A 72089-nucleotide genomic window follows, 5' to 3' on the forward strand; every position below is an offset into this window, starting at 1 on the left:
ATAAGAAAGGGATTCTACACTGCAGAGGCTTTTTAATCTCAAGGGACTGAGCTGTCTCTTTCTTCCCCCTTGGCTGATTAATACTGCCTCCATCCCAACCTAGTTCTTAGAGGCATTGGGGCCTCCTAACAATGATTCCTCCATCTCCCCACCCTCCAAAAGCACAGGGTCTAGAGTTATGCTTCTTTCAGGTGATAAGTAGTATGGTAAGAATATTAACACCAAGCTTTTATTGAGTACTTCCATGGATCAGGTATTTTTAAAAAACTAATTTATTTATTTGTTTTTATTTTTGGCTCTGTAGGGTCTTCGTTGCTGTGCTCAGGCTCTTTCTAGTTGCGGCGAGCAGGGGCTACTCTTCCTTGCGGTGTGCATGGTGTGCATGCTTCTCATTTTCGTGGCTTCTCTTGTTGCAGAGCACGGGCTCTAGGCGCACGGGCTTCAGTAGCTGTGGCTCGCGGGCTCTAGAGCGCAGGCTCAGTAGTTGTGGCGCACGGGCTTAGTTGCTTCACGGCATGTGGGATCCTCCAGGACCAGGGCTGGAACCTGTGTCCCCTGCACTGGCAGGTGGATTCTTAACCACTGCGCCACCAGGGAAGCCCTGGATCAGGTATTTTTCTAAGCATTTTCTAAGTGTTATTTCATTTAATCCTCACAACTACCCTGTTAGATAGGGACTGTTATTATCCCATTTTACACATGAGGAAACTGGGGGCTTGGGTTGCTCAAAATCACAGAGCTAGTCAGTGGAAATAGCTACCATTTTCTGGGTACTTACTATGGACCAGGAATTGTGCCAATCACATTAAACCGGTGATCTCATTTCATAGTGCTCTTAACCCTCAGGAAGTGGCCTCCAGTGCTTAGAATTTAAAGCTTAAGCCTTTGGAAACCACGTGGGGGCAAGGTCTTTTTCACTCCTGTATCCAGAAAGTAGAGGATGGTGCCAGGGGCAGAGTGATGAACAATGTTTGTGGAGTGAATGAAGGAACAGCAAAGGTGTCTGTCCTATGGGAGCTACTTGCCCAGACCACCCCTCAACACACACACACCAACACATGTGAATCCTCCTGACACTCAGGTTGCCCTTGCAGCAGGCTTCCTGACCATGGCTACCTCTCTGCAGGCAGGTAGGGTATCACCAGGACCCAACCTGGCATCGTTGGAAATCAAGTACTCCAGGCCTTCCCCAAGGTCGCACCAGCTGTAAGGGGCAGAACCAGATTTTCTGATGTCAGTCCCTTCCTGTGCTGGCCTGGCTCCTTTTTCTGACTTGGCCAACAGCCTCTCATAGATGAGGATCTGAATGTTTAGGAGGATGTCTTTATTCAATTTTCAGTTTATTCATTTTCTATTTTAAAAACAGAGAGTTGTTGTTTAATGGGTACAGAGTCTGGGAAGAAGAGTAAGTTCTGGAGATGGATGGTGGTGGTGGTTGTACAACAATGTGGCTGTACTTAATATCACTGAGCTCTACACCTAAAAATGGTTAAAATGGTAAATTTTATGTTGTGTGTATTTTACCACAATTAAAAAAACACAAATATGGGTCTGCTTTTCTAACACAACAAGACGGCTGGGGTAGGTACTCACAGGGGTTGGTTCAGTTCCTTGATGATATCACTAGGGTCCCAGAGTCTTTTTATCTTTCCTGTCTTAGCATGATGGCTTCTATCCTGGGTGCAAGGCATCCTCTGAGACTTCTTAAATTTCATCTGCTGAAGAGAGGAAGAAGGAGGGGAAGGGTGATGTAAGCCATAGCTCTGTCTTTTAACAGAAAACCCCCCAGAAGAATTTTCTTACATCTCATGAGCCAGAACTGGGTCTCATGACCTTGCTGGGCAGCAAGAGCAACTGGAAAAGTGATTACTTAGCTTCCCAACCTTTGAGCTGAGGAGGGACATCAGGGAAGAAGGCAGTTGGGAGTGAGAACTGATTGTGTCCAGTGACCTGCCGAAGGTTACATGGTCACATAGCAGGGCTGGGTAGGCCCAGGGCCCAGGCTCCCGGTGCCCCGTCCTGAGCTCTTTTGCTAGGACATTTGATGCATTTGTAGTGGCTAGTTTCCCAGTAGAAAGGACTGTCCTGGAGAATATTTTTCAAAGAGAAAAACTCTCCATTGCTTACATGTAACTGAAATTAATCAACTGCTAAGAGGCTGTGTTAGGAAAGCACTGGGCATTGGTGGAGCCAGGGCACCTGAGCGGTGCCCCAGACTTGCCAGAAGTTTTGGGAAATGTCCCCAGGTCTCTGTGCTTATGAAATGCGATTATGTTTTTCTTGTTTACTGTTGTTCATTAAGTGCCCAGTAAGCATTTTGGTATCTCTAGATGAAAGGCCCTTAGAAGAATGCATAGTTGTTACTAACCACCCATGTGCTATCAAGTGTGGGTTTACTAACACAAGATGATATGTTTCAAATGTTGGATTAGAATGATAGAAATTTTACACTATCCCTCCAGGCCAGGAGTAGAGTGCAATAAGGGGTCCAGGTGACACTTAAAATAAGGAATGTAAACAAACATCCCTATTATAATTACCTTGCCATTGCAAGGAAGCCAGATGTGTGCACTTGGCTTTTGAAGATAGCAGAGAATGGACACCATTCTCTCTGATCCCACCACTTGTTCTTTTCGTGGCCAGGGCCTGCCAGTTCCGAGGAACTGGCAGGCCCTGGCCATCCTTTGAGCCCAAAGTGGGCACCTCCCCTTCTCCGTCGAGTCTTCCTGGGTGACTCCAGGTTATACTGATCCTTCTTCATTTTTACCCCAGGGCACCATATACACCATGTACACTGAATATTTTCACATTTCGTGGTATTGAAGTTAACTTTTCATCCCAGTCTTATAGGCTTTGCCAGGAGTGGGCACTGTTTCGGGGTGGCAAACCCAAAGTGTTTTGGAACTCCTCAACCCCAGGGCCTAGCCATTGGCCAGACAGATGGCAAACCCTCCATAAACACTGGAGTTGGACCTATGGGATGGGCTGCCCATGGCTCTATCAGGTGGGAAATTTGTTTCATGATGCTTTGGAAACCAGTAGAGTTGATTCCAGGTTAGAAGGTGACAGAAGCAAGAGTATCCAACCCCTGAAGGGGCATAATGCAGTTTAGTGCCCTTGCAGAGTCCCCTGTGGTCAGATCACAGGGACATTTCCTGAGCTTGGCAAGACACTGACTTTCCTATAAAGGGAAAGGGCCCATTGTGCAAAACCAGAAATGAAATTGCTTCATGGTGGGGCAGTCCTTCAATGGTAAGGGAAAAATAACACAGCCCTGGTAAGCATGGGAACAGGATACCCAGTCAACTGAGAAAGCCCAAAATATTATTGCAAAGAAGAGTTATATTTTTATTCACCATCAGAATATAAAAATAAATAAGTAAACAGAAAATAAATGGAATCATTTTACAAAAAGCACATTCATTACTTAAAAGTAGCATTTTAATGGCTCGGAACTTTCTAGTCATATCCGCTTGTCGTGTTCCCTCATGCTAACAAGTAAGAGATTCATGGCTGTTTTCTCCGCATCTGTCTGCTTCTTTGTGTGCCTATTAAGGAACAACTGGCAATTCTGACAATTTTGTCCTTAGCCATAACTACACTTGTCTTCTCTCTTGAATCATAAGATCTTTTTACTTTCCAGACACTTACGATATCTCCACGTCATTCTCCTTCGTCTTACAGATAGAAGGGGGCAGGGGCTGCCAGGAAGGGTGAAGCTGAATTTCAATTCCAATCATCATTTTTAGCTCTTTCTAATTTCAGGCATCCAAAGACTAAACTTGTTTAGAGGTGCAAACAGCTCTGAATTATCACCACTACTTCAAGGAAGTCTTCATGGACACGGGAACTAATATCTGCTCTCCAGGACCTCCTCAAAGAGTTTGTATCTCCATGTCTATTTAACTATCTCTTGTGTTCTAATCCATTACAAATATATTATGGCGCTGGCATCAGAACACTGTGTTCTTACTGGTTGCCATAAAACTGATGCACTTGCAGCCTCGATTGAAAAGCTGTCAGTATAAATAACACATAAATTCACATTTTGCATAATAGGGCCCATTCCTTATAAATCAGGTCATGAGTATATGAAACATATATCTTGGCACACAAATGTTAAATAACAGTAATAAATTAATAAATACATAAATTACTTAAATAGGTAAATAACATAAAAGTCAGCTGTGACCTGCTAGCTGTAAACTGTATAAATAAATTAGCTGATTGTTTCGGTGGGCATTTAGCATTTAAATATAAAAATACAGCAAAGATATCTTTATAATCGTAAAAAAAAAAAAAGCAAATTGGTAGAAAATATCTTTAGGGGGAGGGTCCTGTTCCATTGCACCTTTTAAAAATTTAGCATAATGTCTTCCACTTTTCTTCCAAAGTTTCATCCTGAGGTTAAAACCTGAAAAAGAATGGCGAGTGTCTATGAGGATTTGAAATTCAGTAGCAAACCCTTCTTATTTCACACAACACATTATCTGGGGCAGTTGGATTTTGGGGGTTCCTCGTCAGAAGGGTCCAGCCCTTTCTTATGTGGCCTAGGATTTTGCTGATACCATGCTTACCAGAGGCTATCTTGAGAGTTTTCTTTTCTTTTCTTTCTTTTTTTTTTTTTTGGCCGTGCATTGAGGCATGTGGGATCTTAGTTCCCCAACCAGGGATCGAACCCGTACCCCCTGCATTGGGAGCACGGAGTCTTAACCGTTGGACCACCAGGGAAGTCTCGAGAGTTTTCTTATTTATTTATTTATTTTTTTGTGGTACGCGGGCCTCTCACTGCTGCGGCCTCTCCCGTTGCGGAGCACAGGCTCCGGACGCGCAGGCTCAGCGGCCATGGCTCACGGGCCCAGCCCCTCCGCGGCATGTGGGATCTTCCCGGACTGGGGCACGAACCCGTGTCCCCTGCATCGGCAGGCGGACTCTCAACCACTGCGCCACCAGGGAAGCCCTCGAGAGTTTTCTTAAAAGAATATCTGATCATGTCATTTCCTTTCTTAAAGCCCTTCAGTGGCCCCCAGTGGTCTCCAGATAAGATTCTAATTCCTGGAAACAGCTTGCAGGACACCTATGCTCTGACTCTTGGCTACTTCTCTCTCCCACTGCCTTCCCTTCCGGAAGGGCAGGACCTGTGCCTGCTTTCTTTACTGCAGTGTCCCTGTGCCCAGCATACTGCTTGGAATACTATGGGCATCAATAAGTATCTGTTAATGAACAAATGTATGTTTCTGCCTCTGGTGACTGCGTGTTGGGCATCCCACCCCCTCTTTCCTGTCCCACACAGTCCCCACCATTGTCCTGCACCTGGGTACAACTGAGTGTGCAGGGCTGGGCTGGGCTTCGCAGGCTTGCTCACCTAATTGCAGGATACAGATGCCCATTCGCTCCAGTATGAGCTGTAGTAGCGGTCCCGGGCTTGCACGCGGATGTTGGCATTTTTGTGGCACGTGACCTTGGCTGAGGTTTTGTCCGTGAAGAGTTTATCTTTCTGCAAAGGAGAGGGAAATTTTTGGCAACGCAATCACAAGGTGGGCTGGGCATATTTTGGCAAAGTACAATCTCCCAAAACAGCCACACCTTGGTCTCAGGGCACCACACTCGCAGTTCATAGGGGTGTGTGTAGAACTTGTGCCACCTACTGACAGCAGCTCTGAACACAGATGCGGCTTTTCTACTTTATAAGTCCAAAGCCCTGAGGGAGAAATTGTTTGGTCCAGTTTTCATCTTTCTAGCACAGTTGCCTTGCATGAAGGCCCCATGTGCACACACCGCAGTACTAGGTCAGTGGTGGGACTGAGACAGATTTGCTGTCCCCTGGATATTCTGAAATTCCATATCCTGATCCTTTTATCAGAATAAAATCTGTGTTCAAGCCCAGGCATTGCTATTTATTAGCTATGTGGACACAGGAGAATATCTTAGACTCTCTGTTTCTCAATTCCTCATTTGTAAGAGAGGGATAATAATACTTACTCCCTCATAGAGTTGTAAAAGTTAAAGTAGCAAGGTATTTAACCATGCAGAAAGTGCTCTATAAATACTACCTATTAATAATATAGATCTTATATTGGGAAGTACATATCAAGATTTTAAATAATTTTTAGGTAAAATCTACTCCAGAATAGCCCTTCCCTTCCACAAAAAAATTCTCAGGGAGTACCTGAATCACTGAATTTCTACCACGTGCTAAACACTGTGCCGAATAAGGCCTTTGTTTAGTGATTTCTAAAACTGGCCCAAGGAGTCTCAGGCTCTATAAGAGGGCCTCTAGAACCTTGGGATTATGATGCTCAGGCAAGAAAGTTTGAAAGCCATTGTCTTAGCCAACATTCTGTTCAATAAGATAATTTCACAATATATGGAACAGCCGGGAATTATCTATTTTGGATGAGACACAGCATGAATGTTCTATCACCCATTATATTTGTCAATTTGAAACATTTTTAGGCTCCTAGAGCCCAGATTTCCTATATCAGGACCAATTCTGAGAGCAAGATAATGTTCAACCATACTGGTGGCAGTAGGGTGTTAGGTGCATGGCCTTTATGTCCTGGTTGTGCCACTTTCTAGCTGGGTGACCTTGGGCAAGTCACTTAACTTCTCTGAGCTTCAAAATCTTCACTAGTGAAGTGGTACGAGTAACACTGCCTGCCTTTCTAGGGTTACTGTGAGAATTAAGTGAGATACGCAGGGAAAACCCTTAGCACTGTTTCAGGCACATAGAAAGTGCCAAATAAACATTCGCTGCTATTATCATCATTAATCTCCTTGATGTGGGCCTACATAAACCTGACTACAGAATAGACAGCACCTGAATCACATCTTACCCTTTCTCTCTTGTTCTTGCCCTGGACCTGAACACAAAATGTCAGGGAGAAGTAGGAATGTGGGGTGCTCCAGGTGTCAGGGTACTCCCAGCTGACCTCCACATGCTGGGAATTCTTTAATGGCTTCAGCTGCAGGTTCTTGGGTGGGTCTGGTTTGACTGTGGAAGAGAGAGAAACACCCTTTATTTTGCTAATGGGGCTTTGGGGTAACATAGTTCTGGCTTCTGGTCCCCCTTTCGCCTTTGACCAGCTCTGAGTCCATATCATAGTTACTTAACTTCTCTGAGCACCTGGTTGGCAGACGTGAGACACCCCTGCGGCTGGCGCTCACGCTGGTGCCTGTACAAGGCAGCTGTCACCAACTGCTGCCTCCTCTATCGCTGAACCTGAGAGAGGCTCAGAATCCTTCTCATCCCTGCGCAGTCACAGGGGCCCTGGTGGTGGAACCACCTCTGCGTGGTGCTCAGAGGAAAGTTCTTAGAGACAAGACACTCACGTCTGGGCTTGCAGTGAAGGACCACCCTCTCTGTAATCAATCCCCCTCTGCACCAAACTCGGAATTGGGCTGAGCCTCTTGCTGGGGACCAGATGAGAGATTTTCCACTTAGTGCTCTTTCTTTAGCCCTTTCGTGGAATCTGACACCGACTTGTCCTGTGGCAGTTACAGCCAAATTGTCTCTATGCTCGGTCACTCATTCATTCAATAAAAAGCCCCCATTATGTGACAGCCACTGGACTGTGCATGGAAAGCACAACAGTGAGTGTCAGAAAGACTCTGTCCTCGAGTAATGTACATTTTTCTAGGAGGGGAGGGGGAGGGGAGAGAGTCCATGGAATGGGCTTGGGCTCTCTGGATCTAGCACCTCTCCACACAAAGGCCAAGACTCCTAGCAGATGCTCCACAAATATTCTTTCCTCTTCTCAACACAGTGGCATTTTCTTTCCTTTAGGACTCAGCTAAATGCCACCTCCTCATAGAGACCTTCCTTGGTACCCTACGTGAACAAGACCCCGCCCTCTCCTTTCCACCAAAGGCAATCTCCCCACAAATGCTAGAGCAGGTTCTGTGATTCTATCACTTTTTATTTCATGATGCATGTTCACTGGATAAATGGTAAAGGAAATGACAAATGGCAAAAATCTCCATCTTCCAACTGAAAAAAACAGACATCCATTTTGGAGGGGTTTATATTCCAATAAAGAAATCTCTTTTTCAAATGCTACAGAAAGATTGGTTGGGAATAATTGCAGTTAGTAGGGGAAGCTCTGGTTCTGCATATGAATGTTATGCTTGAGGGGCTGCTCTTGAATTCATCATGGAAGGTGCCTGAGCAGCAGAATAGAAGTGTAGCCAAGAGCCTGCTTTTTCTAGCGGGGCAGATCCAGGTCTGAATTGCTATGTGTGAGTTCTGGGGCAAGTTGTTTAACCTAGCTAGGACTCAATTTCCTCTTCCTTAAAATGCAGACAGTTGTATCTACATTATAATTATTTTTCGGGGCGGGATGCAGAATAAAAGAGAGAATGCGTATAAACCCCTAACCCCAGTGCATGGAGCATTGTTAACATGTGATGAACCGGCGTCTATCTTTATTAAGCACATATAATCAAGCAAACTCACTGATGTCCCTGATGAAGAAGCTGCTGGTGTAGTTTTCATACTTGAGCTTATGAACAGCTTCCACCACGACCTCAATGGGCAGGCTCTCCTCGGCGGCTGGGCAGGCGCTGCCCTCCTGACACCCCACTGTGTACTTCTTATACTCCCTGTGGTCCACTCTGACCCTCTCTGCTGAGAGCGTCGCTGCTCCACACGTCACCCCTCGGGGGTCAGAGGAGCTGAAATCAAAGACAGATATTATCCTGTGTCACATGATTGCAGGCACGTCCCTAGCTGTTGTAACCAGACAGCTGTCTGAGGACAAAATTTCTCCAACTGGTTTGATTTCTCTCAAGGGGGTAAGAAGCTGCCCTCCCCATGAGAACAAGCGTTGCTTTGAGAGGTAATAATTGGGTTGGCCAAAAAGTTCGTTCAGGTTTTTCCATAAGATCTTACAGAAAAACCCTAATGAACTTTTTGGCCAACCCAATACAAATGTTTGCCTCTGGCTTAAATGAATCTGAAAACTTTTAGATCCAAAACTCCTGGTTAAATCTCCTTATTAAAATTTTTAACTCATTTTCTGGATTTTAATGACAAAATCAATACATACCAATTTTAAAAAATTAAAAAGATAAAGATGGTGTATAAATGAAATGTGTATGTCTCTTTTAACCCTAATCCCCTTTTTAACCCTAATGTCACTCCTTAGATATAAATACTATTCCTGGCTTGTTGTATCCCTCCAGACATTATTCTGTGACTATTCAAAGCAATCATATATCCACATGTATCAATATATATGCATACACACATATTTATCTATATATACACACATAAATTTTATTTTTATGAAATAATATCAAATTATATATATATATATATATATAAAATTTGGTGTACATAATTCTGCAACCATCTTTCCCCCTTCTGAACATATTATGGGGAGTGCTGCATGACAGACCACATGGATTGGGTTATTCATTTTGAGGACTGCACATTAAGCTGGGGTATAATGTACCACACTTTACTTAACATTTGCCCTGCTGATCACCAAGAACACCACAATGAACTCTTGCATCTATGTCTCTGTGCACTTGTATAAGCATTTCTTTAGTAAGCATTTTCATGTTAAAGATGGAATAGTAAGACCCCAAAGGTTAATTTACTCAGTTAAATAGTGGCCAGGTCAGGATGATCACCTAGGGTTTACTCTGTTATCCTACACTGTTTGGGAACTTTGATGAGAGGGAAGGAAGTCACACAGCGGGTTAATGTAGGTTCTGTACTAAGGGAATTGGTTTCTCGGGGTAAGCCCAGCTGCATAGGACAAACAGTGAACTTCAGATTGGTGGTGTCAGCAGAAGAAAAAGGAATTGAAGTGGCCCTGGGAAAATTTCTAGAGGCCTCACAGAGTTTTGGAGTCAGCCTCAGGGCTTGCAAGATCTATGCCTAGAGCTCTTGTTTCTATTTTCGACTGGAGGTGCAATTTTGGCAAGTCCTTCACAGCTTCAATTTCCCCTTTTATCACCGCCATCCCCACCCTTGCCGTGGTGCTATGAGCCTTAATGAGGCATTGCCAGGCAATTTGGATGAGTGGGTTCAAACACAGCAGAGACTCTTCCCAGGCCCCAATAATATCCTGTTCTAATGCATACATTTGTTCAGGCAATTAGCTTAAATCTCCATGTTCTCTCCCTAATTTAGGCAAGGGTGTGTGTGTGTGGATGGGGGGTTAAAAATATAGGATTGGCTTTATTTTCTCCCTTATCATTAACTGATGGGCCATTGCTAGGTTGCCCTTATTTTCTTATTGAGAAAGTTCTAGCAAAATGCTGAGAAACCCGAGTGGTTTCACTTACCCTGTGCTGCTTTGGACACTGAATTTCAAATCAGTACTGATTGCTGTCAGCCACCAGCAGGTGAAATGTCCGGAATAATTCTTTGCCTCACATTTTATAAAGCTCTTATTTTTGGGCTCTGGATTTGAAAAGAACAAGAATTCAATATTTAGGGGTTTTCTTTCTTTTAAATTGCAAAGATTTTTATTGCGATGAATCACAGGCCACCAAATGGTACAAGAGTGAAGATCTTCCATTTATTTCCTTGGAAAATCTGCTGTTCCCCAGGCAGACAGTCAGCGAGGACTGGGAATGTCCCAATAGGATGCTGATTCTGTATGCCACACACCCAACATATCGGAGGGGGGTATTAATATTTTTCAAGGCTATCAGCGCAGTGCTGAGTTACACACTATGCACATTAACTAACTCCCATTAGCCATCCAATAATATCACTGTTATTTAAAAAGAACCTCAGGAAAAGCATCTAGACTTCCCATGAAACTCTCTCAACAGGAGATTTTGATGGTTGATAACCCAAAGTGTACAGCAAAGGAAAATGTAGGTTTTGGGTGGTTTCAGTAAGACACTTGGTATTACTTCATTAACTATACTAACCATGTCTTGCCTTTTAAATTTTTAATTTTTTTATCTCTTATGGAGCAAAAGAGAAAATTGATGCTACCCAAGGAATGGAATTACCTTTCTGGTCCTTTAAGATATCAGTGGACCAGATTCCGTCTTCCTTTTTGTGAAGCAGCAGGAGCGAATGGCTCAGAACCTCGCCTCCTTTGTGACAGGTGTACTGCCCAGCATCTCCAAACTCTTTGATTTGGATGGTCAAGGTTTTGCCAGAACCCAAGACCTCATCGCTCTGGTCTGAGGTCCAGGTGATGTCATCTTCTTCAGGGGTATCGCAGGTGAGAACCACCATTTCTCCAGGGGCGTCAGGATACCAATCCAATTCTACAACATAAACTGGAGAGCACAGGGATTGGAGAACCAGACTGTGATTTTTGGATTACTCGGTATCTGGATGGCTAAAGCAGCACAACCTTGCTCATAACAGCAAATGCTTGGTAAGATGATCTCAGGTTTTTGGGCAACACTTGAGTTCAAGGTTGTGGAAGAGAGAAGCAAAGAGTTTAATAGCTGCCATAAGCTCATTAACTGCCAGGCTGCCGTGAATAATTAACCTCTGATTAGCTGGCAGATGAGGAAAACCTTGATATACTGAAAAATGCAAACAGCACAATATTCTTTCCCGAAGGCCTGGTGGATGTAAGAAACTTCCAGCACAGTTCACATTCAGAGAGAATAAGTGTTGAGAAAGACTGACCAGGACTGAGATCCTGTCCCCAATAGCTGGCTGGGGAATTTGGAGAAAGATACGTAATTACCATGAGCCTCAGTTTCTTTGTCTGTAAAATGACAATAATAATAGTATCTGCCTTGTAGGTTTGGCTGTGAGGATTAAATGAAAAAAGCGTGTAAAACACTTAGCACAGAACCTATCACTCAGCATTGGTTGTTATTGTTATTCACACACCAAAGGTCAGACAACTGCATGAGAAAATGCCTTCCAATTTTCCACGGGGATTGAAGGATTTATTTCCAACTGCGTGAAACTCACCAATGGAGATTTTCATTCTCTCTGTGTTTTTAAAAGCTATTTTACCTTCTTAGAGGCAGTTCGGTAGATCTTAATCTTTCCATTTTATAGAGAAGGGTACTGAGACTAAGAGGTTAAGCAAGGTTACATCAAGTGAGAAGCAAAAGAGTTATATCTCAGAACTTCTGTCTCTGCAGCTTTGCATTGGATCTTTTTTTTTGGCTGCACCGTGCAGCATGCAGGATCTTAGTTCCCTGACCAGGGATCGAACCCTGGCCCTTGCTAGTGAGAGTGCAGAGTCCTAACCACTGGACCACCAGGGAATTCCCTGCATTGAACCTTTAATACCAGTATCTAAACTGGCACTTGAGGAATGGCCTAATATAGTATTTCAAAGAGTATTTCACATCAAATCTTCATTCATTCATTCATGCATCAATTATTAATTAAATAGAATTGCTTAATGCAGTACTTCTCAAAGCATGATCATCCAACTACTACCAGCAGCATGTGAGACTCTGTTAGCATTGCAAATTCTCAGTCGCTGAATCAAGAACTTTGAGACGGGCCCAGCGACCTGTTTTTAACCTCTCCAGAAGATTCTGAAACCACTCTAGTTTGAGAGCCACAGCAGTGAAAAGCCTGGATGTTGGAACCACACAGGTCTGAGTTAGGATTCAGCTCTGTCTCTTACACTGGCCTGTGGCCTTGGGCAAGGCATTCAATTACTCTAAGCTTCAGGGTCATTATCTTTAAAATAAGCAACATATTAGTACTTGATCCAGAAGGTGGAGATGTGGATCACATAAGCTAATTTATATAAGAGCTTGACACTGCCCTTAAATGAGCTGTAACTGCTGGCTCTTGTGATTGGCGTCCAAATGTAAAGCTGTTCCCACTTGACATCAAAGGGCTTTAAAACTACTGAATGGGTAACAGAGACAAGAGGTAAAAAGCATCTGGGCCCCAACTCTTGGAAAATGGTCAGCTGTGCTGACATAAAACCATGTGGCACCTTTGGCTTTCTCTGGTTTCTCTGTGTCCCACTGGTGACTGACCAGCAAGGCTATTTTCCTGTCACAACTAAGATTCAGAAGCCGAAGACCCTTGCCCAAGGGCAGGGGAAACAGCTGCAGGCGGCAGCCTGATGAGGCACATCTAGAACCTAATGCTTAGCTGCATCTCATCTTGTCTCCAAAGCTGCACGCCCTCTCAGTGTTTCTCACATTGACTTTCTGGAATTTCTGTGGTTTACTAAATCAGAAGTAACTAAGGGTGTACTATGAAAGGGCCAAAGCTCCTGAGCTCACTAAAAATCCCAGGGTTGGAAGGAATCTGGCATAATCATCTGGCTCAGGGCTTTGTCCTTATTCAAGGGAGGGTCTAAAACACTCAGAACCTTCTGGGGCAGAGCAGGGATGGCTGGACTGTCATCTTCCAGAAATTCTTAAGAATGGAGGAAGAGCCCCAGATTTCTTTCAGGGACCCAGTTTAGTGTTGTATTCTCCTCACTATTGAAAGATCATTTCTCATCATCAGCTGCAATGTCTTCATTTTAAATGTATGCCTATTTCCTCTTGCTCAGCTGTCCAAGGACAGAGGAAACAATTGCTCATGTCATTCTGGTAAAACCTTCTTCAAGTACTTAAGTTCATAAGTGTTGAAGTGAGACAGAATTGGGATCAAGTTCCTGTTCTACCCTTACCAGGTATGTGAAATTGGGTAAGTTAGTTAATCTCTGTGGCCTCTATTTTTAATATCTGTAAAATGGGGTACACACAGTCCCTATCTCTTATGGTTGTGGTGAGAATTAAATGAGATGCTGGCCTCAATAAATATCAACTATTATTATTATTTTATTATTAAAGACAGTAATTGCCAACATTATTATGTTGGCTTCAATGAGAAATATCTGAGCGTCTTTCAGGAACAACTAACAATCAGTTAATACATACTTACCGTGTGTGAGATACTAGAAGGATAGAGGGAGCACCTTATTCTAATAATACCTATCTATTATTCTACTAATAATTTTTATTGATCACTGGGAAAGTCAACAAGTTCTCCTGAATCACCAGAGACATTATTTTAAATAACCAAAACAATAATACTAATTAACATTTGCTATCACTTCATTATCTGTTGAGTTGTCTTCTGCATTCACTAGTACATTTAATAATCTATGTAGTAGATATCACTTCATAATCCTCAGTTTACAGTCGAGGGAACTCAGGCTCAGAGGTGACCCAGCTCAAGGTCACATAACCAATAAGTGGCAGAATCAGCCTTGAACCCAAGTCAGTGTGGGTCTAAATCCCATGCTTTCCCCAAAGTGCTTGGTCAGAGGTAAGTCATCTCAGTGCCAACTGAGGGGGTAATATTGCATGGTGGAGTGGAAGATGTTAGAACATAGTTCTTATACTTTTCTAATCTTTCACTTTGGAATCTTAATCACATGATACAGCTGGTTTTTAGTAATACTGGCAAAATCCATATCTCTTTTCCCACCATAGTCCATAAAAATCTTCTTCTCTGGCATCTAACATGAAAGCCAAACAGTATAGATACCCTCAAGCCATATAATAATAGATACCCTCAAAGGTAGAACAAGGACATAGGGCCCGTGTTATCCCAGAGTGATGGCTTTCACTAGGAAGACCCAAGGCCTGCCCATTTCAGTCTGATTTCCCAGCGGGGGCTGCCTGACAGTCCTGTCTTAGATCCTGGGGCCTTCATAGAGAATCAGGAAAGGCTGGTTACCATTTTTCTCCAGTTCCCATATAGCCATGATGGGAGATGCCAGCAAAACCAGGGAAAACCAGGAGACAACCAACTGCTGAGGGTACATCTGCAGGAGGGGGAGAAACAGAGGAGGAGGCAGAGGAAAAGAGAAAGACGAGGAGGGATAAGAGAAGAGAGAATGTCAGTAGTTATGCAATCACCTTTGGAAACCATATTCACATTCTATGTATATTGTCTTTAATCTTTATCTTCCTCTTTCTTCTCTACACTGTCAGGTTAATACTCAGTGAATTCCAGGAGCCCTCTGCCAGTCTCTGGGTAAGAACATCTCCAAATAGAGAACCGCAGACGATCTGCAGCTGAAAGACCTTATGGCCAGCTATCTGATATGATGCTCTTATTTTTAAGATGAGAAACCTAAGGCTCAGAGAAGGAATGTGACTTGTCTAGATCAACATTCAGTCATTATTTACTTGGTACTTCCTGTGTAAAGGGCACTGAGCTAGAGCAGCTGAGAGTGAAAAATGATTTTTACCTGGACCCCGACTTCTAGGAGCAAATACTTTCATTCAACAAATATTTCTTAAGTCAGTGTGTTAAATGCCTACCCTCCAGTAGGGGAGATGAGCTACATACCCGTATTACAGCAGCACAAGGCAGTATGTGTGGTGACACCCAGGACTAAAGGACTTGGGTTGGGGGGGCATAGGGAGTAATACTGAAGTGATCTTTCAAGTTCTGGCAGTGAGTCCAGCCCTTGTTGGTGAGGTTTCCTTTCTCTCCCTGCTTAAGACTATAACTGTTCCAAACACAAAGATTATTTCCTCTCACATAAGGTAACCAGTAGTTCTCAAACTTGAGCATATGTCAGAATAACCTGGAAGCCTTGCTAAAGCACAGATTGCTGGCCCCCATTCCCACCCTGACCCTAGAATGTCTGATTCAGCAGGTCTGGTGGGGCCTGAGAGTCTGCATTCCTGTACGTTTCCAGGGGAAGCTGATATTGCTGGTCTGAGGACTACTCTTTCAGATCCATTGGTTTAATCCATGTTCAAGGTTCAGAGCCCCTGCAAATCAGGATGTTCTTTGGAAGAAGACCATAGAATATTGATATATTCAACATGAAAATGAAATGCATACTTTTGTGCTAAATCAGTTTCACTTATAATGAAACTCAGTCTAGATTAGTATCCAGGGTTTATGAAAATCTTCAGACTGACAATTACACCCCACCTGTGAATTAGGTGGAGATGATTATTATTTATTTTCAGTCTGATTCACCTCCTTCCATCTTGGAGAACACCGACGTTGTGTAGGAACATGGTTTCAGAAACCACTGGGTTATATGAAGAACAAGAATCTTTTCACAGTTTTCTGTGAAATACCTTAAAAATAAGCACCCCTTGGTTGGGGTAACAGAATATTGACAAATCATGGCTTTGTCAGAACTGCTGCTAATCCTAGGGGAACTTTGCCACGTATTTTATTCCCTTATATCATAAAGGTTGTGAATGGCAGAGTCAGGAGCAGAAGTCAGGCCTTCCCGTACACTCTTGTCAGCACTCTTGTCACTGCAGCACGCAACTTGCAAGGGCACATCTATCAATTTAGTCCAAGTTATGACTGTAGCAAAGTTCTAGTTGCCATGGAGCACCAGTTAGTACATTTGTAGGCTTGGAGTCCAGCAGCATGGACTTGAATTCTGGTTATACCACTCATTAGTTGTGTGAGATCGGCCAAATTACTCTCTGAGCCTCAGTCTCCTCATCTACAAAATGGGTATAATACCCATCTCAAAGGGTTGTTGGGAGAATGCAATGAGATGACATATTATAGAAGCCAACCAAATGTGTTAGCTTGTACCCAGCAGAAGAGATAAAGGAAAAATTTGATTTCTCTCTGTGTTGTCTGTGATGGATAAACAAAAAAGTCATGCCTGGCTGTAGGGAAATGCCCACAGAGGTACTGCAATTGCACAGGCCTATACAACTCAGATGTCAGCACTCTGGGAATGGAAATGGTAGAGATTCCTGGCGCCTCCTGGTGAATCCTTTATGCTCTCTTAACACTGGGATTTTCCCTTTGGCTAAGTGCCCAGCACTTTCCCTCTGGGCCTCAGATGCATCTGAGAATTTCAGGTGAACAACACTTTAGGGTCAAGGGAGCCCTGGTGATGGTTCTAAGAAACAGCTCCCATTTTTGTATCACCTACATTTTAAACCACAGGACACTGGCAGAAGGTAGAGATGGTGGTGGGTCACTTTCTTAATCAAACCCAGGGGAAACCAAAAAGGGGCAGCATGCAGTTACCCTGCTGTTTTCTAGATCATCTGATACCAAGGGCTTGGATTCCGGTTTGACCACTCACTAATCATATGATAATGGCCAAATTACTTTCTAAGCCTCAGTCTCCTCAGCTGTAAAATGGACATAATACCCATCTCAAAGGGTTGTTCGGTTGTATCCCACAGATCACATTTTCTCAGCCTGCTAAATTTGAGAGTTTTAAGGATTAAACGTTTTAAAATGCAATTTCATAGGTTTTCTAAACTCTTGAAACCCTTGTATGAGGGACGCAGGGACCCCAGGTCCTGTGGTATGTTAAGGCTCCCTAACTCTGGTGCCAACATGGGCATGCCAGTGACACTTGACTAGGCATCTCTTTTTTAAGTTTTATTTTGTTCATTTCTTTTTAATTAGAAAAGAGAATTATTATTTTAAAATAAAAAGACATAGTCACAGAAGGCTTGTGTAGCATATGCAAAGGGTCCCATTTCTAGAGACAGGCAGCGCTGTGTTGGCATCCCAGCTCTGCCACTTTTAGGTGTGTGACTCTGGACAAGTCACTTGATGTCTTTGAGCCTCATACTCTTAATCTGTAAAATGGGAACCCTGCTGTGATGAAGAGGTAATGAAAGAATTCACATAAAGTATCCAGCATGGTGCCCTGATGAAGTCAGGACTCCTGGCTGTTTCCTCTCAAAGCCCCATTCCTCCTTTGACAGCGCTTACATAACACAATTGCAATCATATAGTTACTTTCATGTTTGTCTTCCCCACCACACTGAGCTCTCTGATGGCAGTGATCATGTCTGTCTTATTCCACACTATGTCCCTGGAGTCTAGCAGGGAGAGTCTAGCTCAGAGGGATTTCATTAATTATTAGAAGAATGAATGGACAGAAATAGTAAAATTTCAGACTCCAGTAAAATGAACTCTAAGAGGCTGTCCAAATTCTTTCTAATACCTTGAAATTCCTTATTTGAAAAAAGTGGGCCATCAGCTCAGGTTTAGTAATCTCTTTGTTAAAATGATATTTTAAATTGATCATTATTTTTTTAACCTGAAAATTATTGCACACGATTTACCTAGGCAACTATAAGACACAGTAAAGATTATCTTTTTTTTTTTCCTTCTCACAGATTTTAAACTTCAGAAAGTAGTTTTAAACATTGGTGTTGTTTTCCATTTTTTAAGTGATTAGTTAATCCAAAAGATCTGGATAACTTAACTGTCAATCCAGTTGACTGTCACAAGCCCACGACAAATATGGGACCAACTATGCTTATAACATTCAATTATGAGGTATAAGAATGAATTCATTTACTTATTGGATTCATTATTACTTACTGAATAAAAGGCTTTTAAAAAGTTTGCAATAATAAGGGAAGCACCACTCACTTTATACAATCCTTTAACTTATGAGCATTAATATTGAGGAACACACTTTTATATACATACCACTTTAAAACAAGACAAACCTTTCTATAAAATGTGCATTTGTTCACAGACCTTAATATACAATTATTATTAGTTGACTTTTAAAATGAATACTTTGTATATTAATCCCCAAAGCACCGACTTTTCACTAGTGTCCCAGCAGGTAAGTCACCAGGAATGCTTCTAGGAATTCACCCACTCCACAATGCCTGGTTCAGGGGTAGCGCATGAATGGTATCTACCCTTGGACAGCCTGTGGGCCTGTGGAAGGGGTGGCAGGGCTTGGGCAAGTGCTTACCTTGCTTCTGGTCAGGCTGCAGTGTTCCCTGGGTCTGAAACCGTTTGTTTCTTCTTCTGCTGCTGCTACTATTGGAGCTTATATACCCTACTCCTACCAAGCTTTCTGATGGAAACTTAAACTAGAAACTGACTTGTTCCAAGTTGCAACACTGAAAACAACTCTCACAACCTTCTGGGGAATTTCAAGAAGTTCCTTTTTTTTTTTCTCTGTGTGTATCAATAAGGCAGAGGGAACACAGGCATCAAAATCCCAGGTAATGAACTAAGAGGAAATGACTTTTGGGTGGGGAAAAAGGAAGGAGATGGGATGGTCACTTCTTTGGGTTGACATCATGGCCAAGGTGGTTAGAGACAGTAACAGGCAGCCTCCCTGGGCTCCACAGACTAGAGGAGAAAGAAGGCCAAGGAGAGGTCACACAGGAGGATGAGTTCAGGACAGGATCCAGCAGTTGTATGCTAGAGGGTCCAAAAGCAAAATCTATGGTTCTCCTGAGGTTAAAGAGGATGAGATGAAGTGCAAAAGATTTAGTATGTCCGGAGCATCCTCCCCCCACATTACTCCTGTAACATCTGGATTTCAGAAACACACTTTTACCACCCCTTGTGCTTCATGCGCCACACACACACATGCACATTCATACAGACACAGCCTTCGGAAGATGATAAATGTGTGTATTACTAATAACATTCAAATCTGTAGGAATACTGCCTATGCTCATAGGTACTCACTCATAGATGGATGGGAGCAGAAAGTGAAATATCCACAGGCATATATACAACTGATGCCACACTCAAGGCACACCACTTTGGGCACCCAGGCTATATCTTCACACTCATTTTCACACAAATCTATGTCCCTAGGAGCTCTACACAGATGCACAGAGTTAGCAGAACTATCTAGAAAATTCCAGCTGAATTTGACATTGCTAAGAGGAGTGAAAAGGCGTACACCGGCGTTAGACACCCCGACACCCATCTGCACACGAACAGGAACATTAACACGAACACCTACACCAAGTACTACAGGCAGAAAGATGCGGGCCGTACTCAAATACGTACGCTGCCGACAGAGGGCGCTGCAGCGAGGCGGTCCCCGCGTGGCGACCCGGGTCCGGGAGCGCGCCCTCTGGTGACTTCTCCATCCCGGCCTTTGGTCCCAGCGGCGGGGGAAGTTCCTGGGACCGGCCGGGTTTAAGGTGGGTGCAGATTTCCGCACTAACTTTCCTCGCAGTCTCAGTCGGGGAAAACGGGGAACCCGGGCGAGAGCGGCGGAGCTTCCCAGCTGCACACTTCCTCCCTCCCGCCATTTGTCCGGGCCGTGGGAGGGCGGGGGCCCGCTTAGCTGGCAGTCCCACTGGTTATCCGGCCTTGAGCTCTGGCTTGGGCGGAGACGTTACCTCCAGCTCAGAGGGCCTTCTCCTGTCTCCTCTGCCCTCTAGGCTTGAAGGGGGAACGGAAGTTCTTCTCAAGTTAAACAACAAAGCAAATGTCATATATCTAAGATATTTGATTATGTGAACAAAGTAGGTTGCATTGCATGTTGGTGGTATGATCCTGTGTGTGTGTGTGTGTGTGTGTGTGTGTGTGTGTGTGTGTGTGTGTGTGTGAGAGAGAGAGAGAGAGAGAGAGAGAGAGAGAGAGAGAGAGAGAGCGCGCGCGAGCGTGAGCGAGCAAGCGCATGCGCTTTTTACAGTGGGCGTCCCTGAGGAGTATAGCTAGGAGGTGATGGGACCTTTTCACAGTTTGACTTTTTGTTGTTGCTGTTGTTGTTATATGATACACAGACTATTAAATATGTATCAAAATATGTACCAAGTTAGGGGGGGGTTCTTTCTGTAAAAATGCTTTCATTTCCCCCTGCAAATCATCAACGGTTACTGAACAGAAAATTTTAAATGAATTTGACATGAAATAGTTACACTAATTCATTTACAATGGTAGCACCACTACAGATGAGCCCTTTTGTGACCCTGCGTAAATATATACATATGTAAAATAAGACAAAACATTGAAAAAATGTGCTCATAAAAGCATCTTCAAAATTTTAAAAAATTGATCTGAAACATAAAATCTAAGTGAAAATAGCATGCTAGTTATACAAAAAAAACTTCAAGGTTAGCCTTGGCCCCCGCTTTTCCACTGAGATTGCAGCCCCAGGGTGAGTCTTATATGAAAAGTGTGGGCCCACCATTGTTCACCAATGCCAAGTAGGCAAGTAGTAGGTGTTTAAGAACATAGGCTTTGGAATTAGAGACCTGGATTCCAGCACCTGCTCTAAAAATTACCTAACTTCTCTATGCCTCAGTTCCAACATCTGTAAAGTGTGATTAATAATAGTACCTGGTCTTAGGTTTGTTGTGAAGATTAAATGAGGTACGATGCAATGCACTTAGCACAGCATCTGGCTGAGTGATTAATAAAGCACTGCTCTTACTCATTTATTCATTTACCCTGCTTGTCCCAGGTAACTCACTAGGGGACATCGAAGATGGCAAGAGGAACGAAAGAAGTCAGGGAATTCATGTGAGGAACCAGGATTAGGGCTCCTAATCGTCCTCATGCCGTGAAATCACATGACTACAGTTGGGTCATTACTTTGGCTCTGAGCATCCAGGTAGCCAGGATGAGGAAGAAGAACCTGTACTTGCGCCACCTCTGCCCCAGAGGACTGACTACCTATTCTGATGAGGCCACTTCACCCTCTGAGGAAAGTAGTTCTCATACTTTACAGATAAGAAAAAAATTCAGGTTTGGGGGACCCACCCTCAGAGATGGTGACTCAGTAGATCTGGAGTGGGGTGCAGGAATTTGCATTTTAACAAGTTTGCAGGTGATTCTGACATGGGGACTGTGGTCCACACTTTGAGACATGTTACACAACCCTCGTGCTGTAGTGCCTGGAGATACATCCCATGCATTACTCATCTCTGGATACCCTACAAGGCCAGCCAGCACTCTGGTGATGTTAGCTAAATGCCCATGTCCTGATTTCACAGAAGAGGTTTATCGCCCTGTCCCACTTCACCATTCAGACACTGACCCCAGGCAAACTGAACCAAAGCTCATGATCTCCCTGTGGCTTTTCCTGTGGGAAAGGAAGCTCTGCTGACAAACAGCAGGAGTGCTGAGCTGTAAGACAGAGAGGATCCCCCTAGGAACTGAAAATAACTTGATGAATTTTTTGACCACAAACCTTTTTTTTCCTAGAAGAATGCTCCGAACTTCTAAAGTTTCAAATAAAGGGGAAGCCACATATACTTTTTAAAATTGAAATATTTTTAGAAAATTACACAAGTAATACATGTATGCATGCTATTGTAAAAACTTCAAACCATACAAATAAAGGTAGAATAAAAAGTTGAGGCCCTGATTCACGCGGCTCCCAGAGGTCACAAGTGCCAACACTTTGGTGTATATTACTCCAGAGGCTACTCTTGGTTCTTTTCTATGCCTTTCTTTCTTCTTCCTCCCTACCTCCCTCCCGCCCTTCCTTCCTTATCTAAATGGGATCATACTGTACATATTCTTCAGCAAATTGCTCTTTCCTTGTGACAGTCTGTTTTGTGTCCGGCGGCCTCCTATGTCTTCCTACAGGTCATCTAGAATATTCTATCGCTTCAGGCTTTGTTCCCCAGCCAGCTTCTCTCAGGCTCCTAAAATGGCTCTTCAATTCCAGGCATTAATCCACACAGGACAGCATCTGGGATAATAAAAGACTGTCTTTTCTGGTGTGTCTCTCTTAGGAGCAAAGAATTTGTCCCAGAAGCTCCCATGGCCTTCTCCTTGTCTGCTTGGTTCCCTTGAGTCAATCATTGAGAAAGAGGATGGGCGTACAATGAAAGTGTTAGCCAAGTCAGGTTTGCCCCTGAGCTGTTAAAGGATCCAGATCCCACAGGAGTGGATACTCCAGTGAGGTGGAAATGGCAGTGCAGCAAGAGTCAAATGTGTCTCATAGGTGAGCCCGACTGGTTAGTGCTGCCAATGAAGTGAAGAAATATGGCCATTTTGTGGCTCATGAGGACCAAGTCTTCTTCCCCCAAATGGTCAGCTGCTTTAGAAGGGACACTTGGAGTTTAAAGGCATTGGCAGTAATTCCCATCTGCCATCTCAGAAATGTGTGCTCTTGCAGAAAAAAGACTGGAAGATTTTATAGACAAAAATTTAACCGTATATTTATATATCTGAGTGGTAACAACTGTATGTGATTTTTGTCTTCTTCTTTGTGATTTCCTAAATATGCCAATATGTCCACAATGAACTTGTATTACTTTTCTAGTTGGAAAAATGTCATTGAAAAAAGAGATGAATGAAATATACAAAAAAGGCAGAATGTTTAGTGGTTAGGAATTTGCCTTCTACAGCCAGACAGACCTGGGTTAGAACATGATCCGTATGTCAAATATAATTGAATGTGCTCCTGGATTATAACCTTCTCCTGGGATGAAATTTGCCAAGTCACTGTGAAGTGCTATGCTTTATGGGTAGTGATGGAGAGGCATCTGTCCTAGGTATGATGCTTCCTAGAGGCAGAAGACTGCCTGAAGTAATCTCATTCAATTATTTCAAGTGTCCTTCAAATGCCTATTTTTTGTTTTAGTGCTTTGTAAAAGATCCCTAAAGTCAGCTTCCTTTTTACAGAGACTAAGATGTCTTCACCAGCCACCTCCCCTTCAGCAATGACTCTGATCACATTTCTATAGTGTCATCCTTCTCTCCCTGGCCTGTGCTTTGAAGGCAGCAGGTGTCAGATGTAGTCACTTCTGAAGTTCATCATCCAAGTGGGCATCTTTGACCTGCTCTACCGGACTGACTGCAAAGTAAGTCAGATATTCCACTCTGAAATTGATTTTTCAATTTGAATATGGAAATCTTTTTCTCTTCCTCTCTAAGTGCAATCTTATGTTAATCCCAGTGAAAGGAATGGGTGTGTGGACAACTGGAAGGAAGTGGGTGTGTCCTGGGCTGTAGAATTGCTGAGGTGTTTAAATGCTTATGCTAGAAAGGTGTGGGGACAGTTGGTCTGCTCTTGCAGTTATCAGAGACAGGTAGAACAAGGCAAAATGGGACAAAGGTGGAGAGGGCAGGCATCTGGGGCAAAGCCCTACCATCTACTGTCTGATGGTCCCTTTCTACATCAACTCAAACCAAAAGACAATTATTGCATATCAGCTGGCCACCCCTGCATTTGTAGGATGAATTGTTAAACCACCATTTAATAAAGCATATTCCTGTTGCTACTCATCCTGGTGCACACAGAATCCTCTAACCAAGAAGTAACATGACTAAAAATCGGGGCCTGTGATTTGGTGCATCTTCCATTGTGACTGTTGATTTGAAATTCCCATTTGAGGCTACATTCATTTCTCTATTCATAGGAATTTGTATTCTTCTAGGCTGTTATTATATTTGGCTCTAGAAGTCTGCTCAGGAAGATAACTATTGACCCTAGTCTCTTGCCCTGTCATTTTCTCGCCAATGTTTGGGTTTAAAAATTCTATTTATCTATCTTTATTTTTGATGGTGCTTTAAAAAAATAACTCATGCTTCTGGTTTAAAAAAATCAAATAGTACAAAGGTTATTAAATGTGTTTACTTTCTTGAGGGTGCCTCCTGGACTCCCCAGTGTGAAATTGTTTATACCACAGCCAAGTGAGGCTGTGCTAAACTTACCCTTCACATTTGGGGATAGTCTCTTAGTCATTGTACTTGAATATGTAACAAACAAATAGACAGAAACTTAATTTTATTTATGTTTTTTTTACCAGGTGAAACATGTTCTTTTAGGCCTTGGGAGATAGAATTGTAAGACTTGGGCACTGCCACCAACAAGTTATGCTCATGTTGGGTAGACTTGATAAGGCATGAAAGTTATATGATGCCAAGACAAAAATGTGGCAAGGCACTGAGTGGGTGATTAGTAAGCAAATGAATTTATGCGTAAGGCATTATCATGTTTGTGGTGTAAGCACCAGTGGTGATGAAACACCACTCCCTAGGCATTGAGAGGCCAGAGAAATTTAGCAAAAAGGAAAAACAGCATCCTCAAGTATAGCAAGAAGCAGCACAGCAAACAGACCCTGGAGTTGAACAGTCTTGTGTTTTGGCCTCAGCTCTGTTCTACTAGCTGGATGATCTTGGGCAAATTCCTTCAACTCTCTAAGCCTCTGTGTCCTCATCTGAGGAAGATGGCAATGCTCATAGTACCTACCTCAGAGGAGCTATCAGGATGGAATTATGTTTTGCGTACAAGGTGGATCAATAGATAGTAACTCTTTTTTTTTTTAACATCTTTATTGAGGTATAATTGCTTTACAATGGTGTGTTAGTTTCTGCTTTATAACAAAGTGAATCAGTTATACATATACATATGTTCCCATATCTCTTCCCGATTGCGTCTCCCTCCCTCCCACCCTCCCTATCCCACCCCTCCAAGCGGTCACAAAGCACCAAGCTGATATCCCTGTACTATGCGGCTGCTTCCCACTAGCTATCTATTTTACATTTGGTAGTGTATATATGTCCATGCCTCTCTCTTGCTTTGTCACACCTCACCCTTCCCCCTCCCCATATCCTCAAGTCCGTTCTCCAGTAGGTCTGTGTCTTTATTCCTGTCTTACCCCTAGGTTCTTCATGACATTTTTTTCCCTTAAATTCCATATATATGTGTTAGCATACGGTATTTGTCTTTCTCTTTCTGACTTACTTCACTCTGTATGACAGACTCTAGGTCTGTCCACCTCATTACAAATAGCTCAATTTCGTTTCTTTTTATGGCTGAGTAATATTCCATTGTATATATGTGCCACATCTTCTTTATCCATTCATCTGTCAATGGACATTAGGTTTCTTCCATGTCCTGGCTATTGTAAATAGAGCTGCAGTGAACATTGTGGTACATGACTCTTTTTGAATTATGGTTTTCTCAGGGTATATGCCCAGTAGTGGATTGCTGGGTCATATGGTAGTTCTATTTTTAGCTTTTTAAGGAAACTCCATACTGTTCTCCTTAGTGGCTGTACCAATTCACATTCCCACCAGCAGTGCAGGAGTGTTCCCTTTTCTTCACCCCCTCTCCAGCATTTATTGTTTCTAGATTTTTTGATGATGGCCATTCTGACTGGTGTGAGATGATATCTCATTGTAGTTTTGATTTGCATTTCTCTAATGATTAATGATGTTGAACATTCTTTCATGTGTTTGTAGGCACTCTGTATATCTTCTTTGGCGAAATGTCTATTTAGGTCTTCTGCCCATTTATGGATTGGGTTGTTTGTTTTTTTGTTATTGAGCTGCATGAGCTGCTTGTAAATTTTGGAGATTAATCCTTTGTCAGTTGCTTCAGTTGCAAATATTTTCTCCCATTCTGAAGGTTGTCTTTTGGTTTTGTTTATGGTTTCCTTTGCTGTGCAAAAGCTTTTAAGTTTCATTAGATCCCATTTGTTTATTTTTGTTTTTATTTCCATTTCTCTAGGAGGTGGGTCAAAAATGATCTTGCTGTGATTTATGTCATAGAGTGTTCTGCCTATGTTTTCCTCTAAGAGTTTGATAGTTTCTGGCCTTACATTTAGGTGTTTAATCCATTTTGAGCTTATTTTTGTGTATGGTGTTAGGGAGTGTTGTAATCTCATACTTTTACATGTACCTGTCCAGTTTTCCCAGCACCACTTATTGAAGAGGCTGTCCTTTCTCCACTGTACATTCCTGCCTCCTTTATCGAAGATAAGGTGACCATATGTGCGTGGGTTTATCTCTGGGCTTTCTATCCTGTTCCATTGATCTTTCTGTTTTTGTGCCAGTACCATACTGTCTTGATTACTGTAGCTTTGTAGTGTAGTCTGAAGTCAGGGGGCCTGATTCCTCCAGCTCTGTTTTTCGTTCTCAAGATTGCTTTGGCTATTCGGGGTCTTTTGTGTTTCCATACAAATTGTGAAATTTTTTGTTCTAGTTCTGTGAAAAATGCCAGTGGTAGTTTGATAGGGAGTGCAATGAATCTGTAGATTGCTTTGGGTAGTAGAGTCATTTTCACAATGTTGATTCTTCCAATCCAAGAACATGGTATATCTCTCCATCTATTTGTATCATCTTTAATTTCTTTCATCAGTGTCTTATAATTTTCTGCATACAGGTCTTTTGTCTCCTTAGGTAGGTTTATTCCTAGATATTTTATTCTTTTTGTTGCAATGGTAAATGGGAGTGTTTTCTTGATTTCACTTTCAAATTTTTCATCATTAGTGTATAGGAATGCCAGAGATTTCTGTGCATTAATTTTGTATCCTGCCACTTTACCAGATTCATTGATTAGCTCTAGTAGTTTTCTGGTAGCATCTTTAGGGTTCTCTATGTATAGGATCATGTCATCTGCAAACAGTGACAGCTTTACTTCTTCTTTTCCGATTTGGATTCCTTTTATTTCCTTTTCTTCTCTGATTGCTGTGGCTAAAACTTCCAAAACTATGTTGAATAAGAGTGGTGAGAGTGGGCAACCTTGTCTTGTTCCTGATCTTAGTGGAAATGCTTTCAGTTTTTCACCATTGAGGACGATATTGGCTGTGGGCTTGTCATATATGGCCTTTATTATGTTGAGGAAAGTTCCCTCTATGCCACTTTCTGCAGGGTTTTTATCATAAATGGGTGTTGAATTTTGTCGAAAGCTTTCTCTGCATCTATTGGGATAATCGTATGGTTTTTCTCCTTCAATTTGTTAATATGGTGTATTACATCGATTGATTTGCATATATTGAAGAATCTTTGCATTCCTGGAATAAACCCCGCCTGATCATGGTGTATGATCCTCTTAATGTGCTGTTGCATTCTGTTTGCTAGTTTTTGTTGAGAATTTTTCATCTATGTTCATCAGTGATATTGGCCTGTAGTTTTCTTTGTGACATCCTTGTATGGTTTTGGTATCAGGGTGATGGTGGCCTCATAGAATGAGTTTGGGAGTGTTCCTCCCTCTGCTATATTTTGGAAGAGTTTGAGAAGGATAGGTGTTAGCTCTTCTCTAAATATTTGATAGAATTTGCCTGTGAAGCCATCTGGTCCTGGGCTTTTGTTTGTTGGAATATTTTTAATCACAGTTTCAATTTCAGTGCTTGTGATGGGTCTGTTCATATTTTCTATTTCTTCCTCATTCAGTCTTGGCAGGTTGTGCATTTCTAAGAATATGTCCATTTCTTCCAGGTTGTCCATTTTATTGGCATAGAGTTGCTTGTAGTAATCTCTCATGATCCTTTGTATTTCTGCAGTGTCAGTTGTTACTTCTCCTTTTTCATTTCTAATTCTATTGATTTGAGTCTTCTCCCTTTTTTTCTTGATGAGTCTGGCTAATGGTTTATCAATTTTGTTTATCTTCTCAAAGAACCAGCTTTTAGTTTTATTGATTTTTGCTATGTTTTCCTTCATTTCTTTTTCATTTATTTCTGATCTGACCTTTATGATTTCTTTCCTTCTGCTAACTTTGGAGCTTTTGTTCTTCTTTCTCTAATTGCTTTAGGTGCAAGGTTAGGTTGTTTATTCGAGATGTTTCCTGTTTCTTAAGGTAGGATTGTATTGCTATAAACTTCCCTCTTAGAACTGCTTTTGCTGCATCCCATAGGTTTTGGGTCGTCATGTCTCCATTGTCATTTGTTTCTAGGTATTTTTTGATTTCCCCTTTGATTTCTTCAGTGATCCCTTCGTTATTAAGTAGTGTATTGTTTAGCCTCCATGTGTTTGTATTTTTTACAGATCTTTTCCTGTAATTGATATCTAGTCTCATAGCGTTGTGGTCGGAAAAGATACTTGATACAATTTCAATTTTCTTAAATTTACCCAGGCTTGATTTGTGACCCAAGATATGATCTGTGCTGGAGAATGTTCCATGAGCACTTGAGAAAAATGTGTATTCTGTTGTTTTTGGATGGAATGTCCTATAAATATCAATTAAGTCCCTCTTGTTTAATGTATCATTTAAAGCTTGTGTTTCCTTATTTGTTTTCATTTTGGATGTTCTGTTCATTGGTGAAAGTGGGCTGTTAAAGTACCCTACTATGAATATGTTACTGTCCATTTCCCCTTTTATGGTTGTCAGTATTTGCCTTATGTATTGAGGTGCTCCTATGTTGGGTGCATAAATATTTACAATTGTTATATCTTCTTCTTGGATCAATCCCTTGATCATTATGTAGTGTCCTTCTTTGTCTCTTCTAATAGTCTTTATTTTAAAGTCTATTTTGTCTGATATGAGAATTGCTACTCCAGCTTTCTTTTGGTTTCCATTTGCATGGAATATCTTTTTCCATCCCTTAACTTTCAGTCTGTATGTGTCTCTAGGTCTGAAGTGGGTCTCTTGTAGACAGCATATATATGGGTCTTGTTTTTGTATCCATTCAGCCAGTCTGTGTCTTTTGGTGGGAGCATTTAATCCATTTACATTTAAGGTAATTATCGGTATGTATGTTCCTATTCCCATTTTCTTAATTGTTTTGGGTTTGTTATTGTAGGTCTTTTCCTTCTCCTGTGTTTCTTGCCTAGAGAAGGTCCTTTAGCATTTGTTGTAAAGCTGGTTTGGTGGTGCTGAACTCTCTCAGCTTTTGCTTGTCTGTAAAGGTTTTAATTTCTCCATCAAATCTGAATGAGATCCTTGCTGGGTTGAGTAATCTTGGTTGTAGATTTTTCTCCTTCATCACTTTAAATATGTCCTGCCACTCCCTTCTGGCTTGCAGAGTTTCTGCTGAAAGATCAGCTGTTAACCTTATGGGGATTCCCTTGTGTGTTATTTGTTGTTTTTCCCTTGCTGCTTTTAATATGTTTTCTTTGTATTTAATTTTTGACAGTTTGATTAATATGTGTCTTGGCGTGTTTCTCCTTGGATTTACCCTGTATGGGACTCTCTGTGCTTCCTGGACTTGATTAACTATTTCCTTTCCCATATTAGGGAAGTTTTCAACTATAATCTCTTCAAATATTTTCTCAGTCCCTTTCTTTTTCTCTTCTTCTTCTGGAACCCCTATAATTCGAATGTTGGTGCGTTTAATGTTGTCCCAGAGGTCTCTGAGACTGTCCTCAGTTCTTTTCATTCTTTTTTCTTTATTCTGCTCTGCAGTAGTTATTTCCACTATTTTATCTTCCAGGTCACTTATCCGTTCTTCTGCTTCAGTTATTCTGCTATTGATCCCTTTTAGAGTATGTTTAATGTCATTTATTGTGTTGTTCATCATTGCTTGTTTCAATTTTAGTTCTTCTAGGTCCTTGTTAAATGTTTCTTGCATTTTGTCTATTCTGTTTCCAAGATTTTGGATTGTCTTTACTATCATTATTCTGAATTCTTTTTCAGGTAGACTGCCTATTTCCTCTTCATTTGTGAGGTCTGGTGGGTTTTTATCTTGCTCCTTCATCTGCTGTGTGTTTTTCTGTCTTCTCATTTTGCTTATCTTACTGTGTTTGGGGTCTCCTTTTTGCAGGCTGCATGTTCGTAGTTCCCGTTGTTTTTGGTGTCTGTCCCCAGTGGCTAAAGTTGGTTCAGTGGGTTGTGTAGGCTTCCTGGTGGAGGGGACTAGTGCCTGTGTTCTGGTGGATGAGGCTGGATCTTGTCTTTCTGGTGGGCATGTCCACGTTTGGTGGTGTGTTTTGGGGTGTCTGTGGACTTACTATGATTTTAGGCAGCCTCTCCGCTAATGGGTGGGGTTGTGTTCCTGTCTTGCTAGTTGTTTGGCATAGGGTGTCCAGCACTGTAGCTTGCTGGTCGTTGAGTGAAGCTGGGTGTTGGTGTTGAGATGGAGATCCCTGGGAGATTTTCGCCATTTGATATTATGTGGAGCTGGGAGGTCTCTTGTGGACCAGTGTCCTGAAGTTGGCTCTCCCACCTCAGAGGCACAGCACTGACTCCTGGCTGCAGCACCAAGAGCCTTTCGTACACACGGCTCAGAATAAAAGGGAGAAAAAGTAGAAATATAGAAAGAGGATAAAATAAAATAAAGTAAGATAAAATAAAGTTATTAAAATAAAAAATAATTATTAAGAAAAAATTTTTTTTAAAAAGTAAAAAAAAAAAAAAAAAAGGACGGATAGAACCCTAGGATAAACGGTGAAAGCAAAGCTATACAGACAAAATCTCACACAGAAGCATACACATACACACTCACAAAAAGAAGAAAAGGGGAAAAAATAATAAATCTTGCTCTCAAAGTCCACCTCCTCAATTTGGAATGATTTGTTGTCTATTCAAGTATTCCACAGATGCAGGGTACCTCAAGTTGATTGTGGAGATTTAATCCGCTGCTTCTGAGGCTGCTGGGAGAGATTTCCCCTTCTCTTCTTTGTTTGCATAGCTCCCGGGGCTCAGTTTTGGATTTGGCCCTGCCTCTGCGTGTAGGTTGCCGGAGGGCGTCTGTTCTTCAGACAAGACGGGGTTAAAGGAGCCGCTGCTTCAGGGGCTCTGGCTCACTCAGGCTGAGGGGAGGGAGGGGCACGGAGTGCGGGGCGAGCCTGCGGCGGCAGAGGCCGGCATGACGTGACGTTGCATCAGCCTGAGCCGCGCTGTGCGTTCTCCCGGGGAAGTTGTCCCTGGATTACGGGACCCTGGCAGTGGCGGGCTGCACAGGCTCCCCGGAAGGGAGGTGTGGAGAGTGACCTGTGCTCGCACACAGGCTTCTTGGTGGCAGCAGCAGCAGCCTTAGCGTCTCATGCCCGTCTCTGGGGTCCGCGTTGTTAGCCGTGGCTCGCGCCTGTCTCTGGAGCTCCTTTAAGCAGCGCTCTTAATCCCCTCTCCTCGCGCACCAGGAAACAAAGAGGGAAGAAAAAGTCTCTTGGTTCTTCAGCAGGTCCAGACTCTTCCCCGGACTCCCTCCCGGCTAGCCGTGGTGCACAACCCCCCTGCAGGCTGTGTTCACACCGCCAACCCCAGTCCTCTCCCTGCGCTCCGACCGAAGCCCGAGCCTCAGCTCGCAGCCCCGCCCGCCCCGGCGGGTGAGCAGACAAGCCTCTCGGACCGGTGAGTGCTGGTCGGCACCGATCCTCTGTGTGGGAGTATCTCCGCTTTGCCCTCTGCAACCCTGTTGCTGTGCTCTCCTCCGCGGCCCCGAAGCTCCCCCCTCCGCTTCCCGCAGACTCCGCCCGCGAAGGGGCTTCTAGTGTGTGGAAAGCTTTCCTCCTTCACAGCTCCCTCCCACTGGTGCAGGTCCCATCCCTATTCTTTTGCCCCTGTTTATTCTTTTTTCTTTTGCCCTACCCAGGTACGTGGGCAGTTTCTTTCCTTTTGGGAGGTCTGAGGTCTTCTGCCAGCGTTCAGTAGGTGTTCTGTAGGAATTGTTCCATGTGTAGATGTATTTCTCATGTATCTGTGGGGAGGAAGGTGAACTCCGCGTCTTACTTTTCCGCCATTTTCCCCGCCGTCCCCACTACACCTTTTTGTGTCCACAGCGATTTCTTGAATGACAGTTACGTGCTAAGTCACTGTGCTAAGTTCAGTGGACACAGCTGTGAGCAGACACACTGTGTCCCCACAGAGGTAAACATGTATATGTAGAGGATAAAATCATATGAGGGAAATGAACTGTGGGTGAGACAGGATAACAGGGAGACCTCGTTGTAATAGATCAGGGGAGGCTTGTGGTCCAGTGTTTAAGACTCCGTGCTTCAAATCTTGGGGGCACGGGTTCAATCCCGTATTAGGGAATTAGGATCCCACATGCCGCACAGTGTGGCCAAAAAAAGAAAAAAAAAAAAAAAGGTCAGGGGAGGCCTTTCTGATGAGGTGGAATTTAAGATGAGACCTGAGAGTAAACCAGGATAAGCGGCAGCAAGACGTGCCAGCAAGACGTCTCCATCATGGGAACGGGCTTGCTGTGTGTGAGGAACTGAAAGGAGGTCAATGTGAGCAGAGCATGGAGGACAGAGAGGAGGGACGCCCAGCAAGGCTGAGACAACCCCGGGCTAGATGCTATATCACAAAGACCTTGTGTACTGGCACCTTGAGCAACAAAAGGTAGAAAAGCCACTGAACTGAAGCAGCCCCAGCGTCCAAACCAAGATCAGGTACAAATGAGGTCCCTGAGAGCTGCAAAGCATTATTGACTGGACCAGAGGTTTCCAAACCGTCTCAGTTTATGGAGCCCTTAGTACCCCAGTGATTTTTTTCATGGTGCCCTTAGGCCAAAAGAAATACATAATGGTTCCATTTATTAAGTAGTTAGTTCCAAACAATGTAATGTCTTTATGTCCTAGCAACTTTTTAGCAGTCATTTGAAAAAATGATACTCATAAATTGAAAGAAAATAACCCTATTTTTATTGCATTGTTAAATCACCTGGTTACTAATGGGATGCACATGCCTGTTGGGCACTGGACAACAACTCAAACTTTGGAATTAGATTGGACGCTGCCACCTTCATTTCCTGTTCCACAGACTTCCTTATGGGACTTGGTTTTTTTTTTTTTTTATCACAGTTACTGCAGAAAACATGATTTTGCAAAGCTATGCCATCATTGAAAGGAATGCAGCATGATGTAATGTTGACATTGAACAACCCTAAATTGGTGCAGTGTTCAACAGATGCTGAGTATTTCACGTTTCCCTTAGGGAATTTCAGGTAGCTCCTAGCACTTCCGTGAATTTATATGGTGCCTTGGGGGTGACTTGGTATACAGTTGGGGGACCACAGAAATAGACATATTACTTTCAGACTATGGAACTAAGATATTCCTTTGCCACTAAATCCTTTCTCAAATCCATATTTGAGCACATAGTAACATTATGTGTGAGAATTCCAGGAAGGAAAATCACCACCTTTCTGGAAATTGTGTCCTATTTGCGCATAAATCAATAGGGGTGGCCCCAGAGTGCTAAGCCAGCCTGGCTGCTTTGGATAGAGGAGAGGAGGGGAAAGGTGAGAAATGAGTACAGATCTTCAGCAACAGCATGAAAGCATGTGCTGTTGAACAGAGGAAATGAGTATGCAATGTGCAATAGAGATTTGGGAGCCCCTGATGAAGCAATGAATGCCAGGATTCTGAAGGGTTGGTTGTTGTCAGAACCCGCAGTTAAACTGGCTAAGCCTTGGGGCGTTGCCCCTCGTAATCAGGAACATCCGGCCAGAAGATGATTATAGAACATGCAGAAAAGGAATTCAACACCTAGCTCTACCAACACATTCCTTTGGTTGCTCTCATCTGTTTCTTTTTTTTTTTTTTTTTTCCCGGTACGCGGGCCTCCCACTGCTGCGGCCTCTCCAGTTGCGGAGCACAGGCTCCGGATGCGCAGGCTCAGCGGCCATGGCTCACGGGCCCAGCCGCTCCGCGGCATGCGGGATCCTCCCACCGGGGCACGAGCCCGCGCCCCCTGCATCGGCAGGCGGACTCTCAACCACTGCGCCACCAGAGAAGCCCTCATCTGTTTCTTTAGATGGATGCCATTCTTGGTGACTGAGAGAAAGTGTGAGGATTAGTGAGCAGATGAGCAGACCTGTATTTGGCATGCTCCAGAACCTTGATGCAGTATAAGCACCGTGTTGTTTCAATGAATGAACAGTAGCCAGTAGAACCAGTTGACTTTAAGGCAGTTTAACTTTCTCTTTCTGCATGACATCATTTATGCAAATTTTCCAGGCTGGTTGAGACACTGATGAAACCAGTTTGCATGGAGATAACCTTATATCATCCTTGTGATGGCTGGACCCAGGAAATCAGCTGGAGAATCCACAGTATCACTCAGAGGTGAAATGTGTCCTCATTGGTCAACACTTTAGGCATGAGAAAATCCACTCTGAATGAAGAAGCGCTCTTAGGTTGGCTTAGGCCATCTCCTTCTATCTGGTAGATGATCAGAGAGAGAGAGAGATACTTCCCTGGGGGAAATCCCTAGCCTTGGAAATTTTGCACTTGTTGGCATATTGAAGGGTCCAAGTTCTCTTTGCAAGGCGTAGTCATCTGGGTTCCCTCCTGGATCCACTGACTTATCACGGTTTGCCACATGGAGAGTGGTTCCAGTGGTCAATTAACAAAATTAAAAAAGCATGGCTTTATTTGAGGCTGGGAGTGGGGATGGAAAATAGCAATACATCCCTTCGAACATGGATGACCTGGACTGGAGGCACCTTTCCTCACTACATATTACATTTAAAGTAAGCTCGTGCTACCTTTTGAGGTGGAATATAGGGCATAGTTAAACGTAATGGTCTCTAAGAGCCCAGAAGCTTAAACACCGACTACCATTTATTGTTTATATGGCGTTGGGAAGGGTACTCGATCTTTCTGTGCTGTACTTTCCTCATGTTACAATGGGGATGGTTTTTCTAGTACCTACCACAAAGGGCTGTTATGAAGATTGGAGGAGATACTGAACAAAGAGGATTCATATGCTCTATGAACAGGACCTGGCTTACAACAGACATTCAGTACTTGTTTTTTTTTGAGACTCTTGTCATCCAGGACTAGATAAATAGATTATAAGGTTCTTTGAGTCAAGAAGCCTATTTTCTCTTTCTCTTGTAAGTCCTTCAATCTTTAGAACAATGTTGAGCACAGAATTGGTGCTGTTGATTAATAACTTATAAAAATATTTCCCAGTGAATACTCAGGCACTTCTGAAAGTTGCAAGAGCTCTCAGGGTACTTGGTCATAAAACTAACAAACACACCATGATAGTCCTTGATTACAGTTCCAGATGCTCATATCTCATTTTCTTCAATATCCACTTGAATATTGTATTTATTTATTTTAAAATATTTATTTATTTTTTGTCTGAGTCGGGTCTTAGTTGCCCCACGCAAGATCATTCGTTGCGGTGCGTGGGCTCTTCATTGTGGTGTGTGGGCTTCTCTCTAGTTGTGGCACATGGGCTCCAGAGTGCGCAGGCTCAGTAGTTTTAGTGCGCAGGCTTAGTTGCTCCGCGGCATGTGGGATCTTATTTCCCAGAGCAGGGATCGAACCGGCATCCCCTGCATTGCAGGACCGATTCTTAACCATTGGACCACCAGGGAAGTCCTGAATATTGTATTCTGTCTTTGTTGAGATGATCTCATTGTTCTATTGGAACTTTTTGGAGTTAAGGCTTGAAGTAAAGACCCCTTATTAGCCTAAACTTGCAGGATGACAAAATCTAGGGCTTTTAGGAGCCAGGTAGAAAAGGTAAACAGGGCTTCCCTGGTGGTGCAGTGGTTGAGAGTCCGCCTGCCGATGCAGGGGACATGGGTTCGTGCCCCGGTCCGGGAAGATCCCACATGCCACGGAACAGCTGGACCTGTGAGCCATGGCCGCTGAGCCTGCGTGTCCGGAGCCTGTGCTCCGCAACGGGAGAGGCCACAACAGTGAGAGGCCCGCGTACCGCAAAAAAAAAAAACAAAAAACAAACCGGTAAACAAGTGAAGGATGCCGTGTATATGGTTCTGGATGGTCCTGGAGACATCAGAATACTAGGACAGTCATGTCCCATCTAAATGCATTCAAATTCAATTTTTCAAAATTTAGACTTCATTTTTAATATCAGTTTAAGGTTTACAGCAAAATTGAGGGGAAGGTACAGAGATTTCACATAAACCCCCTGCCCCCCACACATGCACAGCTTCCCCCATTATCAGCATCCCCATCAGAGTGGTACCTTGGTTAAAACTGATGAACCTACGTTGACATGTCATTATCATTCAGAGCCCATAATTTACATTAGAGTTCACTCTTGGCGTTGTACGTTCTGTCAGTTTAGACAAATCTGTAATGACATGTATCCATCATTGTGGTATCATGTGGAGTGTTTTCACTGTCCTAAAAATCCTCTGCACTCTACCTATTCATCCCTCCCCTCCTCAACTCCTGGCAGCCACTGATCTTTTTACTGTCTTCATAATTTTGCTTTTACCAGAATGTTATGTAGTTGAAATCACACAGTATGTAGCCTTTTCAGGCTGGCTTCTTTCACTTTGTAAATATGCATTTAAAGTTCCTTTGTGTCTTTTCATGATTTGATAGTTCATTGCTTTTTAGTGCTGAATAATATTCCATTGTCTGGATATACCATAGTTTATCTATTAATCTACTGAAAGACATCTTCGGCAACTATGAATAAAGCTGCTATAAACTTTATAAAAACCATGTGCAGGTTTTTGTGTGGATAAGTTTTCAACTCCTTTGGGTAGATACCAAGGAGCATGATTGCTGGCTTGTATAGTAAGAGTATGTTTATTTATATTCTATTTTTGGCTGCGTTGGGTCTTTGCCGCTGTGTGCAGGCTTCCTCTAGTTGTGGAGAGCAGGAGCTACTCTTTTTTTTTTAATTAATTAATTAATTTATATTTTATTTTTGGCTGCGTTGGGTCTTTGTTTCTGTGCGAGGGCTTTCTCCAGTTGTGGCGAGCGGGGGCCACTCTTCATCACGGTGTGCGGGCCTCTCACTATCGTGGCCTCTCTTGTTGCGGAGCACAGGCTCCAGACGCGCAGGCTCAGTACTTGTGGCTCATGGGCCTAGTTGCTCCGCGGCATGTGGGATCTTCCCAGACCAGGGCTCGAACCCGCGTCCCCTGCATTGGCAGGCAGATTCTCAACCACTGTGCCACCAGGGAAGCCCAAGAGTATGTTTAGTTTTATGAGAAACTGTCAAACTGTCTTCCAAAGTGGCTATACCTCAATTCAGTTTTAAAAACAATATTGTAATCAGTACAACAAACATGTGTACGGGTGGAATTTGACTGTACTGACTGATTGTAACCTCTGGAAAGGGTGCATAAAACTTGCCGAGGTATAATACAGCTCAGAATTCTACACTAGGAATCATAGTGAATACAACTTCTCTTGATATCTCCTTGGTCCACATGAAAAATACGATGAATGAACAATTATCTCCTCTTCAAAATGCTCAGGACAAAAGTGTTTTCTATGCAATGCAGGTACCCAACACATCCAGGAAGCTAGGGATCCTCTCCAAGGAAACATGAAAACAAGTGCATTTATTTATTTATTTATTTATTCAGCCATTCCTTCATCCATCAAACTTTTATTGAATTCCTAGTGTATTGTTTGGTTGAAAGTAAATCCCTTTTCTTTTTCTTTTTAAAAAAATATTTATTTATTTATTTATTTGATTGTGCTGGGTCTTAGTTGCGGCAGGTGAGCTCCTTAGTTGCGGCTAACTGGCTCCTTAGTTGTGGCATGTGAACTCTTAGTTGTGGCATGCACGTGAGATCTAGTTCCGTGACCAGGGATCAAACCCTGGCCAGCCCCCTGCATTGGGATCACGGAGTCTTAACCAGTGCACCACCAGGGAAGTCCCTAATCCCTTTTCATAAGGAGTTTACAGTTTAGTGGTGGAAATAAGCCAAGGGCTCAGATGTCTATTAAACAGGACAGGATGAGAGAAGGATCACTGTCCAAATGAACTGCTAGGGGAACAGAAAGGGTGGAGAGAACACGCCCACTTGGGAGGTTGAAGGCAAGATTACATGAAGGAGGAGGAGTCACAGTAGATTTGAAGGAGAGGCTGTACTGTTACAGGAGAAGAGGGTCAGTCGGGGAGGGCTAGGAAAATGCGCTAGGAAAATGCAGGGGCCCAGTGTCCAGGAGACACCCATTTGTTCTACCCTGGAGTTTAGTGTCCACAGGAGGAAAAGTGAAACAATGAAGCTGGAAAGATGACGGCAGACAGGTATGCAAATAATTGACAAGAACAGTTGAGCACTATGAGCAAAGCCCAATTTAGGACCAGACAGAGAAGTAAAATTCTTGCTCTTCACTGAACGTGGGCTGTTTACCCTAAACTCTCTGTGCCTTGGTTTCCTCACCTGTAAAATGCGGATAATACTAACGCATTATTATTTACTTCTTGTAATGTTCTTACAAGAACTAATGCTACTTACTGAGTAAAAACCATGTGTCATGCTTTATGTGCATTAATTTATTTTATTGTTACAACAACCTTATGAGGAAGATACATTATAATCCCCACTGATGTCTGAGGAAAATGAGGCATAGAGAGAAAAAGTAACTTGACAGATGTCACAGAGATAGAAAATGGCAGGGCAGGGATAATGAGATACTGTCTAGTGTATGATTTGGTCAAGATCAAACATGTGAGCTCTTAGCTTAGTGCCTGCCAATAGCAAGGGCTTGATAAACGCTAGCTATTAATATTATTATTATTAATTCTATTATTATTATTATTTGGCTGGAGAAGTCATCTCAGGCTTCATGGAGGAGGTGACATTTGCAATCAGCCTTGAGGGTGGGTGGGCTTTGGCCAGGTGGGGATGGAGCAGAAGGACATTTTAGACTTACGGACATAGCAGGAGCTTTGCAGCTTTGGGATAGAGAATCAGGGAGGAGACCTGGAGGCTGGATCATAGGCTCTAAGGGAAACAGGAGAGAAGGTTTCAGCTGGTGGTAGTGTGTCAGCATTTGAGTTTTAAATTTAGGCAGTGAGGAGATCAGAGGTTTGTTCAATTTTCTGTCTGTGAACGAAGCTGCCTGCTCTTGAGGCCATGCTGTCCTCTGGGGGCAGCTCTGCAAACCTGAGTCTGTGCAACCAGGTACCCAGTTCTAGGGGTGCTGCCCAGGCCAGAAGAGGAAACGTCTTGGAGATCAGGAGTCTCCACTCAAAAGTCCAGCTTTCATTCTAGACTCATCCCTTGATCAGGACAGGCTGTCATTGAGTGCTTGTGTGTGCTCAGAGATGAAGGGAGAAAAAGAAACTGAATAGCAGAAGCCCCTCTGCAAGTCTTGTGACTTTCTGCACCATCTCTCCTGCTGATACTTGCGTTTAAGATCCAAAAGGGCACAGCTGACTTAAGCCATCTCCAGGGCCAGATATTCCTGGGTGAAAATGAGGGGCTTCTTGGGAGGAAATGAAAGAAGACAGAGATGTGGTTTTGCCTTAAGATTTTCTAATGTGAACTGCTGGACGGATTCATTTTGAAATAGAAAGATGGGCCTGAAAGTGTGATGTAAGTGCAGTCATTTGGAGTCCCTCCTGGAGAACACACAGAGGTGAGTAGGGGTTCTCCAGAATTACCTTGATGGAGTCTTTGGCTGGGAAGTGGGAGTGGAATGTGCACAGAAATAGAAACCAGACCACCAGTCCCGTGTTTTCCAAAGGGCAAGTGCTATGTGAGGTAATTTTAGACTGTAAGGGAACAACCCATTAAACAGTTACAAATCACAAATGAGAACGTTTTTCCATTTCATAGTTTTTCTGAAGGCATCGAGGAGGTCTCAGTTTGGGGCTGGATGTGTCTTTAATGCCTCTCCACCACTTGTTGATCTCTTTAACAGAGAGTGGGCCTCAGGTGCAGAGGTTTTAGAAGGCAGAAGTATCAATTCTAGAGGGTCTCATCCTTGGCTCACACTGCTATTTCTTGAAAAGAGCTTTAAAAATTACTTTTGGGGGCTTCCCTGGTGGCGCAGTGGTTGAGAGTACGCCTGCCAATGCAGGGAACATGGGTTCGTGTCCCGGTCCGGGAAGATCCCACATGCCGCGGAGCGGCTGGGCCCGTGAGCCACGGCCGCTGAGCCTGAGTGTCCGGAGGCTGTGCTCCGCAATGGGAGAGGCCACAACAGTGAGAGGCCCGCGTACTGCCAAAAAAAAAAAAAAAAATTACTTTTGCCTGGTCTTCTCCTCCTCCCTCCGCCGGAATTCTGTTTTAGTAGGTCCGGGGGTACGGCCTGGGCATTGGGACTTTTAAAAACTCTCCAGGCAACGGTTTCTGATTAGAATTTTACATTGTATTTATTAATCTATTTTTGGCAAGTGATGGTTTTCTATTTCAGGTAATGAAGTAAAATTTCTTCTCAGTATCAATTGACTTAAGAAAATTAGTAAGTGCCCATTTAAAAAAAAAACCCACAAAATGGAATAGTGCAGGTGGCATTTGGATATGGTAAAAACAAAATATGCATGGAGTGAACTTTGGGAAATCTTTGGGTCCTTGCTTCATGCTACAATTTCTGACCTCTTGTCGGTCCAGTCTCCTCAAAAATAAAATGGAAACAATTATTCCAGGTCACCTTTTTCTCAGTGGGTTTACTCTGGGAATCAAATGATTGAGCTTTGTTAAGTTTTGTTGATTTGCTAAACAAATGTGAGGAAGGAAATAATGGTGCAGGGAGGGCTAGTTGGCAGATTTACTGAGGGCTGGATTTGGGGCATCTTAGACCAGGCTATTTGGAAGTATTGATTTCCAGGTACCATCTTCTCTCTCTTCCCACCAGAATGACCCACTGGTTTCCAGTAAAGTTATCATAGCCTACAGTAATGATTGATTTGCTCCAGTGGTAAACTAAAGTACAACTCACAGTCCCACCAGGGCCTCCAATGGTTGCATGTTCTAACAACAGCTGGACATCTTGTGTTCCTGCCCCCTCAGTCAGGATCTTCCACACGTTGGTGTGTATGGAGGAGGTGCTGGCCTGGCTCTCTGCAGACTGAATTATAGTCCTGGTTCTGCACCTACCCGCTGAGTGTCCTCCTCCATGGGCTGCCGTTTCTTCAGCAGATAAGTGAGGGGCTTGGACCAGTTGAAGACGAAGTCCAAACTCAGATGCCTTCAGCACCAAAGAGGTGACCCAAATGTAAGGCTCTGCCGAGGGAATTGGGAGTGGTTGGGCCTGTGGCCAAGTGGAGAGCACAGTCTCACAATAAAGATATTCAGATCCAATTTCTAAAAACCATGGTGTGGTCTAAACAATAAATCTGCAAGATGACAATTGGCAATTCTTGGATGCGGTAGTTTCTAAGATCCCTTTTAGTTCTAAAAATAAGTTTACGATAGTAAAATAAATTCAAAGTTTCTGCTAGAGGTTTTTGATATGATGGCTGTATGCAGTAATACCCAGGGGCTTCCTTGATAAAAAGACCCAGCATTTAAAATAAGAGCTAAGGTTCACATGCTAAATTCTCTAAAACCATTATCTCATTTAATCCCTGCCACAGCCCTGTGAGGTCAGTACTATTATAACTGCTTCATAAAGAATGAGGAAATTGAGGCTCAGAGAGTTTGTCTTTTAAGTAAGATCTCTAAAACAGCACCATCCAATAGAAATATAATGTGGGTCACATATGTCATTTTGAATTTTCAAGTAGTCATGTTTAAAAGAAGTGAAAAGAAACAAGTGAAATGAATTTTAATAATATATTTTATCAACTTGGAACATTATCGTCTCAAAATATAATCAATGTTAAAACTAATTAATGAGGGACTTTCTTGGTGGCACAGTGGTTAAGAATCCACTTGCCAAGCAGGGGACACGGGGTCGAGCCCTGGTCTGGGAAGATCCCACGTGCCGCAGAGTAACTAAGCCCGTGCGCCACAACTACTGAGCCTGCGCTCTAGAGCCCGTGAGCCACGACTACTGAGCCTGTGTGCCACAACTACTGAAACCCACACGCCTAGAGCCCGTGCTCTACAAGAGGAACCACCACAATGAGAAGCCCGTGCACTGCAACGAAGAGTAGCCCCCTCTTGCCGCAACTAGAGAAAGCCTGTGCACAGCAACGAAGACCCGACGCAGCCAAAAAAAAATTTAATGAGATACCTTACATTCCTTTTTGTACTCAGTCCTTGAAATCTAACGTTTTCTCCTTTTATAAGACATAGCTCTATTGAACTGTAATTCGCATACCATACAATTCTCCCATTTAAAGTGTACAATTAAATGATTTTTAGTACATTCACATATGTGCAACCATTTCCATAGTCAAGTTTAGAACCTTTTCATCAACTTGAGATGAACCCCATATTCTTTAGCTGTTATGCTCCTAATAACCTGGTTGCTTCCCTATGCAATCACTCATCTACTTTCTGTTTCTATAGGTTTCAATTCTGGACATTTCATACAAATGGAAACATAATATGTGGTGTTTTGTGACTAGCTTCTTTTCTTCTTTTGTTTACAAGCTTCATCCATATATAGCATATGTCAGTGCTTCATTCCTTCTTATGCACAAATAATATTCCATTGTATGATTGCATCACATTTGGTTTATCCATTTGTCTGTTGATGGATATTTGGGTTGTTTCCACCTTTTTGCTGCTTTGAATAATTCTGCTATGACATTTGTATGCAAGTTTCTGTGTGGACATATGTTTTAATATCTCTTGGGGTTGTTACCTAGGGTTGCAATTGCTGGGTCATATGGTAACTCGATGCTTGATCATTTGAGGAACTGCCAGACTGTTTTCCAAAGTGGCTATACCCTTTTACATCCCCGTCAGCCGTGTATGAGGGTTCCAGTTTCTCTACAGTCTTACCAACACTTGTTGTTCACCCGACTTTTTTTTTTTTGTGGTACGCGGCCTCTCACTGTTGTGGCCTCTCCCATTGCGGAGCACAGGCTCCGGACGCGCAGGCTCAGCAGCCATGGCTCACGGGCCCAGCCGCTCCGCGGCATGTGGGATCTTTCCAGACTGGGGCACGAACCCACATCTCCTGCATCGGCAGGCGGACTCTCAACCACTGCTCCACCAGGGAAGCCCCTACACAACTTTTTGATTCTGGCCATCTTTAGTGGGTGTGATGTGTTATCTCATTGTGGTTTTGATTTGGATTTCCCCATGACTAATGATATGGAGTGTCTTTTCATGTGTTTATTGGCCATTTAATACCTTTCTTGTAGAAATGTCTATTCAGATCCTTTGCCCATTTGTTAATTGGGTTATTTGTCTTTCTATTATGTAGATATATGTGTTCTTTATGTATTCTAGGTACTAATTCCTTATCAGGTATGTGATCTGTGAATATTTTTCTCATTCTGTGGGTTGTCTTTTTACTTTCTTATTTATTTATATTTTATTTTTGGCTGCTTTGGGTCTTTGTTGCTACACACAGGCTTTCTCTAGTTGCGGCGAGTGGGGGCTTCTCTTGTTGCAGATCATGGGCTCTAGGTGCACAGACTTCAGTAATTGTGGCTCGCGGGCTCTAGAGCACAAGCTCAGTAGTTGTGGCGCACGGGCTTAGTTGCTCCGCGGCATGTGGGATCTTCCCGGACCAGGGCTCGAACCCGCGTCCCCTGCATTGGCAGGCGGGTTCTTAACCACTGCACCACCAGGGAATGTCTTTTTACTTTCTTGATGGTGTCCTTCAAGGCACAAAAGTTTTAAATTTTGATAAAGTTCAATTTATCTATTTCTTCTTTTGTTGCTTTTGCTAAAGCTCTAAGATGGAGGTATATAGTGATAGACACCTACATTAAGTAAAAAGAAAGATCTCAAAGAAATAATCTTACTTTACACCTTAAGAAACTAGAAAAAGAAGAGCAAACTAAGCCCAAAGTTTGCAGAAGGAATGAAATAACAAAGATCTGAGTGGAAATAAGTGAGAGACTAAAAAGACAATAGAAAAGATAAATGAAACTAAGAGCTGTGTTTTTGAAAAGATAAAATAGATAAAACTGTTAGCTAGATTTACCAAGAAAAACAATGAGGACTCAAATAAATAAAATTAGAAATGAAATAGGGGACATTACCCATATGAAAAATATGATGAATGAACATTTTTCTCCTCTTCAAAGTACTCAACATTTTTCCCTTCTTTCTTGAGATAATCATGATTTTTCTGCTTACTCTTTTAATATGGTAAATTACATGTATAGGTTTACAAATGTCAACTCAACTTTACATTCCTGGAATAAACTCTACTTGATTGTGATACATTGTTCTTTACATATTGCTGGCTTTGATGTATCAGTGTTCATGGGTAAGATTAGTCTGTAATTTTCCTTCCTCAGAATACCCTCCTCAGTTTTTAGTGTCAAGGCTATGGTGGCCTCAAAACCAGTTGATGAGGGTTCCATTTTATTTATTGTAAAGTCTGACATGATTTCTTCTTTATATGTTTGGTAAAACTCATCAGTAATGCTATCTGGGCCTACAGTTTTCTTTTGGGAAGGTTTTAAATTATGTAATTAATTTATTTTATGGTTATAGTATTATTTTAATTTTCTCTTTCTTCTTGTGTCAGTTCTGATAATTTATATTTTTTTAGGAATTTGATTATTCAAAAATTTGGAATTTAGAAATACGTTTCAATATATTGTCCCTTATGATCTTTTTAATGTCTAAAATATCTAGAGTGATGCCCTTTTCATTTCTGATATTGATTATTTTTGTCTTCTCTTTGATCTCAATTTGTCTCACTAGGGATAAGTTTTTTATTCAATTACTTTCTACTCTTACCATTTTTTTTCCTCCCACACTTTCTTTGGGTTTAATTTGTTATTTCACATCTAACTTCTTGAGATGGAAGCATAGATCATTGACTTTTTCCAGTCTTTCTTTTTTTTTAAACATCTTTATTGGGGTATAATTGCTTTACAATGGTGTGTTAGTTTCTGCTTTATAACAAAGTGAATCAGTTATACATATACATATGTTCCCATATCTCTTCCTTCTTGCGTCTCCCTCCCTCCCACCCTCCCTATCCCACCCCTCCAAGCGGTCACAAAGCACTGAGCCGATATCCCTGTGCCATGCGGCTGCTTCCCACTAGCTATCTACCTTATGTTTATTAGTGTATATATGTCCATGCCTCTCTCTCGCCCTGTCACAGCTCACCCTTCCCCCTCCCCATATCCTCAAGTCCCTTCTCTAGTAGGTCTGTGTCTTTATTCCTGTCTTACCCCTAGGTACTTCATGACATTTTTTTTTCTTAAATTCCATATATATGTGTTAGCATACGGTATTTGTCTTTTTCTTTCTGACTTACTTCACTCCGTATGACAGACCTTTCTTCTTTCTTAATATAAGGGTCTTAAGATTGTAAGTTTCCCTATAAGCTTGATCTTAATTGGTGCCCCCAAATTAATTAATTATTATTGGTTATCTATTGTTACATCACCAGTTCCTATCAGAGTGCCCAGTCTCCCGTATGTTCAAAGTATTCCAAAGGCTTCTTATTTCATTCAGGAGAAAGCCAGAATCCTTGTATTGGCCCACTTGTCCCTCCGTGATCTGCCTTCTACTTCCTCATTGGTTTCATCTCCTATTGTTTACTCACTCCTGTATTCATCCCAGATTGGCCCTCCTGCTGTTCCTTGGAAACATCAGATACACTCTTGTCTCAGGGCCTTTGCACTTGCTGCCACCCATATCTGGAAAGCCTATACTACAAATAGATGCCTGGCTTGCTGCTTTCCTTCATTCGGGTCTCTGTTGAAATGTACCTTTTCATAAAGGCCTTCTGTGACTACCTATATAAGATAGCACCCTTTAGCATACTCTGTCCTCTTTACCATTGTTTATTTTTCTTCATTATGCCTTTTGCCAACTGACACCAAATTATCTGTTTTTTTGTTTTGTTTTGTTTGGCTCTCCTCATCTCCCCTCTCTAGAATGTAAGCTCTCTGAGATGGGAGATTTTTTTTTTTCTGTTTTATTTACTGCTGTATCTCCAAAGTCTAGAACAGTGTCTGGAATATAGTAGATAATATACAATTATTCATTGATTGAATGGACTCTGTGCTTGGAGTAGATCTGGATTAAATATTTCTGAATCTACCATTTATCAGCCATGTGAACTTGAGCAATCAAATGAAACTTTCTTAGCACCAGTTCCTTTATTTGTATAATGGGGATAATAATGTTGCCCTGAGATACTGAATATACAAGTTCCTTATGAAGTATAAAATTATAATGAGACATTTTTAATATGATAGTCAGAAATGTCTTAACATGTTTAAATTTCTTTCTCGTTGGACTTCCATGCTATTAAAAATTCACTCCTTTGGGATAAGACATTTTGTTGCATTTGGCTCTAGTTGAATTATAAGTATGTTTCTTGGAAAGGATAACATTTTTATGCTTCTGTAGCTTTAACAAGTCAGCAGGAATTCACATAGAATTCATTGTCCCTGAAGGCATGGGATATAGGAGAGGTGTTTTTCAATGGAGAAAGCAGCAAGTAAAGATCTGAAGCATGGGGAGAGGAAGTTCTGGAAGGGCAGTTTTAAGTGCACACTGGGGAAAAAATTAAGAAGTCTTTCATTAGTCAGGTAAGGATAGGTTATGCTACAATAAAAAAACCACCTCAGAATTTCAGTAGCGTGACCAAGAAAAGGTTAGTTTCTTGTCCATATAAAGTATGCTGTGAGTCCATGCTACCCTCCAGGGGATGGGGGCAGGAATAGTTGTGTTATTATATATGTCTGTGTGTGGGACTTAGTAGGAAGTCTGAATTAAACAACTTTAATAAATTTAATAAAGTTTTATAAGATAATTTCAGTCCTATGTCCTGGCAGAAGATTTTAGAGTTTATGTAGGAATATACTTGAATATACTACTGTGATTCTGTAGCCCCTTCCACGTAGAGTTTAGATGCAATTATTGCATTCTCCAACTAAAAGTTGTGTCATATATCTTTTGTGTGTGTGTGTATGTGTGTGTGTGGTGTATCTTGATGAATATATATGTTTATGCGGGAATGGGACACATTATTTGAATTAGAACTTTAACTAAATGCTACCATTTATTGAGCACTTTCTATGTACCAGGTACACTCCCAGGTACCAGGGGCTTTAGACATCTTATCTCATTTATTATAATTCTGAAAACAGCTCCTTGAGGTAGGTACTATTGTTGTACGCACTTTATAGTGAGGAACCGATGTTCAGCAGTGTGAAGTAATTTGACTTTAGTCACACAACTAAGTGGCAGAACTTAGACCAAATTCAGGTCTGCTTGGCTCCAGAGGCCATGATCTTAACCATAATGCAGCGCTGCCCACCCCTCCCCATTTCCAGATAGTACGTCCTGGATGTATAAGTGCCGTTAAGTTTATCAACCAACCAAAATTGATGATGACAACATGATGATGATAAATGTAGTAATATGGTGGTGGTTATATTTGATTTGACAGCATTTGGGCCTAAGTTAGACTGCCAAAGGTGTCCTGTTGTATGTGTAACATTCCCAACATTATAATTACTCCTTTGGGTTCAGACTTTGCATGTGGCAGACCCCTGTTAAAATGCAAATGTATTTCCTGGGAGCAATAATAAGTTAACACCAATCATTATGACTGCATCAGCAAGAAACAGCCAATTTCTATCACCAGGGAATAATCAAGCAGAGAAGACAAAATTTAAAATAGTCAATGTGCTAGAAGGTAATTTAATGTAGTATATACTCAAATGAGAAATTAAATATAATTAGTGGAAGTTATATTTCACATAAACATAATGGGTAGGCCAGTGAGGGAAGGGTCTCATAATTGGCAGTAATTATCAGGAGACGTTTCTTGGAGTAGGTGGCACTTGATATGAGTCTTGAATTCCTGGGTGACTTGAAAACCATATGTTTGTCTCATAATCCTGATTTCCTAAACACTCTGTAGTAATTCTCTCTTATTTTTTTTTCTGCCTGTAACAGTCTATCTTTCTCCATATTCTCTTCTCTTCTTTCTCTACACTAATTTAAAAAATGTGACTTGAGTGGGAGCTTCATCTTTTTAAAGATCTTTGTCCTAGATAATGTTTAATGGCTCACAGATAGGCACTTAATCTGATATGAGCCAGTCCTAATACCCAAACTTACAGCCATAGTTGATGAGTTCAGTGGTGGGTAGCTGACCCAAGATTAGCCAGTTAGATCCATTTGTAGGATTTTTGAATTTGGGACTAGAGAAAGTAAGTCTCAGTTCCTCTGTGGGTTTGTGTATTGTGAGATTTGAGATACGGAAGCTATGATATAGTTCAAGAAAGAATAAAGTCGACCTACAGAATGAAACACATGAGACACACAGAGAGGGTCTTGGTGGAATTTAAGTTTCTGATTCCAGAGGTCTCTGAGATCCACCATTAAGCACTGATGTGGTTATTCAATCTTCATATGAATAATTTCTAAATAATCTCCTCCCCCACTCCACCCCCCGACCCCCCATCTATCTTTTGCCCTTAGCTAGTCTGAGTTGAATTTTTGTCACATGCAACTAAGAGAGTCCCGGCGAATACTGTATTTTGTTTTATTGTAACTTCATGTTGAAATAGGTAGAATAAGAGATTATCTTTATTTCATAGAGAAGAAGATGAGGCTCAGAAAATATAATGTAGTGAAGACACTGAAAAATATGAGAAGTTGATCCAAAATTTCTCACACTGGAGAAAACACTGGTAGGTACAGGGAGATGCAGGCAGGAAAAGTCTGCTAGTTTAGGAAACTCAATGTATAAACTATGAATAAAGTAGCTTTCCATTGCTGTGGGTATTATGAGTGCTCTGACGCCGAATTTGGTATCATTTTAGCTTGCGTTTTTCGTTTTTTGTTTTTTTGTCAGCAAAAGCTTGGCTTTTGAGGGAAAAGGAGGAAACCCAATTCCACCACAGCACCTATTTCCCATTTTACTTAAGGTCCATGGGGTTACCCAGGTGTGAAGTCAGTCATAACTCTCTGTACCTCAGGGATGTAATACTGACAAGGATGGCTTTTGACAAGGGATGATTTCAAAATGAAACTGAATGCTGATTGTCTCACTCTTATCAAAGCACGCTTGAATCTATATTAACCTAGGGACACCAAGAGATGCAGAAAGAACAATCCCTAGAGTTTAAGGACAAACTTTGCTTATGCCATCTTTAAGTAAAGAAAAGAAAAAGAACTTAGGACATTTAACAATTTATCTCCTCTTTTATTTCAAATAAGATTTAAGGTGGTTTAAAGGATATGAAAATATAGGAAGACAATAAGTTAAACGTAGAAGAGAACTGAAAAAATAAATGACCATAAGAGTTAGGAGTGAGGCTCATAAACAATGAATATGATACAATCCTATACATTATGTGATAACTGGTCCCCAATTTAGGCTTTAAGCTTTCTTGTCAGTGCAAACAGGGAAACCTAATTGATTACACAGTTTGCAATGTTCATGAGATAAACCAAAGCAAATCCTTGGGAGAAGTACAACTGCATCTGATCCTGTGACCAAAAACAACGTGTCCCTGGTTTCTTACAAAGAGAGTACTGTGTTATATAATGTAAAAGGCCTCGAGTGCTCCTTCCAGGAGACCCAAGGATGAGATTCACAGCCCTGGCAGTATTATTTCTCAAATTTTAATCATCTTTATAATTTCTGCTATATCTACATTTAAAAAATTATTAACCTAATATATTTCTAACATACGTTTCACTTGGATTCCATTTTTATTTTATTTTTTTATTTTTATAAATTTATTTATTTATTTTTGCCTGCGTTGGGTCTTCATGGCTGTGCGTGGGCTTTCTGTAGTTGCGGTGAGTGGGGGCTACTCTTCGTTGAGGTGCGTGGGCTTCTCATTGCGGTGGCTTCTCTTGTTGTGGAGCATGGGCTCTAGGTGCACGGGCTTCAGTAGTTGTGGCACGTGGGCTCAGTAGTTGTGGCTTGCGGGCTCTAGAGCGCAGGCTCAGTGGTTGTGGCGCACGGGCTTAGTTGCTCCACAGCATGTGGGACCTTCCCGGGCCAGGGCCGGAACTCGTGTCCCCTGCATTGGCAGGCGGATTCTTAACCACTGTGCCACCAGGGAAGTCCCTTGGATTCCATTTTAAACTTAATTTCATCTTAGCAAGGTAGATGGGCTAGTTCTAGTTTTCTAATACCCTTTAAATTAAGTTTATAAGTATTAAAATGAAAAAGTCTATTATAACCCCAAATTTTCTGATGTACCCCCTTGGTGCTACACCTTGGGAAACACTGGCTTAGGGAAAAAGAGAAATCCAACATTTGAATAACCATGACCTCATTACATCTTAATATCTCTCTTATGAAGTATTATGACCATCAGTGTTGAGAATTCTGAGGTTAAAGAATTTTCATAAGGTCCCACAATAACCAAGCCAGGATGAACCTCAAGTCCTCTGATGAAAGTCAAGTTCCAGCTTCTAGAGGAATGCATGGAGGGCCTTGTCCCCAAACCAAAGTTCAGACCCTCCTTGACCGTTTGCCCCTTTGCTTTCTCCCAGAATGCCTCATCCCCTGCTTGGTCCATAGTGATGCCAGCCTGTGGTTATTGGAACCTGGTCTGCCAGACCAAATGGAGGAAGTCTGCCAGGCAGATGTGGAACCCAAAAGAGGAACTTCACCAACTGCTGTGGACAGCTCTAGCACTTCATGCCCCCGTGGACTTTTGGGGAAGTATTTTTGTGGCTCACCAGTCTCTCATTAGGCAAAGGTCACTTGTCCTGTCTTGGCCGCCTCTACTGGTGGAAAGTACGGCTGGGAGATTTGGAATGGTTGCTGTTTGACTTTGATTCTTGGCACGACTGTCACCATGAGCTTTTTTGGTAAGATCACAAGCTGAAGTTTGTTGTTGAGGATTGCAGGATTCCTTCTAATCTTTGGGAACGTTTTGAATCATAACTGGCAGTGGCTTTCTGATGGCAACTTGAGCAAGCTCAGGGGGAGAAGCCATCACCCTCTCTCACACGAATATGACTTTGGGTAAATTACCTTGAACTCTTTACCTAGGGGTGTAATCTACATTCTTTCTGAGCCCTGATTTATAGTGTAAACATTTTTCTTCTTATTTTAATGAATAGAAGTAACGTTTTCTGCTCCATCCTTCTCTTAAAGAGGTTTTAAAGTCTCTTATAATTTAAAAATTTTTATTATTTAAAAAATTTTTATTTTGCTATACTTGTAGATTCACATGCATCTGTACAAAATGCTACAGAAAAATCCTGTGTACTTTTTTACCCAGTCTCCCCTAATGGTAACATTCTTAAAGAGATTTAAAATTTGCTGAGGTATAATTTAGATATGATAAAAATCACTCTTTTAAAGTGTACAGTTTGATGAGCTTTGACAAATATATACAGCTGAGTAACTGCTATCACAATCAAAAGATAGAACATTTCTATCATCCCAAGAAGTTTCTTCATGCCTCTTTGTAGTTAACCCCCTCTCCCCATTCCCAGCCCCTAGAAACCACTTATCTGTTTTTTGTCCCTATACTTTTGCCTTTTCTAGACTGTCTTTTAAATGGAATCATACAGTATGTAGTCTTTTCTGTCTTTTTATTCACTTAGAATATTGCTTTTGAGATTCATCCATGTTTCTGAATGAATCACTGGTTTGTTCCTTTTTATTGCTGAGTAGTATTCCACTATATGCCACAATTTGTTTATCCGCTCACCCACTGATGGACGTTTGTGTTTTTTCCAGTTTGGGGCTATTAGGAATAAAGATACAGTAAACATTCCTGTATAAATCTTTGGGAGGACATATGTTTTCATTTCCCTTGGGTAAATTCCTCAGAATAGAATTGCTGGGTTGTGTGGTTAATGTCAGGGTAATGCCAACCTGGTAAAACAAGTTGGAAAGTGTTTTTTCCTCTTTTATTTTTTGAAAGAGTTCATGTAGAATTGATACTGTATCTTCTTTAAATGTTAGGTAGAATTCCCTAGTAAAACTGGAGTTTTTCTTTGTGGGAAGGACTTTAACTACGAATACAATCTCTTTAATAGATATAAGGCCACCCAAGTTTTCCCTTTCTTCTTGAATGAGTCTTAGTAAGGAATTTGTTTATTTCATCTATGTTATCAAATTTATTGTCAGGAAGTTGTTCATAAAATAACATTATCCTTCCTAACATCTGATAGATCTGCTATGACAGTCCTTCTTTTATTCATAACATTGGTAATTTGGGTCTCTGTCCTTTTTTCTTGATCTGTATATATAGAGGTTTACCAATTTTATTGATCTTTCCAAAGCACCAGCTTTTGGTTTCATTGTTTTGCTTACTAATTTCTGTTTTCTATTTCAATGTTTTCTGCTCTTATCTTTATTATCTCCTTCCTTTTATTTACTTTGGGTTTAATTTGCTCTTAATTTTTTAGTTTCATAAGGTGGAAACTTAGATAATTGATTTTAGGCCTTTCTTCCTTTCTAGTATGAGCATTTAATACTATCAATTCCTCTTTAAACACTGCTTTAGCTGGATCCTACAAATTTTTAAGATTTCTTATCATTTTAATTTAAACATATGTTTAATTTCCCTTGTTATTTCCTCTTTGACCTGTAGATTATTTAGAAGTGTTCTGTTTATTACCCACATATTTAAGAATTTTCTTGGTGTCATTCTGTTGCTGATTTATAGTTGACCACCACTGTCATCAGAAAATATACCTTTCTGTATTTTTAATCCTTTTAAATTTATTGAGATTAGTTTTATGCCCCAGAATATGGTCTACTTTTGAATATTTCATGAACATTTGCAAAGAAAGTAAATTCTCTGAGATGAAGTATTCTATACATTAGGTCAAGTTGCTTGATAGTATTGTTCAAGTTATCTATATATTTAATAATTTTTGTCTAATTTTTCTATCAATTATTGACAAGAAAAAAGTTGAAATCTCCAACTATAATTGTTGATTTGTCTAGTTCTCTTATTGGCCATGGTCTGTTCACATACTTCATCTGCCCCATTCTCTCTCTTCTTCTGGCACTCAGTTTCATTTATGTTGGGCAATTTGTTATGGTCTCACAGCTCCTGGGTGTTTTCTCACTGATTGTTCTTCTCTTTTCATATTTGTAAAAATAACCTCTATCTTCAAATTCACTTATCCTTTCTTCTGCTGTGTCCCATTTGTTGACAAGACTGCCTGGGCAGTTCTTCATCTCTGATGTTGTGTTTTCATGTTTAGCATTTCCATCTGACACTTTTTTAATAGCTTCCATCTCTTTGCTGAAATTCCCCATGATCCATACATTTCGTCCACCTTTTTATTTATTTTATTTATTTATTTTTTGTGGTACGCGGACCTCTCACTGTTGTGGCCTCTCCTGTTGCAGAGCACAGGCTCCGGACACACAGGCTCAGCGGCCATGGCTCACGGGCCCAGCCGCTCCGCGGCATGTGGGATCTTCCCGGACTGGGGCATGAACCCATGTCCCCTGCATCGGCAGGCGGACTCTCAACCACTGCGCCACCAGGGAAGCCCTCGTCCACCTTTTTAATGCTAAGTCCTTTAACATATTCATTAGAGTAGTTATAATGTCCCTGTCTGATGCTTCTAACATCTAGGTTATTTCTGGGTCTGGTTCTGTTGCATATTTTATCTCTTGACAGGAGGGTATTTTTTTTTCTTGCTTCTTTGTGTCTCTTATTATTTTCAATAAAGTGCTGAACATTCTGGGTAAAAGAACAATAGAGACAGAGATAAATAATATATGATGCGGGCTTCCCTGGTGGCGCAGTGGTTGAGAGTCTGCCTGCTGACGCAGGGGACATGGGTTCGTGCCCCGGTCCAGGAAGATCCCACATGCCGTGGAGCGCCTGGGCCCCTGAGCCATGGCCGCAGAGCCTGTGCTCCGCAATGGGAGAGCCCACAACAGTGAGAGGCCCATGTACTGCCAAAAAAAAAAAAAAAAAAAATGATGCCCAGAATGGCATATGTGCCATGGAATTTGTTAGTATTTAAAACGCTTTTTGGCCATCCAAGGTGGGTGTTATTATTCTCCCATTTTAAAGGTGAGGAAAGTGTGGGGAGGGGTGGACAGCAACACAGTGCCAGGGATGAACTTGGTTTTGAATTATGGCTATGTGGCTGATCCCTTCCCTAACTGTTATGTGGGATCTGGTGGCACTGGGAAGCATGTCTGTGGAGTGGTAAAGACTGGAGGCTGGGAGGCCAGTCACAGCTGTCCCAGCAGTGCAGGGTGTGGTGTTAAATGCCCACCAGGGATCATTAATTCAAACGCTTAGAGTATACACGGCTCATTTAAGTGAATACACGTAGGCAGAAATATACGGCTCAGTATTAAAGACAAACTAGGGAGTGATGGGGACCGTGGTGAACTGGATGCACATGCTCCTTTCCAGAAGGACAGCTGTGACTCAGTTCTGGCTGACCGTGCCAGGTGCAAAACCAAGATTAGTGTTACCAGTTCTTGTGATGTTTTGATGGAAGCCAGAAATCTGAACTTAAATGTGAAGTATCCTGATTTTAAAGGTTGGCCACAGGTATAATTTTTAAAAATGTTTATTTAGGCCATACCATGAGGATTAAGCAAAACATGTCTGTAGGCTGTCAGCCTATAGGCCACACAAGCCTGGGTGGTGGCAGAGAGACTGCCCAGGTACTGCTACAACTGTGGACATGCAGTTTTACCAGGCATGTTTTTGGTCAAAGGGCTAAATGGCAGACTCCAGAGCATTTTCTATCAACATGAGACCATTCATTAGGTTTACTCATGGCTTTAGACTTTGCCAGCCTGGAGGTACATCTGTGTTTACTTTGATATCAATACCTGCCTTACTCCATATTTCATTTTTCTTTCTTTTTCATTGGCAAATTCTTTTTTTTGAATTGAAGTATAGTTGATTTAGAATGTTGTGTTAGTTTCTGGTGTACAGCAAGTGATTCAGTTATATATATATATATATATATATATATATATATATATATATATATACACACACACACACACACACACACACACACACATATGTGTACATTCTTTTTCAGATTCTCTTCCATTATAGATTATTACAAGATATTCAATATAGTTCCCTGTGCTATATGGTAGGATCTTATTGTTTATCTATTTTTAATATAATGGTGTGTATCTGTTAATCCCAAGCTCCTAATTTATTCCTCCCCTGCCTTTCCCCTTTGGTAACCGTAAGTTTGTTTTCTATGTCCGTGAGTCTGTTTCTGTTTTATAAATAAGTTCATTTGTATCATTTTTTTTAGATTCCACATATAAGTGATAGCATATGATATTTGGCTTTCTCTGTCTGACTTACTTCCCTTAGTATGATAATCTCTAGGTGCATCCATGTTGCTGCAAATGGCATTATTTCATTCTTTTAAATGGCTAAGTAGTATTCCATTGTGTATACATACCACATCTTCTTTATCCATTCATCTGTTGATGGACACATAGGTTGTTTCCATATCTTGGCTATTTGTAAATAATGCTGCTATGAACATTGGGGTGCATGTATCTTTTAGAATTATAGGTTTCATCTTTTCTGGATATATGCCCAGGAAGGGGAATCTCCATACTGTTTTCCATAGTGGCTGCACCAATTTACATTCCCAACAGTGTAGGAAGGTTCCCTTTTCTCCACACCCTCTACAGCATAATCAAATTTGTAGACATATTGGTGATGGCTATTCTGACCAGTGTGAAGTGATACCTCACTGTGGTTTTGATTTGCATTTCTCTAATGATTAGTGATGTTATGACTTGCTCCATATTTCTACTTGTCTCCTACAGTCTCTCCCCAAGGGTGGCTGTTAGCCCATGTATGCTCTGAGTAAGACAGTTTGAGAAAAGCATTGTAGCATAGTGGTTCATAGTTTGGTTTGCTTCTTTGATCTTCCATTTTCCACCTTTGTCAGAGGATATGTTTTTTACTCTCTTTGTACCAGTTACTTATCTATAAAATAGGAATAATTTGACCTACCTCCAAGGATGGTTGTGAGAATTATAAAAGATAAATATTGAGGGCTTGGAAAAATATCTGACATATAGTAAGTGCTCTACAAATGTTAGCTATTATCATTTAAATTTCTTCCTTCTTGGCCCTTCTATTGGAGGCATCTATCTTCTGTTTCTGAATTATTGGCCCCCTGGGAGAATTCACTTGGTGTTGCCCAGAACCCTCAGGATGCCAAGGCTGCATTTATTAATTCATTCAAAATATCCATCAAGACCTGCAGGTGCAATTCTGTTCCAGGCATTGGAGAGTTATCAGTGGTGCACACAGTAGAAGGAGCTTGCATTTTAGAGCACAAGACTGACAATAATTGTGAAAACAAAGAAATGAGTGAAACTATTTCCAAGTGCTTATTGTTACGAAGAAAAAGAAAATGGTGATGTGATAGAGAATGAACAGGTGGCTACTTTATTTTTTATTTTTAAAATTTAAAAAGTATTTATTTATTTATTTTTTTCTGCGTTGGGTCTTTGTTGCTGCACGCAGGCTTTCTCTAGCTGTGGTGAGCGGGGGCTATTCTTTGTTGTGGAGCACGGGCTCTAGGCGAGCGGGCTTCAGTAGTTGTGGCACACGGGCTCAGTAGTTGTGGCTTGTGGGCTCTAGAGCGCAGGCTCAGTAGTTGTGGCACATGGGCTTAGTTGCTCTGCGGCACATGGGATCTTCCTGGACCAGGGATCAAACCCATGTCCCCTGAATTGGCAGGCAGATTCTTAACCACTGCGCCACCAGGGAAGCCCCAACAGATGGCTACTTTAGATTGAGTGCTCAAGAAAGGCCACTCTGAGGAGTATCATTTGACATGAGGTTTGAATGACAAGAAAATACCTTTTCATTTAAAAATCTAGAGGAAGAGTGTTTCAGGCTAGTGAAATAGCAAGTACAAAGGCCCTGAGGCAGGATTGAGCTTGGTTTGTCCAGGCAACAGGCAATAGGTCAGAGTGGCTCAGAGATTAAGGGGATAGGAGGAAAGGAGATGAGGTCACTGAGCTAGCCAGGAACCATACCACACAGGCTTGGTAGACCAAGGCAAAGATTTTGGTTATATTTTAAGTCCTAGGTGGAGGGTTTGAAGCACAGGAGTGACAAGACTTTATTTATATTTCAGATGACTCACTCTTGCTGCAGCATGGAAAGACGGATTGGAGGGGAAGCAGAGAGGCCATCAGCCTCACTGTGAACTACTGTGGAATAGGCAAGGGAGGTAAGGGAGAATGGCTCGTTCCTAAGCTGTTTTTTCTTATTCATTCATTCATTCATCATTCAGTGGCTCTTTCTTGAGTGTCTGTTATGTGTCAGCAGTGTGTTAGGCCCTGGGACTACACTGATATATGATATTGTCATGAACTTTGCTACCATTGAACTTTCAATCAAATGTGCCTCTTGGTTTCCTGGGTCCTCACACAGTGCTGTCTGTACACATGATCTTTAGTGAACATTAATCCTAGAGTGGTTCATCTCAACCACATGCATCTTCATGTGGGCTCACCACTGGGGCGAGTAACCACGTAGGATTCTTTCCTCTGTAGGCACCTGCAACATCCTACCTCTCTTGGCAAAACGCAAGGGATGCAAATGGGGGCATGCAAAACGGATAAGGTGGGAGAAGGAGACCTCTGAGCTTATGTGCCAGAAGCCTAGAACCTCCTGGAAGCCTGAATGCGTTTGTGAGCATCAGGTTACCCGGGCCTCTACCTCCAGGGGAACATGGAGGGAATTACAGATCATAAAGGTGACTTTTCTTTCTGGGCTGTTCTCAGTAAGGTCATGTTTTTTTTTTTTTTTTTAGAGAATTTTTTTAAGGTAGTGAAACAACATTGCCTAGTATGGAGAGCGCTTTTTCAGATTTAATTCACAACCACAGGCTCTCGTGTGAAATTCAGGGTGTAACCACATTTCTCAAATGGTAAAGAAAATGGGCAATCAGCTTTTTTCAAATGAAACCAAGCACCTAATAACTGTCTTTCACTATGAGATAGGCCTGTGAAACAAACTCCCAAGAAAGTCTGCTGGGTGGGCTAAACTCCTCGATATCTTCTTTACAGAATAGAAATGTCAGTTACAATTTTTCATGGACAGAGGGAGGTTCAAGTTCAAGGAAGCAACGGGGAGTGGAACAATGATTTAGGAGGTTCTAAGTGTCTTTGGAATGAACACAAAGAGGAAAATACTAGGAAAAGGACAGGTGGAAAATCAGTTTAAGCCAGTTCCAGAATTTTTCTCACGGCAATGGAATCCTTTTTTCAGAATATTCTTCAGAGACCCAACATGAAAAAGAGAAAAAATAGGATCTGTTTTGAAAGTGGGAGAGTAAGTAGGGCTCAACCTGTTGCCATCCACCACACACCTCTCCATCCCTGGCAAGTGTTAGAGCCTCAGACCTTCAAGGAACCCAGCTGGAACCTTATTGACTTAAACCACAATACAGAACAAAGACTGTGTTAATTTAAATTTTATTTAGAGTATACCATATGCTAGGCAAGTTGCTAACAAAACAGTTTACATAACACAGTGTTACCCTTGACCCCATGAAATGAGTATTGTTACACCTGTTGTCAAGATGAGGAAACTGAGGTTCAGGGTGGCTAGATCATATGGCCAAACTTACACAGTTGCTAAGTGGCAAATCTTGGCTTCAAACTCAAAGCTGATACCAAAGAGTCTGCTTTTTTTTTTTTTGCCACGCAGCGTGGCATGTGGGATCCCAGTTCTCTGAACAGGGATCTAACCCATGTCCTCTGTGGTGGGACCATGGAGTCTTAACCACTGGACTGCCAGGAAAGTCCCCAGAGCTTCTGCTTTTAACTAGCAAATTCTCCTAGCTCTCTCTCTTCGACAGATTTCTTCAGTTCTCATCAAGAGCACAAGCATTTCCAGGAATGTTTACAGAAAGGAGACAGGGAGGAGGAGAAGGAGGAAGAAAGAGGAATGTGGAGGGAGGCAGAGGCAGAGGGAGAGTAGGACTTAGACAAAGAGGAAGTTAGTGTAAGATGATAAAACCCAGGGAACCAGCTGCTAAGCAATGAAACTCCATGGAAAATCCAAAGAAAGATAATACCACGAGGAGAGAGAGAAAGAGGAGGTGGGGTTCAGCTGTAAGGTCACTGCTTACTAGTGACCAAAATGCCAAGATTTCAGCCAGGGCTGGACCCCCCTGGTTTCTATTGTGATCTGGTTGACTTAGTCATTGAAAGTCAAGTTAATGGTGTCATTGAAAGTCGGGTTAATAGTCACGAACAAACAGATTAGGAGACTGGCCCAGGGCACAGGAGTCTTACCAGTGGACCAGCTAATTGGAGCTGGGCAGTCCTTTTGGGCACCCAGCTCATGAGGCCAGACAGTGCCCAGCCCCTTGGTGGTGGCTTTCCATGATGTCAGAGAATCATTTTGCCCCTGTTGACTGAAGTTTTAGCTAGGTTGCTGAGATGACTGGCTGGGTTGGGCTCCATGGGCTGACAGTGAGCTGACCCAGGGGACAACCCAAAAGACAAGAATCTGACTGGGGGAGGCATTGTTCTTCAAAAGAATAAAGCAGGGAAAAGAAACTAGTGAGAAACCTCTTAGCTTGTTTGTTGTTACTGGTCTCTGCCATTGGCTGGTTCACTTGTGTGGAATCAGTGGCCAAAAGCAGTAGTATTGACACCATGCAGCACCCAGGTCATGGGTAGCATTGGCGGCATAGCTCCTACCGCTATTAGGAGTTGGCTGGGTAACTGGGTGACAGTTGTAGTGGAAGTGCCTGCCTTGAGTGATGAGGGGCAGATCACTTCCTGATTCTCTGCCTCCGTTCACCCTTCTGAAGCACCATAATCACATGTGCTCCTTACCTACCTCTTTAGGTAAGGGATGTAGAGTCACAAGGCAAGAGCATTGGAAAGCATCTTGAGTCTTCTGGGAAGAAAAGGAAAGAAACATTCAATGAGGACATACTGTATCCCAGGCAATTCACATGCCTTCTCTGATCAGATTTTTTTAAGGATAGACAGTATTAACTCCATTTTATAAGAGATATTCAGAGGTTTCTAAGATTTGGAGAGATTGTATTGTCTGTCCAATTCTTCCACTCCTTTTTCCATCCCCTTCTCCTTTAGGTGCCTGTATACTTATAGATGCTTAGCCCTAACCAAAGGGCACCAGGATAGGTACCAAAAGGCTGGACACTAGCCCTGGCAGGGCCACTCCGTGGGCCAAGCAGATAACATGGCTATGGGTGGCAGTCAGGAAGGATAACAGGGAGAGGAGAGTGATAATGAAAAGTGCATATAAAGGCATTCAGGTGTGAGAAAAACACACCATTATAGCGGTGAACAGGATAAATAAAGCCAGAGTTTTTCAGTTTACAGCATCCTGACTAGATCATCTCTTAGGTCATTTTGAGTTCCAATGTTTAATTTTTTTTGCCTCCCATCAAAACTAGCATATCCTTTTTCTATTCTCTTCAGGCTCTGCTTTCTGTTGGTAGAAGTGGGTGGTGGTAATGAGCTAATCAGATTAGCTAATCACTACTGTGGGCAAATTAGCTAATGGGGAACTCTTCCCATGACTTAATGCCATAATTGGATTAAAGCACCTCCCTTCTGATCTTGACCTGGGGGACTGACAAATGGTGGGAATTCACACTTCTATACCCAGACTCCCTGCAATTACACCCTGGGAACAGCACCCAGCACAGGGCTGGACGGGAACTGACATGTGACCCAGCTTTATTTCCCTGCAATGATGGCATCAATAAAATGGCCAGAGCCTAATGATTGGACAAAAAACTCTGGTTTCCGTATTATGTGGTGGCCCCATAGTGGGTGGGAGGTGGCAGGGGTGGGGGAACCATGACAATTTTAAAGTCATTTTTCCCCAGTTTTATTGAGAAACAGTTGGCATACAGCACTGTGTAAGTTTAAGGTGCACAGCATGATAGTTCGATTTACATAGATCGTGAAATGATTACCACAATAGGTTCAGCTAACATCTATCTTCTCATAGAGATACAATAAAAAGAAAAGAAGAAAAGAGTAAAGGAAAAAAATTTCTCCTTGTGATGAGAACTCTTAGGATTTACTCACTCAACAACTTTTTTATGCTGTATACACTTGAGTGTAGAAAACGTTGTAATAAATATAGAATGAGGGGGCTTCCCTGGTGGCGCAGTGGTTGAGAATCCGCCTGCCAATGCAGGGGACACGGGTTCGAGCCCTGGTCTGGGAAGATCCCACATGCCGCGGAGCAACTAGGCCCGTGAGCCACAATTACTGAGCCTGCGCGTCTGGAGCCTGTGCTCCGCAACGAGAGGCCGCGATAGTGAGAGGCCCATGCACCACAATGAAGAGTGGCCACTGCTTGCCACAACTAGAGAAAGCCCTCTCACAGAAACGAAGACCCAACACAGCCATAAATAAATAAATAAAAAGAAAATTATTAAAAAAAATATATATAGGATGAGGGATCTGGAAGGAATTTTCCATAATTGTGGAAGCTGAGGCCCCAGAAAAATGAATACGTGCACTATCTTGGGTTTGTATAATGTTTTACTGTTTACAAAAGGGCTTTCCTGTTCATCATGATATTTGATCCTCTTACCAACTCCCCATATGGAAACAGAGGTAGGCAGTATTATTTCCACTGTACAGATGAGGAAACTGAGGTTCCCAGAGGTTGACTTTCCCAACAGCCAGTGCACTCATTGTCTTAGGGGCATTGGCATGGCAAGCCTTATACCTCATTGGCATCAACAGTCTTGTGGTTGGATTTCAGGTGTGGTGAGGAGAGGGTGGAGATGTAAGATAATTCCTCAAATTGCAGTACTTGGAGAGGCTGGCTATTTTGCACAAGCTGACAGCCAGCTCTGGTTCAGGTACTCTCCTGACTTCACTTACCAGGTTTAAACTGGCTCCTGGCCTTGGGTTTCCCAGGCATGGAAATGGCACCATCACTGCTTGAAGCAGTGGAGCAAGTGGAGCGCCTGGCACTCAGATGGCATTGCTTTCCCACACCTGAGCAGGTTGGAGGCTGGGTCGGTTCTCCCCAGTGTCTGCGCTTCACATGCTGGAGCCAACTTCTCTTCACGCTTTCCTTCGCCCTTCCCTTCATTCTGTGCCATGGAATCAGAAATGTCTGTTTCCTAACTTCATCTCTTTTGCCTCCATGGCAAGAAAGTCAGAGTTGGTCGAGGTCAATACAGTGACCCAGGTGCTGTGCTCCTGACATCGGTACAGAGGCAAGCGGTACTTTGAGTTCACTCTTGAGGACCACACAGCTCAGTGGGATGGTTGGTCAGCCACATAGCAAAGTAAGTGAGTTAGGAATTGCATTTGGCTTCAAGTCACAGAGAATCAAAGCAACAGGGTTTAAACAAGTCTTTTGTTTCTTCCACATTCCGTGAAATTTGGAGCTGGATGGCCCAAGGCTGGTCTGGTTGCTCTGTCAACATGGTGTCACCATGATCCCAGGTTCCTTCTTTTCTTCTGATGCTTTTTTTTTTTTTTTCCATAGGATTGCTTCATGGTCAAAAGATGACTGTTGGAGATCCAGTCTTCGTGTCTCAAACAGGAAGAAGGAGAAAGGGCCAAATGCAAATGTTACATAATAGCAGAGTATACCCTCTTTGAATGATTTCCTGGAAGCCCCACACCAAGGTATTGACTTACGTTTCCTAAGCTACCCTATCTGCAGAGGGGTTTGGGAGAGGTTTCGTTTATCTTATTTTTTTTCTTAAATTGGATTGTTATCTCTGACAATACAGTCTTTGATATTACAAAAGAGGAGGAGAAGGGGTGTTGGTAGATCGCTAGCAGCCTCAGCTAATCTGGGCAGTTTCAGGGCGTGGTGGTGTATTCCATGCATTCTGCTCAATGTGTGGTTTAGCTAAATAATGAAAACACTCTAGGCCTCAGTTTTCTCACCTTTAAAATGGACATAATAACACCTACCTTGTAGTGACTAAATTTTATAGGACTCATGAAAGTTCAATGAGAAGGTGTACGCCAATGTCTTAGAGCTATGGAGGTATACTGTAAGTGTCCAATAGGTGTTAGTTGTGATGGTGAGCACAGGAGATGGTGATGATGCAGATCCTGAACGCAGTCTGCCTGGGTTGTATCCCACCTGCAGCACTTTCTGCTCAGCCGTGAGTGCGTTACTATGATTCAGTTTCTTCAGTGGTAAAATAGTAGGATGAGAGAATCTGCCTCTTTAAAATGCTCTCATATTGGGATGATCCGTGTAACGAGCTTAACAGAGTGTGTGGTGTATGACAGGTACTCAAAGAATGCTGTTCATTAAGATTGGAAGCACGGAGAACGGGAGTGTAAGGCTCAGCGAGGTGCAGTATCTGGGTTGTATTCAGGCCAAGGTGGGAGCCGGTAAAGAAGGTGGGGAGGGTGTCACAAGCAGAGCGAGGGGCACGCAGGTGTGAAAGCACGTGGTGTGTGCTCAGAGTTCATGGTGAGAAACGTCTGGTGCGTCTGGGCCCCAAGGTCAAGGTAGGAAGCAGGACAGGCTGAGGTGGAGAGGAAGGCAGTGTTTGGGACTTGGACAGCTTGTGTGACATGATGAGGAACCCACAGCCCTGCTGCCCCATCTCCTGGGGATGGTTTCTGAGGGTGGATGCGATCACATTCACAGACAAGGAATTAGCTGATCTGAACAATGCTTGGATTATTGGCGTCTGTCAGCTGCTACCTGTTAACCAAAGGCCCAAGGCTCAAACTCCGACAGGCTCCTCTGGGAACAGACCATGAATCATATAATGATGGCCACTTTGGCAGAAAGGGAATGCTAATAGCTGGAGGCTGATCTTATGACTGGAAGAAAGGAAGGCTGTCGTAGGTTTTCATAGGGATAGAAAAACAAGTTCACTCTAGGTTTCTACAGGGCTTTATTCCCCATTAGCAGATAAGAACAGATGTGTTTATCCGATTCCCCTAGAAATTAAGGTGTTAAGGCAGCCGAAGAGGTAAATTTTGAGGTGAGAGGAGGAGGTGCTGGGGAGACAGGGGTACATTATAGTTAAGCGACGATAGGGGCAGCAAAGGGCCAGCTGGGGCCTCAGCAGGGAGGTTGAGTAGAAAGAACACTTGACACAAGTTCAAAGTCTTGGGACCACCTCTGACCCCAAGTTCCCAGAAATGATGTACAGTGTTCTGTAAAACATGGATGATAACACTTGCTCGACTGGCCTGACCAGGCTGTTTGATCAAACGAGAAAATATACGTCTGCAAAGACACTTTTGTGAGGGGCATCTAGAATAAAATCCACCCTCCACCTCAATCTCCCAGGCCTTCTGACGGATTATAGAACACACCAGCCTCTTTCCCACCTTTGTCCACATGTTCCTTTTTCTGCCTAGAACATTCTTCTGCCAGTTCTTCCTACAGTTCATCTCAGCTTATATGCCACTTCCTCAGAAAGGCCTTCCCTGCCCTATTGAAAGCACGCACTCCCCTTTGACCCTCTCCTGCCCAAGATAGCTTGTGGTTAAGGACTCAGGCTCTGAAGCAAGTCTCTGGGGTTCAAGTTCAGCTCTGACACATACCAGCTGTGTGACCTTGGGCAGTCACCCAAACTCCTTGTGCTTCTATTTCCACATGTATAAGATGAAGATCATAATAATATTTATCTCACAAAGTGGTAGAGACAAAGATGACTTCAGTAGGTGTCAGCTATTATTACTGTTCATCAGAGTGCTCTATTTCCTTTCTAGAACTAACCATGTCTGTAATTAATTTGTCTGTATATGTTTATTATCCAACACTCACCCTTTTCCATAATGGGCTCCCCATGAGGGCAGCGATCATGTCTTGCTGATCCATTCTTTTTTTTTTTTTTTTCCATTTAGTGTTTGTGTTGTTGGGGTTGGGTACATGTGTTGGTATCTATCTCTGAGCACAACTTATAGGAGACAATCTTTTTTATTTATTTATTTTTATTTATTTATTTATTTTATTTTTGGCTGCGTTGGGTCTTCGTTGCTGCGTGTGGGCTTTCTCTAGTTGTGGTGAGCGTGGGCTACACTTCATTGCGGTGCACAGGCTTCTCACTGTGGTGGCTTCTCTTGTTGCGGAGCACGGGCTTTAGGCGCACGGGCTTCAGTAGTTGTGGCGCATGGGCTTCAGTAGTTGTGGCTCGCGGGCTCTAGAACGCAGGCTCGGTAGTTGTGGTGCACGGGCTTAGTTGCTCCGGGGCATGTGGGATCTTCCTGGACCAGGGCTCGAACCCGTGTCCCCTGCCTTGGCAGGCAGATTCTTAACCACTGTGCTACCAGGAAGCGCTGATCCATTCTTATATACCATGTGTATAGCACAGTATAGCCTGGAACCTAGAAGATGCTCAAGAAATAGTTGTTGGATGAGGAATGTACTGAATGAGCATTTCCCAGAACCAAGCCCTGGGGTGACCCAGGCAGTCCCGGGACCAGCCAAGGAAGTGGTCAGATGGCCCTGCTTTGCATTTTATTCTCCCCTTGGTAAGGCTTTCACTTATGTAATGGAACAGCAGTGAAATCCCACGATACCTAAGTGCTTCCCCTCCAGCCAGCCCAGTATACGACCACAAAAAGGAGGAAGAAAAAGTAAGAGAAAGAGAAGAGCTCCAAACCACATGCTTCTTGGGACAGAAAAATGAGCTCTGTTTTCTCCCAGAGTCATGTGAGGGCACAGTGGCAGACGGGGGGCATGTTTTGCTGAGCTTCAGAGCAACCAAGCAGTGAAGAATCAAGGGCCCCAGCCTGAGCGTCAGCAGTTGAGGCTTTTTCCACCTCTGCACCTAACTTGCTGTGCAACCTTCATCAAGTCACCTTCCCTCTCTGGGTCTCCTAAGTGTCCTCATTTGCAAATTGAGGGGATTGGAATAAATGATTAAGGTAGAGCCGTCATGCAGTCCTGGTTTTGCCTATAGATCTGGCATAATTATTAACAATAACCTCTTTCATTCTCTAAGTGACCTGTACTAGGTGATAAATTATAAAATCAGTTTGATTCAAATCACACTGTTTCCATTTTTTGGATATGATAAACAATACTGCAGTGAAGTTCCTTATACATTCCTTTATTCAACAAATATTTGATAAGCATCTGTTATGTACCAGGTATGGTTCTATGCTCTGGGGATACTGGAGGAATAAGATAGATAAGATCTCTGTGTGGAAAATACATTCTTGTGAGGGAGATAGATAATAAACGAGAAAACAACAACAACAAAATAAATTTTAGATAGTTATGAAGAAAATAAAGGAGAACAGTGTGCTAGATAGTGATAGGAGGTGCTACTTTATAAAGTGTGGTGGGGGAAGGTCTCTTTGAAGAGGTCACGTTTGAGCTGAGACCTGAATGATAAGAAGGAGCCAGTTATGCAAAGTACCAGGGAGAATGTACAGCAAATGCAAAGACCCTGAGGTAGGAACAGCTCTTTGTGTTTGAAGAGTAGAAGCAGAGACAGTATGACTAAAGTATAGCAAGTGGTTAGAAATGAGGTTAGACCTATAGACAGGGGCCAGATCATATAGGGTCAAGGAGTTTGAGTTTTGTTCTTAGTGCAGAATATCTGGTTGTATTTTAATCACTGGAAAATCATAGAATAAAACTAGCTCTATGTAGAATGGACTGTGAGCAAAAAATTTCGTGTGTCTGGTTAGCTACAGCACAGAAAGCCATAACTTCACCCTCGGGTGTGTGGCACCCTGGGAGAGAATGAACAGCAGGGTCAGAGAGATCTATGTTCAAATTCCAGCTCCATTGGTATATATCCAAAAGAAGTGAAAATGGGGTCTCGAAGAGATATTTGTATGTCCACGTTCATAGCAACATTATTCACAATAACCACGAAATGGAAGCAACCCATTCATGGATGAGTGGATGAACAAAATGTAGTATATAAATACAATGGAATATTGTTCAGACTTGAAAAAGGAAGGAAATTCTGGCACATGTTAAGGAAGGAAATTCTGACACATGATACAATATGGATGACCCTTGTGGGTATTATGCTAAGTGCAATAAGCCAGATACAAAAAAACAAATACTTTAAAGTTCCACTTACATGAGGTACCTAAAATAGTCAGATTCAGAGAGACGGAAAGTAGAACGGTGGTTGCCAAGGGCTAGGAAGAAGTGGGAATGGGGAGTTGTTTAATGGGCATGGAGTTTCAGTTTTGCAAGATGAAAAGAATTCTGGAGATTGGCTGCACAGTAATGTGCATGTACTTAATACTACTGAACTGTATACTTAAAAATGGTAAAAGATAGTAAATTTTATGTTATTTGTGTTTTACTATAATTAAAAAAAATTTTTAAGTTCCAGCTCCATCACGTACGGGCAGTGTGATTTGGCCGTTAATGTCTCTGAGCCTCAGTTTTTGCATATGTAAAAGGGTGACAGTAATACCTCCTAGCTCTTGTGTAGACAGGCTCAGAGGCTGTCTATTCCAATATTCCACTGCACAATTTGGAATCTCAGGCTTCCCAGCCTTCCCAGGCAGCTAAAAGACCCTTTCAGTGAATCTTTTTTTTTTTAACATCTTTATTGCAGTATAATTGCTTTACAATGGTGTGTTAGTTTCTGCTTTATAACAAAGTGAATCAGTTATACATATACATATGTCCCCATATCTCTTCCCTCTTGCATCTCCCTCCCTCCCACCCTCCCTATCCCACCCCTCTAGGTGGTCACAAAGCACCGAGCTGATCTCTCTGTGCTATGTGGCTGCTTCCCACTAGCTATCTATTTTACGTTTGGTAGTGTATATATGTCCATGCCACTCTCTCACTTTGTCACAGCTTACCCTTCCCCCTCCCCATATCCTCAAGTCCCTTCACTAGTAGGTCTGTGTCTTTATTCCTGTCTTGCCCCTAGGTTCTTCATGACCTTTTTTCTTTTTCCCTTAGATTCCATATATATGTGTTAGCATACGGTATTTGTTTTTCTCTTTCTGACTTACTTCACTCTGTATGACAGACTCTAGGTCCATCCACCATCTTGATTGAGTTGCCCTTGTACCTAATACACAGTAGATGCTCAATGAACATTTGTTGATTGACTTGCTGACTGGATCCGCTTATGTAGTAGACATGATCTAGAAGGAGCCATATGTGTAGGGAAATATGTACCTGGTACCTAGTTGGCATTCCATAAATATTTATGGAACAGGTGAATGAACAAAGTGGATGACACATCTGGCCATGAATTGTAAAACAATCTGCCTGTTCCAAAATATGTGAGAGATTTTTTTTTGTTATCTGGTACCATAATAGTTGCTTCAGAAAGCAAACTAACTGAAAGCCCTGCTGACTGAGTCTCATATTAACATCTGTATTAGTTTTCTATTGCTAGAAAATAACTTCCACAAATACAGTGGTTTAAACAACACCAATTTATTACCTTACAGTTCTGTAGGTCAGACTTTTGACATGGGTCTCAGCAGGGTAAAATCAAGGTGTCAGTAGAGCTGTGTTCATTACTGGAGGTTCTAGGGGAAGGATCTGTTTCCTTGCACATTTGGATTGTTTGCAAAATTCAGTTCCTTGTGGTTGTAGGACTGAGATGCTGTTTCCTTGCTGGCTGTCATTGAGGACTATTCCCAGCTTCTAGAGCCACTCACATTCCTTGATTTGTGTCCACTTCCTCCATCTTGAAAGTCAGCAACTCTTCTTCCCTCTCATCTTTCTGACCCAGCACAGAAAGGTTCTCCATCTTTAAGGAGACAAGTAATTAGATTAGGTTCACCTGGATAATCCAGGCTACTCCTCCCATCTCAAGGTCCTTAACCTTAATCCCACTCATGAAATCCCCTGGAAAAATTGAAAGATTCTGGGGTTAAGTCATGAATATCTTTGGAGGGTTATTACTCTGTCTACCACTGCATCCAGTATCACTTTGGAAGGATTGGCTTCTCAGAGCAGGTAATTTTCTCTCAGCAAAGAGCTATGGGAAATGAGGCCAGTGAAAGGGAATTTTGGATAAAGGGAAGAGAGATGAGGCATTGGCCATAAATGTGTTAGCAGGCCTGTGAGGGATGCGACAGAAAGAGGTTCTTGGCTTCATGGAATCCAGGTTGCTCAAAGAAGAAAGAAATACTTAACAAATGCCAGAAAGTTAAACTTTGTGTGTCTTACAGTTTCCTTTCTGATTCTGATCTGTTCTGCCAAGGAGGAAGTAATCTTCACCTGCCATGAATAACCGTTAATACCTTGCCCCATGTTTTTTTTTTTTTTTTTTTTTTCTGCTGTATGCAGGCCTCTCACTGTTGTGGCCTCTCCCGTTGCGGAGCACAGGCTCTGGACGCCCACGGGCCCAGCCGCTCCGCGGCATGTGGGATCTTCCCAGACTGGAGCACGAACCCATGTCCCCTGCATCGGCAGGTGGACTCTCAACCACTGCGCCACCAGGGAAGCCCCATGATTTTAATTTGTTGATTGATGGGTTGTTATTGGTTCATTGCTACCAATAATTGAAGGATGTTTTCTTTGCTGGCTTGGTAAAGCTTCCAGATGTTATCAGAGCAGGCATGACTTTGGCTCATGGCATTGGCTCTGAATGCTGTCATTGGCTCCTATAGTGGGCTCAGCCACTAATCAAGGACCTGGTGGTGTGTGACACAGACCTTTACATCATTTCTGGATCTTCCTCTCCACAGAGTCCAGTAAGTTATTTTGCTAAGATGCTGTCTGTTTCGAGTCTTTTTCTTTCTTTCTGTCTCTTTGCCATCCTCCTTTCTCTCTCCTTCCTCTATTCTTTTCTTTCTAGTTTTCTGTTGTTTTAGGATCAAAATAATGGAAAAGAACAGAAACCAATTCAACTCAGGAAATAATCCAAAGGTGTAAGAAGGACTGTGCAGGGGCTTCCTTGGTGGCACAGTGGTTAAGAATCCGCCTGCCAATGCAAAGGACACGGGTTCGAGCCCTGGCCCAGGAAGATCCCACATGCTGCGGAGCATCTAAGCCCGTGCACCACAACTACTGAGCCTGAGCTCTAGAGCCTGCAAACCACAACTACTGAGCCCACGTGCCACAACTACTGAAGCCCGCATGCCTAGAGCCCGTGCTCTGCAGCAACAGAAGCCACGAAAATGAGAAGCCCGCGCACCGCAACGAAGAGTAACCCCCACTCACTGCAACTAGAGAAAGCCTGCACACAGCAACGAAGACCCAACACAGCCAAAAATAAATAAATAAATTTATAAAAGAAAAAGAAGTGTGCAAAGTTGTTGTGCGGTGGTTTGATATGATATCAAATCCACTTGCTTATGACAAAAATGAAATTGTTTTTAAGAGGGAAGTTTGTTTTGATATAAGAATGAAGTTGTCTTTATAAGTAAAGTTGTTTTGATATGAAGAAGCTGCATCAGGATGACATCTCTTGACATTCTGTGGCTGCCGATAAGCCCTCAGTAGCTCAGCTGCCCAGGGGCGCCGCTGGGGGCTTAGCAATAATATGAAGAAGCATCTATGGCCAGGGGACCTTTAGACTATAAATACCCAGAGTTTGTGAGGACAATCTGAGAGTTTAGGTCTGGGCAGGGTGACCCTTTGCTGACCTAAGCAGCTCTCTGAAGACCTTGGGGCATTAGTTACTGTGTGGGTAACAGGGTAAGGGCAGTGGGGAAAGTGGTGCAGCGCCTCTCTCAGGAGATCATCTTGCTTGTCAACACCGGCGTCTTGGTTCCCCAGCAACGTGCTCCAGCAACAGGGAACTTGCGTTTTGCTGGTAGCTGGATGTCAGGCTCTCAGTTGGTTAAGCTGACTCTCCCAGGAACCAACTCATGTAGAAAGGCACACCTCAGTTAAATTGGGACTTCATTCCTTTCATCTCCTCTTGCCTGGAACAATAGTGTAATTAATCTATTGTTGGTTTGGAGTATGTTATTTCTTTATTGGCTTATTAAGAGATATTATCCTGTATGCTATTAACTTGTGAAATTATTATAATTCCTGCAGTGAACCTGTGTTAAATATTGACAAGACAGTCTCAGACTCTGAGCATAATTTCGCCCCCCAAAAAACAAAGTTTACTGCTGTAATCTTCCCTGTTCTGATAAAAGGAGTTTATAGCAAAGGAATATATTTCCTGGTTCTCTCTGGGGGAATGAGGCAATAAGAGGCTGAAGGGCCACTGCCTTGGGGAGTGGGTGGTAGTTTGCTGCCTGTTGATGTAATGCAAACTAAGGCCAGAGGGAGGAAATGGCCACTTCTGAGGCCACAGGTGGTTATAGATTTCAGGTAAAGCGTGGTTGTAATTCTCCCACATGTCGTCCTGGAGAGGGATGGTGGGGAGATTCTTGCTCACAGTTTGTTCCCAGAGAAGTTATGTGTTGGGCTTGGACCTTCTAGATTCTGCAGAGTGGGAAGCCAGAGTCTCATCAAGTGTTAACAGAGGTCACAGCTCTTGGGAACAGAGGTTGTGACACAGAGGAAACTCCCCCCTCACCCTGTTTCCAGGAAGTTTCCAGGAAGGAAACTTCCCTGACCACACCCTGGCTTCTCTCACCCAGTCACACAAATCATTCCAACAGAGGCAGCTCTGGGCAGGACATTTGGAAAAGGCATTAGAGGGGTTGAAACCGTTTCTGTGGTGTCTTCAAGAATACTCCTTGGGAAACCCAAAGGAAAAAGAGATAGTGGAGCCAAGAAAAGCTACTAGAACTTTCTTCGGCTTGAGGTATTTTATATATTTGAGCCATAATAACCAAATTAATATCAAGAATTATAATATGACTGTTGAGGCACAGTTATGTGCTAATCATGGTTTTACATGGATTATCTTTAGTCATTACACTAACTCTGCAAGGTAGGCATTATCTATATGCTACAGATATTGAAGTTGGGAAAGAGAGGGATTAGGAGAAATGTCAAAAACCATCATGGTTTTACATGGATTATCTTTAGTCATTACACTAACTCTGCAAGGTAGGCATTATCTATACCCTACAGATATTGAAGTTGGGAAAGAGAGAGATTAGGAGAAATGTCAAAGACCACAGAGCATGTGTGGTGGGGCTGAGATTCAAGTTCAGGTTCATTGATTTTAAACTTTATTTTCTCCTTCCTTCCTTCCTTCCTTCCTTCCTTCCTTCCTTCCTTCCTTCCCTCCCTCCC

The 72089-nt window shown here is 42.4% G+C and overlaps 1 protein-coding gene across 1 annotated transcript; it reads right to left on the reverse strand.

The window, feature by feature from the left end:
• Positions 1 to 5365: 5365 nt before the first annotated feature.
• On the reverse strand, positions 5366 to 14735 carry IL12B (interleukin 12B). Its single transcript, XM_060146512.1, has 6 exons — positions 14648 to 14735; positions 10978 to 11253; positions 10297 to 10414; positions 8456 to 8673; positions 6837 to 6994; positions 5366 to 5497 (listed from the first exon to the last, which is right to left on the reverse strand). Exons 1-6 carry the CDS (start codon positions 14733 to 14735, stop codon positions 5366 to 5368), a joined length of 990 nt encoding a protein of 329 aa, XP_060002495.1.
• Between the last annotated feature and the right edge of the window lie 57354 nt (positions 14736 to 72089).

The sequence above is a fragment of the Lagenorhynchus albirostris genome, chromosome 3, assembly GCF_949774975.1.
Source record: "Lagenorhynchus albirostris chromosome 3, mLagAlb1.1, whole genome shotgun sequence".
NCBI classification, from domain to species: domain Eukaryota; kingdom Metazoa; phylum Chordata; class Mammalia; order Artiodactyla; family Delphinidae; genus Lagenorhynchus; species Lagenorhynchus albirostris.

Excerpts from the sequence above, each read along its gene's own strand:
- IL12B (XM_060146512.1), bottom strand. The coding sequence starts at position 14,735 with ATGTACCCTCAGCAGTTGGTTGTCTCCTGGTTTTCCCTGGTTTTGCTG. Across the intron at positions 11,254-14,647 it reads ATGGGAACTGGAGAAAAATG|TTTATGTTGTAGAATTGGAT; the intron begins GTAACCAGCCTT and ends TGTGCTCTCCAG. Across the intron at positions 5,498-6,836 it reads GCAAGAACAAGAGAGAAAGG|AAAGATAAACTCTTCACGGA; the intron begins GTAAGATGTGAT and ends TCTCCTTTGCAG.